The following is a 72,089-nucleotide window of genomic DNA, read 5'->3' on the forward strand; positions in this document are numbered from 1 at the left end:
AATCAATCTTTTTGCTCAATATTATGTTTGTGAGGTTCATTCACGTTACCCTGTGAAGTTGTAGTTCATTTTCAAAGCTTTCTTCTGCTGATAAGCCTTTGTGTTCTTTTGCAGATTAAAAAAATGAATGATGCTTCTATGAACATTCTTATATGTGCATCTGGTGCTGTTTTTATTGTTTTATTTATTGAGCACTTATTTTGTGTCAGGCACGGTTTTAAGAGCTTCAAATACATTGATTCATTTAAATCTGCTGCCCTCTGAGGTATGTAAAATTATCATCCTCATTTCACTGATGAGGGAATTTGGTCCAAAGAGGTTAAGTTAAGTTGCCTGAGGTGACAAACCTAGGAAGCTACAGAGACCAAGCCTCTCAGCTTCAAGAGTCTATCCTCGCAATCAGTACACCATACTGATTCTTCTTTGGCTTATCCATCTCTCAATCAGTCAATCTGAAAAGTTCTAAGGTGTGTTTCCATTTGTCCATATATCCTCTTGTTAATCAAATGCTGGCAAATTCTTTTTAAAGCAAAAAGTCAACAAATTTAATAAAGATCCAATACGCCACACCTCCTTTTTGGGGGCTTGGGGTTAAAATCTCTATCATTTTTAAATTCCTCTCATATCTAATATCCTGATGTTTTTGCATGTCAAATCAATTTCAGAATGGGAAGGAATGCACTTGCCTGAGAAGAAAGAATAATATGTAAATAATTTTAACTGTATGAGACCTTTAAGAGCAGTATCTAATTCATATACCCCTCAAAAGTGAGTGCCAGGGACAGGCAAATGACCAATGGTATTTATCCCCATCAGCGCTCATCTGTCTCAGTGGCCTGTGCATGAAAACATAAACATGAGCCATATGTCCATCTTCTGAGTTGGTGGAAACCCTCCGAATACCACCTAATCCAGAAAATGACAGATTGAGAAATCTAAAGAGATCTGTTGGAGAGAGTAAGGGAGAAAATGCCTCATCTGCTTCCAGTTGTAGCAAAGAGCCAGGGCATCAGTTCCTTGGGACAGAAGGAGCCTCCACCCATCAACACAAGCACAACAGAAAGCACCGCCAAACAGCCTCACACACCAGCCCTCAACCCCTCCCTCAAGGGAGGGGTTGCACGTAGCAATGCCGAAAGAATCGTAACTCACTGGCATGAAAACCAGAAGTGAAAATCAAAGGGAAAATTTGTTAAAGATTAAAACTAGTAGGACTGAAGTTTTGCAGCCATCAAACGGGCCAAGGAGGCTGGAGGAACATGAGTCCCGCTGAGATGGTCAAAGTAATGGCCTGCATGGCCAAGGCTGCCTTCAAGCACATGTCACTGAGGACCCAAGGCTTAGGAGAAGCGGTAGTAGGAACTAAGCACAGAGAGTCTAACTCCAATAAGGGACGATACGTGACCAGAATAGTCATCCAGCCAGTTTGGAGAGGTAGTAATTTTCAGGAAATAGTGTTTTTGAGAGGTTCAGTTATCTTTAAAGGACTTACAGTATTTTTGGTTGCTGCTTGGCTAAATCTATTTTATTTTTATTTTTATTTTATTTTATTTTATTTTATTTTATTTTATTTTATTTTATTTGAGACGGAGTCTCGCTCTGTCACCCCAGCTGGAGTGCAGTGGTGCCATCTTGGCTCACTGAAACCTCCGCCTCCCAGGTTCAAGTGATTCTCCCGCCTCAGCCTCCTGAGTAGCTGGGATTATAGGCACATGCCACTACGCCTGGCTGATTTTTGTATTTTTAGTACAGATGGGGTTTCACCATGTCGCCCAGGCTGATCTCAAACTCCTGACCTCAAGTGATCCGCCCACCTTGGCCTCCCAAAGTGCCAGGATTACAGGCGGGAGCCGCCATGCCTGGCCTAAAACTGTTTTAAAGCATTATGTTTGGAAAAAAAAATTCCCAATCTGTTGTTTCAAATGGTCTAGCTTGAATAAGATTGGTGCATTATAAACTTAATCTGTAGTTAAAATCAGATAGTTACATATTTTTGAGTGAAAGGAGCAAGTTATAAAATAATCCAATATAATCCCCACTTTTGGCAAAAATATTTCCATACGTGCAATGATAATGTCCGGAAAGTCCTACACCAAAGTTTATGAACTGAGGCACTATTGGCATTTTAGGCTGGAGAACTCTTTGTTATAGTAGGATGTTTAGCAGTATTTATTCCTGGCCTTGTGCCACTACATGCCAGCAGCACCCTCCTCCTGAGTTGTGATGATCACAAATTTTCTAGACATTGCCACATATCCCCTGGGGGACAAAAATTCTCCCAGTTGAGAATCATTTCTCTATTCAAATATGTTTATGGTGGTTAAATCTGGGTGACAGTATTACAGGTAATTTTTCTTTCTTCCCCTATTTATTTCTAGTTACTCTACAATGAATATGTGTACATATATCTTAATATATGTCTTCTATAATAAAAATAAAAGCTATTATTAAAATACCCATAACCATAGCACTATTTATTTTAAAAATTATAGGTACATGCTTTTGAGCAAAATCTTTGAAAAATATCTGTAGATAGGTTTATGGAAGATATAATGTGGGGAATTAAAAAGGAAAAGTTCTTCCAAGATAATTTAGCAAAAATTAATCTGCAAGATGTCGGGGTGGTAATGTGTGGGCCAGAAATAACTTGATTAATGACCCAGGGGTACCCATCCATGACAACCAATCCTCTGTTTAATGTTCTCATTAGATTTACCAAGCTGGCGGTCTTGTGCTCTGGGCTGTACAAATAGTTTTTCTCTGCACTGATTTCCTTCCAGTTGGGCTTGGCATGGGCAGGCACCAGATCTTTCCCATGTTATGGGCTCCAGTGACAAGTTCACTTCCCTCACTTCCTTCTTGAGAGGAAGACATGGCACTATGTTTCACTTACTTTGTAGAGGTGGTATTTTCGTTCACCAGTTGTTTAGGATTTATGGGGTGTGGAAATGGAGCTGCTAATAGATGTTTTTTATTTCTATTAGATAAGGAAAACTTAACTAATGTTCAAGTGGTATATAAAATCCTGGGAATGACCAGGGATAAGATGAACAGTATAGTTGTCCCTTGGTATTCATTGGGGATTGGTTCCAGGACCCCTGAGGATACCAAAATCCATGGGTGCTCAAGTGCATGGTATAAAATGGTGTAGATAACCTACACACATTCTCCCGTATACTTTCCATCGTCTCTAGATTGCTTGTAATGCCCAATAGGCCTAGACATCACTTCATTTAAGTGCATTTGGTGTAGTACTCAGTGTGATGCAAATTCAAGGTTCACTTTTTGGAACTTTGTGGATTTTTTAAAAAATGAATGTTTGATTTGCTATTGGTTGAATCCATGGGTGCTGAACCCATAGATACAGAGGACCAACTGGACTTGTCAGACTCTGAAACTTCAACTTCTCAGCTCCACTTGAACCTCAGGCATAGAGATGGAATCTGAAGTGGACCAGAGGGTGGCTTCTTGGAGATGGTGAGGCATGGCCACAGGAGGAACAGGATGCATGACAGCTGCTTCCCACACAGATATACCGCATCTAAGAAGATGTCACCACCCCCACGAGAAATATCTACTGTATGCTCATGTTTGAATGGGTGTGTATATATATATAGATTCAATATATACATATGTTGCAAAGAACTGAAACAGCAAAATTAGAGAATGCTCAATATTTCTGACATGCTTGGAATAACAGGAGATGTAAAAGCAACTCAGAATTAGATTCCCCTTTTACGAAGCCAGATAATGTGGCTGAACCACTGAAGGATTTCAATCTGAGGGCACAAAGTAGGAAGCAAATTACTATTTACTCTCCAGTAAGAAAAACAGAGTTAGACAAGGTCAGCCTTTGAATCACTATAGCTGTATGTCTAAATGGCATTTCTTTCTGGCAGTTAGTAATGGGACCTGGCAGTTAATGATGATGACAAACAGGGAGCACTCACTATGTGCCCAGCACAGGTCTAAGTACCTTCTATAGTCCAACTCTTTTAATCCTCAAAACAGCCCTGAGGCAGCTCTTGTTTCTATTGCACAGATGAGGACACTGAAGGACATATTAGGTGCTTAGAGAATATTTTGTGAATGGAATTAATAAGCAGAACTATCATCAATCACTTTATTTTTCTTTTGCTCTTAATAACAATTTATTCTTTCTCATTCTTGAACTACTTTTACAGTTAGCGTAATACATCTGTTCTTCAAAACCAGCAGAATCGTTTCTATAAAGATTGAGAATAACAGAACACTCTGATTAATATAATTACTCTCTAAATTAAACCATTAGATCTGAAACTGTTTGCATTTGTGGACAATCACGAAAGGTCATGACTCCAGAATCCATCTCTCCTACCAGGGTTGTCTGCCTGTACCAAAAATATCAATAAGGAAATACGGGTGATATCTGTTCTCTTGAAAGAGCATCAATGGATTATGAGTTCATGATTAAAACAAATATTTATTAAGGCGAACCATATGAAGTTACTGCTTGTCAGATTAAATACAGTCAAATATCAACAATTATATATGGTTCAACTTAATAGATTTTGTCCCATTTTAAGGCAGCGTGACTGAAGAATTTAATTTTCTTAATAAGTGGTAAAGGAGATGGGAACAGTTACTGGAATTGAACTAGAAAGCTATTGTTTTATGGCATAGTTTAGTTCCTACAGTAAATTTCATCAAATTTTAATAAACTCTCCCTTACGTAGTCATTTAACTTATTTCTCTTGTATGTCCTATATTTACTTATGGGTTTTAATATTATAAGAATAGAGGATATTCATTCATAGATATTCCAAAGAGTCTTTGAACCACTGCCTATTCTAATGTTTAATATTATAATAGTAACACAGTAACCTAGTGCTTTACTGAACACTTTCTAGTTTACAGACTATGTAAATATCTTTTTGAAAACACACTTCCAGAAATAAACATAATATTCTATTATAAAATGTGTCATTTTCTTTTAGGTTAGTTTTGAGAGACAATAAGCCCCTACTAAATTATTGAGAGGACACTTTTCTGACTACAAAAGAATACTCATTTATGTTTACACTCCAGAACTACTCATAAAGTATTAAAGATAGCCTCTTAAAGTAGCCAAGAGTGTGTGATATCATGAAGGTCTGTGCCTGATGTATTCACTCAAAATATGAATCATGATGATTAAATAGTTGAGGTTTTCACATGTGACCAACTTACCACCAACCTGGTATATGTGCATGTTTTAAGTATCTCCTCCTGCTCGCAATAAACCCAATTCTGAAAAAGTGGTATTTATAAAATGAATGATCTTTGGGAAATATTTTTTACAGTGCTGTGTGCACATGGGAAGTACCCAGAAAATAATTGTACAAGTGTGCTTGTTCGAAAATAATGAACCAAGAGGCCAGAGTACACCCACCTGAATAAATTCTGCACCCAGTCTGGCAAACATTTATTGACTGCTTTCTCTGCATAGAACAACCGGCCAGCCCCCGGACTCCAGGCGCCCACCACCATCGTTAAGAGACCTACATGCATGAACCAATCACACACGTGCTATGAGAATAGAGAAAAGAAATAAGTAATTCTCACAGACACTGACAAACTGGAAAAAACTTCTTTCATCCCAGGTACTTTATGGCTGGGATCAAAGGGGTGACTCACTTGTTTGCACAGGAAACAAAAGGCAAAAGGAAGTGTTGGCATCAGTTTTCCATCTGCACATATAACCCCCATTCCTCCATGAATTGCATGAGGTAGGTTTCATTTTCTCCTGGTGGCCTGTCTGGAGCCGGCTCCTCATAGAGTCTAGACAGAAGACCCTCCTCCCCGAGCCCATCCCCCTCAGAAGGCTCGCAGCCCTCTGAATCCTGGTCGAAGCTGGACAGCGAAGGAATACACAGCCTGCCAGTTTGGGGGTCCCAGTCGACCAGGGTCATCGATGGCTCTTCCTCTGGCCCCTCCTCTGAGTCTGTGTGCTCCTGTGCCAGGGGGTCTAAGTCTTGGAGCTGAGGGGTGTATGAGTACTGTAACATTTGCGGGCCCAAGATTGCCGACGCTGCCTGCAACTCCAATAATGTTCCTTGCGTGGACACCTCCTCCTGCAAACTGAGCTCCTGCTCTTCAGGCCCCGCACAAATGTCAGTGGTTCTGACATCATATTCATATTCAATGACTGTTTTATCTGGGGGTATTGTTCTGCTGAGGGACTCTTGCTGGGTGAGGGAAGTACCTTCTGTGTTTTCTTCAGAGTCACAAAAAAATTCCATCAAATGGGAAGCATATCCTAAATGTTTCACCTCCTCTTCCTCCTGAGGGGGCCTCAGGTTCCCGCTGGGCTGAGGATCATTAAGGCTGGATACATCACTGCTTTGTCCCAGTAAACTCATATCCTGATGAGAAATTTTAGAATCATCCGAGATATTGAGGGTGATAAAGTTAATCACGATTTTTTCAGCAGGCACAAAGAATCTTTTGTCAAATTCATTTCCATAAATCAAAATCTATAAAGAGAAAAGAGAATGTTTTTCACCTTTTCACTTTAGAGAGACATTAAAAACAGCTGTTAGGTAGAATATCTTGTCACCAGATAGTTTTAAAGACCTACTATTACCAACTCATGTAAATGAAAGTTATGCTTGCAATATACAGAAAACCTCACTCACTGGGAGGCAAGAGACCCAAGACACACAAAAGATAGTTGGAAGCGAGAAGTGATTCGCTGGGTGGGTATTTCTCCAGTCCACGGCTGGGGCTGGGGCGTTGGTGCTCCCTCTTCTAACTGACAGAGGAGTTGCTTCATTTCTTGACCTTTTTTACATTCTGTAAAGTCAGAATCTCAGCCACATGAAGAGTAGCAAGGACTGAGTGCGGCAGAGTTTGTGACATTGTTTTATTTATAGTTTGCTATGTACTTGTTAATAAGCTGTGGTTACTCGGGCTACCTGCCTTGTTTTTGGATATATTTGAAATGCAGACAGGCATGAGAACCGGATGTAGAAAGGGAGGGAAATATATGAGCAGGGATGGTTTTTACCCCTTACACCATTCTTATCATGCTATAATACAGCCAAAAAAGGAAATTCATCTGCCAGTTTATGGTAGACAGAGAAACTCTAAATCATGTCAGGGAAGCTCAGATGAGATTAAAATATTGCTGTGGGTACCATGAAAGATACCTGTTATCTAAGAGAACATGAGTTACAATCCTCATTGTCACTCTACCATGTGATTTCATTTAACTTTACAAAACAGAACCTTCAGCCTCATTCTTTTACAACATTTTAAGTTTCAAAAAAATCACAGGTGGTCAACTCTCCTGTGAATGTTCCTTCCAGAAAAGGTCTCCCAATGCCATTAAGAAGCCAACTCTGAAACCTGAATGCAGGCAGAATCAGAAAAACTTATAAACTGAACTAACAGGAACCAAGGTATGTTATCATGTACACATGAGCACATCTTTTAATAGTTCCCAAGAAAATGGTTTTGATTGTTAAAAATCTGCTCAGCCCTTCAGAACCCTTCAGCACATGGTCCCACCTCCGTGGGTTTAATTCTTTCTTCTTTCTTGCTTCTTCTTACTGTGCAGGATTAAGTCCCGGCCATGTTCGTCCTAAGTGTGTTTCCATTCCATGTCTTTCTCTCTAGCCTGATACCCCACTCTCGCCTGTTAGCCTTGAATCTTCTCTTTCTGGACAAAGCTACAGTTCCCTAGGTGCTTTTCTTGTTTCTAGTCTTACTCCACTCCAAGTTGTCCTGGAACTAATATCTGGTTGGAGCTAAACCTTGATACTCACTATGATGCTCCTAACCTAAAACCCTATAGAGATTTCTCTTCGCCAGTAGAATGAGGCTGAGCTCCTTAGAACAGCACCCCAGCTCTCCCCTTACTTGGACCCATTGCCCACTCTCCAGTCTCATCTTCTTCTCTAGCTCCTCATCTGGAGCCTCCTGGTTTAGCGATGTCACGCAGTTTCCACACATCCACCTTGCTGTTTCTTCTGCCTGCACTACGGATGCTAACTCCTACTCACGTCTCATAGCCAAGCCCTGGCATGAGAGCTGAGCCCCTGTGTAGGGTTTCGGGGCCCTCCTTGTACCCCCAGAGTTTCCAGTGCCTACTCTCATCTTAGCCTTCACGTGTTATTTTGAAATTCTAGTCCCCGACTAGGCTTGAACTTCTAGAAGGGCAGGGCAGGGATCACGACTGAACTTATCTGTGGGACCTTGTATAATCTGGTCATTAAATAGAACATCTTTTCAAAGCTAAGGAAAAACGTTCTGTTAGTGAGCTAATCCAGAAAGCTTTTTTTTTTTTTTTTTTGAGACAGAGTCTCACTCTGTCACCCAGGCTGGAGTGCAGTGGCGCAGTCTCGACTTGCCACAATCTTGGCCTCCCGGGTTCAAGTGACTCTCCTGTCTCAGCCTCCTGAGTAGCTGGGATTATAGGCGTGCATCACCACACCCAGCTAATTTTTGCATTTTTTAGTAGAGACGGGGTTTCACACTGTTGGCTAGGCTGGTCTTGAACTCCTGACCTCAAGTGATCCAACTGCCTTGCTCTCCCAAAGTGCTGGGATTACAGGCGTGAGCCACCATGTCCAGCCCAGAAAGTGTTTTTTAATTCACCAGCTATTTAACTTTAAATTCATTCTGCCCTTAAAGGGAACTGAATCTGTTCTAGAACCTCCTCTCTTGTCCTCCTGGAGGTGTACTATTATAATAAAGATCCCTGCCACACCAAGTACTCACCAAATTTTCTGGGTGTTTCTCTTTGCCAACGTGGATATATCGGTAGATGGAATAGCCCATCACAGAAAAAAGAAACACGGTAACAGATACGGGCAAAACATACCAGAAGATGATTTTAGCCTTGAACTCTGATGATTGATCTGTAAAAAAAAAAAGGTGGGAAGTCGGGGGAAGGGATTAGATAGTTGTGATTTGATGTGATGGGAAGAAACTGGTATCGTTAAGCTGCTTCTGGGCAGATCACTTACATTTGGGAACTCAGTTTTCTCACCTCTACGTTGAGAAGCTTAAGCTAAATGTTATAAGCAGTCTCAGAATTCTTACTCTCCCTGACAAGAGATGGTCTGAAGGAATCATCTGAGTGTACCTCAAATGTTTACACTAAGAATACATCAATCATCCAAGTCAGCACATATTCCACCATCGTATGTCTGGCTAAGAGATTCATGCAGGTTCCTATATTTGAAAGTAAGTGTATTTGATATTCAAGTAAGTCACAGAATTTCAAACAAACAACAAAACCCTCCAGTGAAGATCCCATTGAATTGCTCCACTTTTCCACGCCACCTGTTTGACTCAGTCTTTCTGCATGTTCACTGAATGACACGAATGCATGACACCACTTTTATGTGAGTAGCAGAACCGTTCTTGCACTGTTTGGCTGGACTTTCTGGGTAGGACTGGAGCCTGGGGATGTGTGTAGGGAGGTGGCTGGACAGGGTACAGTGCGAATGGCAGTTAACTCCCTTCCCGGGCCTGCTGTGCTGTAGGCTCATGATGAGTCAAAGTCCACAGAGGAATGAAAAGACCTGGGAAATTGTTTTAATAAAAGCAGCCCTGGCCCACACCATTGATCAGGCCATATAGCTGATGACTAGAGCTCAATGTGACTAGCTCATACTTGTTAAGCCACTGTGGTATACTTGGAAGTTGTGATGGTACATTTTACATGTCCAGTTGGCTAGGCCACAGTATGCAGATATTTGGCTAAACATTCTAGAGCTTTCTGTGAAGGTTTTTTTTGTTGTTTTGTTTTGTTTTTAATGGGAGTCTAACATTTCAATCAGCAGGTTTTTGAGTAAAGCAGATTACTACCTATAATGTGGGTGAGTCTCATCCAATCAATTGAAGACTTTCATAAAAAATGTCTTGATGACCCTAAGGAACAGGGAATTCTGCCAGCAGACTACCTTTGGGTGTGAACTGCAAACATCAACCCTTCTGTGGGTCTCCAGCCTGCCTATCCTATAAATTCGGACTTGCCAGCCTCTACAATCCTGTGAGCCAACGCCTTAAAATAAATCAATATTTCTAAACAAATAAATATATTGATATGTGCATCTATATGTATTCTATTGGTCCTGTTTCTCTGGAGAATCCTGACTGATACAGCCATAGGAAAAAGAGCAGCTTCAGCACAAATGACAAAAGTCCGAGTGTGCTCCTTACACAGTAACAAAACCAGCAGGAGTGTGACCGGAGCATTCTAATCCAGGAGAATGTTGGATGCTCTTGATGCTTGGGCCCAAGAGAAAGCAGCAAAGTCACTATCTGGTTAACTATCCAGTTGAGAGCCTGGAAACAGATGTGTCATGGCTGATGAGGGTGGTGAACAAGAGCTGGTGGGAAAAGTTCCACATGCAGGCCTGTTACCCTGCACAATTCCCAAGGAGCACATTCATCACCAGGTTCCGCACAGAGACGTGCCAATGCTGCAATGCGGATGCTGTGGGTGTCAGAACACCACCTGCCCTGCTTGTAGCCTATAACTCAGTCCAACCCTCTGAATATAATCCCTGGTCCCTGGATTGAGCCTGTCCTAATTGAAAAAAGTCATAACAATGAGTGATAGCATTTAGTATACACTAACCCATGTTTACTACAACAAACCTAATAAGCTGTAATTGTATTTTAGGGATGGGGGACTAGAAAGCAGAAATATGTTTTAAAGAATAGTTCCAATAGAGGTTAATACTGATTATTCGGAAAGCAGGTACTCACACCAGTGTGTTGGAAAGATATCTCTGGTGATCTAACAGCTGGGATAGCAGGGGTTCAGAACCAGAAATAGAGCCTTGTTATTCTGTTAATTTTTCTTTCTTTCTTTTTTTTTTGAGACAGGGTTTCACTCTGTTGCTCAGGCTGGAGTGCAGTGGCACAATCACGGCTCACTGTAGCCTTGACTTCCCTAGGCTCAGGTGATCCTCCCATCTCAGCTTCCCAAGTAGCTTGGACTAAAGGTGTGTGCCACCATGCCTGGCTATTTGTATTTTTAGTAGAGATGGGGTTTCACCATGTTGCCCAGGCTGGTCTTGAACTCCTGGGCTCAAGTGATCCTCCTGCCTCAGCCTCCTGAAGAGCTGTTATTATAGGCGTGATCCACTGCACTTGGCCACTTTTTTCATATTAGTGAGAAAGTGGGCTTCATCTGCTTACTGAGAAGTTTTGAATTTAATCTGCATTTTGTTGCTTTTGCTCCAATTGTGTTAATGATTTCCACCGGAAATTCATTCCCACCAGCTGGCACTGATCAAGGTGTTAGTAAAGAGAGCACTTCTCCCAAATACAAATACGATTTCTTCAATATGCTTTGTTTTGCTTGGCATTTTAGTTTCATTTGATATATGGTAGAAATCATTGTAAAAGAAAAGCTTCATTGTAAAAGAAAAGCTATGATAAAGACAGAGAGTCAAAGGCAAAGCCTTGCGCTTTTCATATGTACTCACAAAGTTCCCTTTCTTTACTTTGGGACAGTTTCATCTTGAAAGGTGGGAGGGGTGAGGGAGGAGGAAAGCAGGGGTTATGGATTCCTATCCATGGCTGGTGATAGAGCCAAGGCATGGGGTGGAGGTCATGGGCCTCTGTCTCTAGACCAGCTGTTTGGAAAAGAAGCGGAGGAATAATGGACGAAGAGCCCTTTGATGCAGGCAAACTTTAGGATTTTTTTTTTTCAATTTTCAAGTTTTGAGTTAAAGCTCCTCTCACTGTGAAGGCAGAAAAATTAAACAAATGCCAAGCTCACAACTCTATGTCTTCTCATAGGAATGGGTATCTCCAATCACGGTTCCTTGGCAGCCCAGTGTAGAAAATGTGAGAAGGAGATAAATAAAAGGAAACAGAGAGAAGCAACTGTAAGGATAAGGAAGTGATCACTGATTTGTGGATCCCAGACCCTCATGCAGCCAATTAGTGGCACTTGAACACAACTGGAAGCACCTGTAATTAGTATTCCCCAGGGAAAGTAAAAAATGAATTCTGCTTTACAGTGGTTTTAGAATAACGCTGTTTCTAGCAATAAAATTGTCTGATGTTCTTGAAGACCACAGAATTTCTATTGATCAGAGTGGTTATGATTTTGTTTTTTATTTTTTGAGACAAGGTCTCACTCTGTTGCCCAAGCTGGAGTGCAGTGGTGCATCTATGGCTCACTGCAGCCTCTCCTGGGCTCAGGTGATCCTCCCATCTCAGCCTCCCGAGTAGCTAGGACTACAGGCATGCACTACCAAGCCTAGTTGATTTTATTTTTTGTAGAGATGAGGTCTCACTATGTTGCCCAGGCTGGTCTTAAACTCCTGGGCTCAAGCCATCCTCCCTCCTTGGCCTCCCAAAGTGCTGAGATTTCAGGTGTGGGCCACCACACCCAGCCTGATTATGATTTTAAAGAAGAAAAAAGGCATGTGTAAAAGTTCTTCATTGTTAATTCACAAGGCAGGTGGCCGAAGGACCATGGAAAGAAGCTGGCAGTGGACACGGAACCTGTATGAGTTCTCTGACGGTGTGAGAACACTTCCGAACGTCGGCCAACCTCAATGGCAGAGTCCCAGGCTGCTCCACGCATTTCTGGTGGTAGTTGTTTCTGCCTTTGCCTCAACCTGTTTCTGTTAGACACGGATTTGTCAAAACCTTGTCTAAACCGTCATACCGACTACTAGTTTTAGCAGATCTCCTTCCTAGACCAGCAAAGATTTTTTAAAGCTTACCTTTCAAAGTCCTGGCACACTGCTTCTCAGAAGGCTGAGCACGGCGAGGGGGCCCTGGGACGAAGGACTCCACGTGGATGCAGTAAAGAGTGTTCGGCTCCAGCCAGGTGAGCACCAGCGTGTGGTTGGTCACACACTGGGACCACTAGGATAGGGAATTGCAAACACTGGTTAGAGCCAGACATTTCTGGGACCACCCCAGACAAATAACTGTAGAAGGAAATAAAAGACCAAGGCACCATTTAATTCTTTACTATCAGTATAAGCTTTTTTTTTTTTTCAGCAACAGTTTCAATATACTCTTTTCCTTTAGCTCAGCAGAGCATGGTCAGGTACTGGACCAATGCTGAGAACAATTCTAAACAACACATGGATAGAGTTCTTATTCATTGTCCTGGGTCCTTGCTCACATTTTTTTTTCTTCTCGGAGAAAGACTGTGCAAGTGAAAGCTCTTCATCAAAGTGAAGTGTACAATCTCTCTACACTCCAATAACAACACCATATCCTGTCAACAGAGTTTCTGTAAAGAAGATCCGAAGTTAGTTCCGTAAAATTTCTGTATATAGAACTTTATTTTGTGCGGCGTATCTTCTGAATATCATGACTTCCCAGATTCACATGCAGAGAATCAATGCAACAGGGTTGTTTGTTCCCACATTAGCTACAGAGTGGTACATGAATGTATGCCCCATTCCATTTCAGGCTTACCGTTCTGTTTGATTTAGTATTCAACACAGACACATTATACTTCAGATTGGAGTATATTTGTTGCATGGAAACAGGAAAGTCTTCCGGATTTCTCTTCCACTTCTCTGGAGCTGTCAGGACAACAGAAATGGACTTCTCATCTGTAGTCAGTGCCACTTCTGGTGGGCCAATTTGTGCTTAAAGGGGGAGAAAGAGGGTATTATCATGTTCAGATGAAAAATTACCTTAGATAAAGCTACCATATAATCCTACTTGGATCAAGGCCCTAAAAGACATCCTTTTTTTTTTTTTTTTTTTTTTTGAGATGGAGTCTTGCCCTGTCGCCTAGGCTGGAGTGCAATGGCGCGATCTTGGCTCACTGCAACCTCTGCCTCCTGGGTTCAAGCGATTCTCTTGCCTCAGCCTCCCAAGTAGCTGGGATTACAGGTGCCCGCCAGCACACCCAGCTAATTTTTGTATTTTTAGTAGAGACGGGGTTTCATCATGTTGGCCAGGCTGGTCTCGAACTCCTGATCTTGTGATCCATTCACCTCAGCCTGTTGGGATTACAGGCATGAGCCACCACGCCCAGCCTTAAAAGACACCTTCTTACAGGAGATGCCTCAAAATGTACTAAGGTGGGCCTGAGTTATGCCAAATCTTGAAACCATTTCACACAGCCTGATCCAATGTTAGAACAGCAAACTCAAGTATTCTGTTTCCTTAGTCACATGCATAAACAGTAGATGGTTAATACAATCAAAACTGTTTGTAACATTTCTGTGACTTGAAAAGTTGGTGATAAATGACAACAACATGATTTGATAAGTGGAAAATCAGAGATGTGATTAGAATGATCTAGAACAGAGACCAGGTGACTTTTATCCTAAAGGTCTGGACAGTAAATATTTCAGGCATCGCAGGCCATGTGATCTCTGCTGCACTACTCCACTCTTGTTGTATTGCAAAAGCAATCTAAGGTAACTGTGTAAACAAATGAGTGTGGCTTGTGTCCCAGTAAAACTTTATTTATGAATAGACATCAACATTTCAATTTCCTTTACTTTTCCAATGTCACAAAATATTCCTTGGATTTTTAGAAACTATTTAAAAATATAAATACCATTCTTAACTCTTGGCTTGTAGAAAAACAGAAAGGGTGTTGTTGGGTTTGTCCCAAGGGTCGTTTTCTGACCTCTGATCCGGAAGGGCTCCTGGACTTACGGAGCACTTGCAGAGCTCATTATGGCAGCCCTGAGTGGGTCCTTCATGACTGAGTCAGCCATAGCTCAGGGGATGGCAACATTATAAAAGTAAATACCAGGAAGAAGTTGCCTTAATTCTGAGTTACACTTGGAAATTACATCATCACACTACCAAGTTCATATAAGAAGAAGCATAGTTGGATAATCAGGACAATGTTTAATCAATCTTGTGGAGACATTAATAGTCCATAAACCCACGTTAAATAAAGTCGTTTTGTTCCTCAAATTACATAGCTTCCGCTAAGTAGTAAGACAAAGTCAAAATTTGATATCATTGTCATCTAGTATCAATTTTGGATCTGGGAGAGATCTTAGAGACCACTTGGTTAAACCTTTCACTCTAAAGATGAGACTCAGGCTGGGTGCGGTGGCTCATGCCTGTAACCCTAACACTTTGAGAAGCTGAGGTGGGAAGATAGCATGAGCCCAGGAGTTTGAGACCAGCCTGGCAACATAATGAGGCCCTGTCTCTACAGTCAATCAATCAATCAGTCAATCAAGGTGAGACTCAGAGCCAGCAAGGTTAAGGACTTTGTCCTGCTCACTCAACCCACTGGTCCAGAATAGAGCCAAGCAGAGCACCTTCCTCTGGGCAAGGCTGTCTATGAGCCTGAGACTGTTAAACCTGATATTAATACATGTTTAACTGACCATTGCAATAATGGCATTACTTACTTTCTAAAAAAGGATAGAACCGTCCACTTTCAGCCCATTTGGAACACTTTGTTCCCCAAATGGCCTTAACTTTGGCATAATACTGGTGTTCGTAGTCAGAAGTTTCAGCAGAAAGATCACAGTAGGTTCTATTGATATTTCTGCATTCTGATTTATTCAGCCATTTCTTTTGCCCATATCTGCTAAGAAAGAAGCTGAATTAATAATGAGGTGCCCTCTATACTTTACAATAAAAAAACTCAGTCATTTTATAAAACTGAATGGAACTGACGACCTTCTCTTCAGAAAAACAAAAGTGCCTGTCATTGAGATAAAAAAGAATCCACTTTTGCTGGGGGCAATTTTTTTCATTAGCTGTCAGGAACATGAGTCAGAGTTTCTGTAATCACCCTTCTTTCTGTGAATTATAATGTGGATAGTATATTTTGAAAGCATATATTTTATTGTTATTCTTTGGCTACAGTGAGATTTTTACATATTGTGTGATCAATTCTTCTAGTAATTATCTGTGTAGGTTTTTAGTCTACTATGTACACGAGGTCAGTTTGACGGATTGTTTGAAGAACAGTTTGTCTTTTTTTTCTTGGAAGAAAAATTACTTTGACGTTCTCATGGCATATAAAAATCTAAGGATCAATGATTCTAGGGAAAATACATGAGGCTGGAGTGCATACAGAAATTTGCGTTTTTGATAATTATAGTGATGATGATAATATTGACTAGGTTGGTCATACTGATTTTCCTTTTCTTTATTAAAAACACAACCCCCATAGCAAATAGGGAGGTGGTGATATTTTCAGCCCTTTTCAGGTAGGAGAGACTGAAGTGTAGAGTTCAGGTAACAAGTGATAAGCCAGTGAAAGCGACAGGGGAGGCAGCTTGGGAAAGGTGATGGGTTACAAGTGGCATCCTAGGGAGCAGCTGACAGGACACTACAGTGGTCCAGGGGAAGATGTAGGTCGCGTGGACAAGGGCGGGGGCAGTAGGATAAATAAGGACAGGACAAAAGCAAGAAATATTAGGAGATAGGACTTGGTGATAGAAAACATGTAACAGATTAGGGAAATGAAGGTGTTAAGGATGCTGTCTCTTTCTGTCTGGGGCAGATGGGTGGAATGGTGGTGATATTTACTACGATAAAGAGCACTGAGACAGAACAGATTTGGGAAATGGATGGGGAGGCAGAGCAGGAAGGGAAGATAAGATGTTCACTTTTGATGCCTTGAGCCTGAGTATGTTAGAGATATCCCACTGCAGATGCCCAGTGGGCAATGGGTCTCAGGAGAGACATGTGCGTGGGAGGTAGGGATTTTGGAGTCAATGTCATCAAACTGCTCATTGATGGCACATGCATGAATGAATGATCCATGGAGACAAAACAGTCTAGGATAAAATTTCAGGAGCATCAAGATTTAAAGGTTGGATAGAAAGAAGACCTGGAAGTAGCAACTAAAGAGGGATGAGAAAAAAATATAAAGGTCAAGGGAAGAGTGCGTCTTGAGAAAGAGGATATGTCCATGTATTGCCAAAGCTTAAGGGTATTTTCTCTTTTCGGAATATGACAACAGATTTCTGAAAGTAAATGTTTCTCATCTCCTAAGTACCATACCTACCAAAAGACATCAGAAATATAGTCAGATCTTACTGATCAACCTCTCCATCCAAGTGATCATTGTTACTTAGGGGCTTTCAATTTTTTTTTTGACCATGATCCACAGGGGAAAAAAATACATTTTACATTGTGATTCAGCTCACAAAATATAAAACTATCTAACATATTAAAACAAAAATTGTACAAGAAAATATTTAAACTTTACCACATGCCTTGCATTCAGTTATTTTTCATTCCAGTCCATTCCACACCATTCCATTCCTTTCTATTAAAAATAATGTCCCTCAACATTCATTTCATGAGTCATCAAAGAGTCCTGAGTTGTGGCTTGAAGACTATTGCCATTGCCTATGTGACCCCTCCCTCCTCAAACTTCCTCACTCTGCCAAAGGCAAGGCAGCGTCCCATGACAGATGCTGATGCAGGAGAAAAGGCTCTTTACAAGATTTTCAACAAAATAAATGAATGATGACCAGAATCACTCAGCAAATATTCCAGTAATGACACTCACGCATGGCAAACAGCCATATGGGGCCCTCAGTGGTCTCTGATTTACAAGCTTTATCTCATCTAATTATCATAACAACCCTAGGGGGTAGGTGCTCTTATTTTCATCCCATTTTACAGATGAGACAACAGAGGCTCAGGGAGATTAAGGGATCCACTCAAATTCACATGACTAGTATACGGCATTCCTGGGATTTGAACCACTCTTCCCTGATGCCAAAACTTCTGTTTTTAGTGCTACATTCTTTTTTTTTTGCATTAATTGTTTTGGTGGATAGAATTTAAACTTTTGATAAATTTTCATCTTGGAAACAAACTTCACTCAAAAGTATAAAAGTATAATCTGTAACCTTCCCAGCTAGGTTCATAGCCTGGGTATGAACTGGGGACTGTCTGACTCCAGAGCTGAGCTTGGAGCCCTCTGGCAGTGAAATACATTGCCCTATATTCCTGTCCCTCTTTCACACGCACAGGCATGTAAGAACTCCAACATGGCAAGCTTCTTTTTAAACACATATTTTTAAAAGTTGCACCATCTGAGTGATCTGCTCACACAGAGCAGTGATGACTCTGTCTATTTTTTAAAAATCCCTTTCTGAATCACATAAAACATAAAGGACAGAGCAAGCTCTTTGCTCCACCTAATGGATAAGGAGGCAAGGACATGCTTACGAGCCTTTTCTCTTTGCAAAGTGATTTCTTTCCTCTAACACTGGCTCCTGAGAAACTCCTTTGAAATGAGAATGAGGTTCTAGATAAATGAGGTCAACTGTGAGTCACTGCTGAAGTCTTTCACTGGTTTTAGTGATCTGAAATTTTTTCAAAGACAAAACTGACTTTATTCTTTTTTGAAAATATGGTAAATGTTTTTTAATTCAAACAATCAAACAATTCAGAAAGTATCATCAAAAGAGAAACAAATCATCCTAAAACCCATTACCCTGGAACATTTGGTGTGTATGATTCTGGATATCTCATTGTGCTTCTGTATAAACAGAAGGACGATATGATAGCAGAATAGATGGACAAAAATTAGATTATACCATACATATGGTTTTAATAAAAGTAGTCAATTCAATGTGCCTTGAACTTTGATAGAAAAAAGAAATTGAAGTGAGATTAAAGGAACTACAGAAGTGCAAATGTTTGTCACCACAAGAGATATTTGTTCCTAAAAGAGCTTTTAAATTAAGAAAATGGCTTGTGAAAAATATTGAGAGGTTAATTATTAAAATAATAAAATATTGTCATTTTAGATGACATTTAATGGCTTCTGGCTATGAAAATCAGTACACTTATAGCTCCCCCCCCTTTTCCACCTTATATTATTGTTTAAATTCAAATTATTTCTAAGAAACTTCTATAATTACATTTCCATCACTATTTAGTCTTAGTTCTACATTTAGATGAATTCCATGCATGCTACCAGTCTTTTTGTCATCACTAAGTTCTTCTTTTGGGTTTGTCTTTATCTCTCTGTTAGCTGGAGGTCATCTTTAGTTAGTGCTCCACCTCATCCTCCAGGAAGGTCTCAGAAAAGTGATCTCCTGAGTTCCCACCTGCTTCCAAACACCAGTCTACTGAACTTAGTTAGAGTCTTAGGTTACACTTGTCTTTTCCTCACAAAATATATTCTGTTGAGTGTTGCCAGATTGAAATTCTCCCTTTCTTCCAACTTGAGTTCTGCTTTTGCTAAAATGGCCATGAATCATTTAATTATCTGAAAGCCCAATAACTTCACCAGGATATGTCTTGCTATTGTTTTTACCAAATTTTTTCTAGACATACCACACATTTATGATACACAGTTCCAAACAGTCTTTATTACCTGTTCAACCATTACTATCACTTAGCTCTAACAGGTTTTTCATCTTGATACAGTATTTTTATATTCCAGCATTTTCCTAAGTTCTGCACACTTCCTTAAAAAAAAGCATGTTCTCCCTGTTGTCTTAGAATCTCTTCTTTCACTGTTTTCTCTTCTTTGAGTTTTACCTTTACAGATCCTGTTGTTTATGCACTCTAACAAAATTATGAACTGTTATTTATTTTAATTCTTCCTTACTTCCACAGCAAAGCTTTCTGGAAACTTGTATTCTTTTTTCCTCTTTGCCCCTTCCAGTAATTATGAATAGGCGCTATGCTAGTTCCCTTGGGACTATTACTCTTTGAGTGGGGCCAGCTGTTTGTTGAACAGGCAAATGGATATAAGAATAGGGCTCAGAGAATGAGGTTTTGCTCTCCATAATTTTTGTTTGTTTGTTTGTTAGTTTGAGAAAAGACCTGGCTTTATTGTCCAGGCTGGAGAGCAGTGGCATGATCTCAGCTCACTGGAACCTCCACCTTCCAGCTCAAGCCATCCTCCCACCTCAGCCTCCCAAGTAGATGGGACTACAGGCATGCACCATCATGACCGGCTAATTTTTGTATTTTTTGTAGAGACAGGGTTTTGTCATGTTGCCCAGGTTGGTTTTGAACTTGTGAGCTTATGCCATCCAGAAGTCTCGGCCTTCTAAAGTGCTGAGATTACAGGTGAGAGCCACTGTGTCTGGCCAATTCTCTCCATAATTTTAAACTTCTGTTTCCATCAAACACCCTCTCACCAAATCTATTATTCCCTTTGCTCCCTGGGAAGCCTGTCTGCCCTCAGGTTTTGGGCTGCAGGAGGCTGATGTTGTAGCCTTCCTGGGCTGCCTCCCAGCCAGTGCCACCTCCCTTTCCTCTTGACCCCGGCTCATTCCCAGCTTCTCCCTGGGCCGTGACAGGGCCTCCACAATGGACATGTCCTGTGTGCCTGATTTCTATTTCAGTTCCTCCATCTCTGACATTCTGTGGCACCCAACTGGGGCTCCATGGGGACATTTCCTTAATTTCTGGTGGTGGCAATCCTTAGATTTCCATGCTCTCAGATTGTTAGGTGGGCCTCTTCGTACTGTGACACTTATTTTGTGAAATCATTTCCTGTGGTTGGAGCTGGGAAGGTATAGGTTTGCTTTCAGTTTCTGCAGCTGTTTTTCTTCAGATTCCACAGGATTTGGCTTGGATGGTTCCTAGTTTGTGGTCAGGGTTGTGGCCATTTCCTTTGTTTCTCTGAAGATGGACACTGACTATCTGTTTTGCATTCTTTCCTGCTTGCAATGAGTTTTGAGGGCCAGACGAAATGTCTATTCACTGCTATCTTTAAGTGCAACAGCTGATCACACAAAATGTGCACGCTGTGTCAAGGAGTCTAAGGATGCCTATAATTCCAAACAGCTTAGAAATTTCAGAGATGATGGATTGCCTTGTTTGCTCAGCCACCTAATAATGTTTTATTATTAGAAACTTCTTTTCTCTGTCTAAATAACCTCGCCTTGCCTGAGCCCCCCAATGCCTGTCTCCATGAAGAAACTGTTTTCTAATTTAGTCTTACAAAACATCAAGAAAACTTAACCTGAAATATCTAAAACTTTTCACTTTTTCAAACACATTTAATACCACCGAGAGTTTATCTTTGCACAATTCACAGGAGTCTGAATCTTGTGTTTGCAAGCTAGCCAAAAGGAAAAGAAGAAACTTACATGAAATACTGCACAGTGTAAGTAACTTCAACTCCTTGAAGACCCTCTGGTGGAGTCCATTGTAGGACATTCTTCATGTTGATGGATAAGAAGGTGATGTTTGCAGGTTTAGGCAAACCACCAGAGACACAGGGAACTAAAAAAGGAACAGAAAGGAATTGTGGTCTTAGTGGCAGAAAAGGAAAACATGATTCCTGTAGCAGCTAGTCTCCAGAGATGGCCCCCAATATGGCCTTCCAGTATGCATGCCCTGTGTAACATCTGTGAAATGGAAAAGAGAATGTGGCAGAGGTGGCTCTGGGACTAAGCCAGGACTTTTGCTTTTCAAAAAAAATTCCCGAGTTGCTATGTAAAATAACAGCTAGCTTGCTGGAGAGACCATGCTGAGAGATTGCACGAAGAGAGGCTCAGTTGTCCTGGTGTCCCAGCTGAGCCCAGCCTTCCAATTAAGGGGCCACAATGCAGTTATTGTGGCCATTCTAGCCCCTTCTGTCACAGACTGAAGCTGCATGAGAGACCTCGCGTGAGACCAGCAGAAGAATCATCTGGCAGAGCCCCAGTTAATCCCCAGAAATTTAAGAAATAATAAAATGATTGTTTTAAACCACTAAGTTTTGGGGGTAGTTTGTTATGCACAGCAGAGAACTAAAACAATCTCTTTATTAAATATAAAAATAAAATTTAGGGCCAGGTGCAGTGGCTCACGCCTGTAATCCCAGCACTTTGGAAGGCCGAGGTGGGTGGATCACGAGGCCAGGAGATCAAGACCATCCTGGCTAACACGGTGAAACCCCGTCTCTACTAAAAATAGAAAAAAAAATTAGCCGGGCGTGGTGGCGGGCGCCTGTAGTCCCAGTTACTCCAGAGGCTGGGGCAGGAGAATGGCGTGAACCCGGAAGTCGGAGCTTGCAGTGAGCCGAGATCGCACCACTGCACTCCAGCCTGGGCAACAGAGGAAGACTCTGCCTCAAAAAAAAAAAAAAATAAAAATAAATAAATAAAAATAAAAAAATAAAAAAATAAATAAATAAATACAATTTAGAGTAGGTGACCCCGAGAGGCCAGAGTTTCAAAGGTTAGAATTGCGACTGCCTTTACTAAAGAATATAGTAAAGCAATAATTAGAAAAGGAACCAATGAAATAAGACAATTTATTTAAATAAACACTGATATGTTCACATAGGTGCACTCTAAGAAAAACTCCTGGAGGATTAATTTATAGAAATCCTTGTGGAGAATGGTAAAGAATTGAGAAACTACTAAAAACTTGGAAAAGGAAAGGAGAGGCTACTTTCTTATAAAATAAAGCAAAGATAATCCTTGGATTAAAGTAAATGAAAAAATTCAGTGGTAATATGTAGGAATCAAAATATTAATTTAAAATATTGGAAAGATCACAAAGCATGGAGTGATAACCAATCAGGTTTTATGAAGAACTTATCCTGTCACAAATATGCACATTCTAGTCAATCAATGAACTTGAAAAATACAAAATATTAATACTGCAAATCAAACTTAGGAAATAAAATTTAGTTCAGTCACTGATGGCAGGTCCAATCTTGGCTAAGTATCATAATTCTTGAGTAAAGTAGCTGGGACTAATGTCAGAGAAAGGAATTATGTGTGAGGTAATCCTTGGTTAAGATTAGTTCTATACAATGTATTGTTATTTTGCAAGCCAAGTGAAAAGAAAAATTATTTACTTTAGAATTAAACTTTGTAATATCATCCTGATTCTAAGCAAAATTAGCTCTTTAGTGTAAAGATGGCTGAGTGTAGGTATGCTTGTGCTATAATTGTAATGACTCCTACTTTTAACCTTGCTCATTTAAAAAATTTTTAGTTTTATTTTTTTAAAAAATGTTACTCACAGAGAAGCACAATCAATTGACCACTGCCGTGTGCGTGTGTGTGTGTGTGTGTGTGTGTGTGTGTGTTAGGGGTAGGGGAATCTCAAAAGGACATAGCCTGCCCAACATCAGTCTTTGATTTCTTCTTGTAATTCTTTGGAACCATTGGGTAGCAAGTGGTGTTGGTATTTTCTGGAGATTACATAGAGTGAATATTTATCAACGATTTAATACTGCTTTGTGGTACTACTAGGTTCTCAATTTTAATCAGATTTTTGAAGACAAAACAGAACATGGGGAGGCAGCACATTGAGTATAACACTTCTCAGCTCTTCAAAAATGCGGAACCCATTTAACATAAAAATTTCCAAGGATCTTTCCAGAGCTAAAATGCTGTGGCCTACATTTTTAGATGGCCCTAACATATGAAGAGTGGTTAGCATCTTACACAAAATAAAATAGACTGTGCATTATAATATCACTGGTGGAAGACACTGGCAAAACACGGCTTTATAGAACTGAAAAGGAAATTGAACATTTTGGTTTGTGGCAACATGAGTTTGGAGATAGAAAACAGAAGTTATCTTAGATAGTATAGTCCAGGCATATCGTCTCAAGGTTCAATCTGTACAAATCTTTATTTTCTACAACACTGTATTCTATTTGTCTTTTTTTTTTTTTTTTTTTGAGACAGTCTCACTCTGTCGCCCATGCTGGAGTGCAGTGGCATGACCTCAGCTCACTGCAACCTCCACTTCCCAGGTTCAAATGATTCTCTTACCTCAGCCTCCCAAGTAGTTGGGATTACAGGCACTCACCACCATGCCTGGCTAATTTTTTTGTATTTATAGTAGAGACGGGGTTTTGCCATGTTGGCCAGGCTGGTCTCCAACTCCTGACCTCAGGTGATCCTGCCATCTTGGCCTCCCAAAGTGCTGGGATTACAGGTATGAGCCACCGTGCCCAGCCCTATTTGTTTTTTTAATGTGAGTAAACAAACGACAGAACTCTTAAGATGCCTAAAACATACCCAAAAAAGTTTTGAGAAATAACTTGGAGTAAAAGAAATAGATAAGCAATTTTATTTTAATTTAGTTTTTTTGGTTGCTGTCATAAGGAAACAAAGCAATTTTTCTCTTCTGAAATAAACTATACTCTGGAATGTGCTGTCAATAATTAATGTTCATTGATTCAGTAGACATTTTGATTAATGCTTTGTAATTGTCTAAATGGTCCTTCACAAATGCTATGCCAATTGTTGAAATGTTAGCAAACTCTGGTAATGATATTAAACCAACAGAATGAATAATGTGACAATAACAACATTAAAAAATAATGTTCTTATGCCATTCTATTCTTTGAGAAGAGAATATATTTCATTATAAATGCTGTGAACTATGTATGCCTCCCCTGCACGTCTACATTATGGGTAAATCTTATCTATCACCATGACTGTGGTAGCCGGCCTCCAATGATCCCTTCCTCTTGGCATTCACAGGTTGTATCGTTCTCTCCCACATTGTGCCTGAGTTGGTCTGTGTGTCCAATAAAATATGACAAAAGCCATGACAAAAGACACTTCTGAGATTAGGTGATAAAAGGCACTGTGGCTTCCATCTTGTTTTCTTTGTCTTGGATCATTTGCATAGGCAACACCAGCTGCTTTGTTGTGAGTGGCCCTGTGGAGGACCATGTGGCAAAGTAATTGAGGCTTCCCAAAGCTGCTGAAGAACTGAGTGAAGCCTCCTGCCAAGAGGAACGTTAGTGATCTTAGAAGTGGATCCTTCGACCCCAGTCCAGCCTTCAGATGACTGCAACCCCAGCTTGCCTCTTGACTACACTCTTGTGAAAGACCTTCAGCCAAAACCACTTGGCTAAGCCCTTACTGGAATCCTGACCCTCAAAAAGTATGTGAGATAATATTTGTTGTTTAAAGCTATTAAGTGTAAGGTAATTTGTTTCCTAATAGTAGAGAATGAATACAACAACGATTCTAAAAGTGAAAGCATCTAAGACAGGCCAATCACTAAAAAAAAAAATCCTCCATTCCCAATAATTTAATAAATGGCTCTTGCCTTAACAATTTTGAGAAATATTCTTTCTAATAGTTTGAGTTTATGTTTAGAAGAAAATTAAAAACTACCCAAGGAGAAGACCAGAAACTTACTTTTTAATAGCAAGTGAAGAGCACAGTAAAAACTTTTTGATTTAAAAAAAAAAAAAAAAATGCTTAGTTAAGCTAATTGCAAATACACTGACAAAGTTTCAGAGTAATAAACATCTTTAACAGAAATCCACTTAAAAATGAATGTTACATTTTGTACACTGTATGTGGGGAAAAAATACTACAGCTTTTAGACCTGCAGTTTCTTCCTTTGGACTGACATTATCTTTCTGATGGCAGAGGCAGAAAATGTATCAGTTTTGGATCATCCTCTTGTCAATAAATCAAACCATTATTCAGGGGCAGACCTGTCATGAGAAAAGTAGGTCACGTCTTGATATCAGCCCATCTCTAAATCTCTCCAGGACACAAAACATTCCTGTTATGACATGGTCTGCAGGTTTTGAAACCTTTTTTTTTTTCTTAAATCAGAACAAATTAAGCCATGTTAGTCATCTTTCCTTAGATCAGGAAAAGCACATCTTGTCTCTTTGCTTGTTGACATTTTATTTTCAGAAATGGATGTTTATAAATTGCTGTGGATTAGTAGTATTTTGTTAATTATGGACTTTTAATAATGTGTCTTTTATCAATGGAAATAGACGGTTCTTACTACAGAGAGGTTTGACTTTTCTGCAAAGAGGAGTTAAAAGAATTCTCTCACATGGACTGCTTGTTCCTTTGGATTAGTTCTGGTATCACCTGGAAATGGTATCATACATTTGGGTATGATTAAAAATAATGTTGTGGCCAGGCGTGGTATCTCACACCTGTAACCCCAGCACTTTGGGAGGCCAAGGCAGGTAGATCACTTGAGGTCAGGAGTTTGAGATCAGCCTGGGCAACATGGTGAAACCCTGTTTCTAGCAAAAAAAAAACCACAAGAAACAAAAATTAGCCGGCATGGTGGTGGGCACCTGTAGTCCCAGCTACTTGGGAGGTTGGGGCAGGAGAATCACTTGAACCAGGAAGGCAGAGGTTGCAGAGAGCCACTGCACTCCAGCCTGGGCAACAGAGCGAGACTCTGTCTCAAAAAATAAAATGTTGAAAGTGGGATCCACTTATGACAGGCTAAGAGGCTCTGTTTTAATAATAATAATAAATATTGTAAAAGCCTTTATATGTTAAAATGTATTTAGTCGATATGAGCAAGTTGGTTGGCATATAATAAAAATAGTCGCTAACACTTACTAAATCCTTACCACACAGCCAGCATGGTCTACGTGCTTTACACTAACTAACTCTTTCAGTTTCCATAACAGCCCTATGGTAGGTACTATTGTTATCATCTCTGTTATACAGATGAGGACACTGAGGCACAGAGGAGTTTAGTAAGTTGCCACAAATTCACACAGCTAGTAAGTGGAGGAGCTGAGTTCAGAACCCACACTCTTAACCTCCTCACTCACATGCCAGCGTTGTAAACCAAGTAGAATTTAAACAGAATTTAAAGATAAGAAAAGGCTGAAGAGAAAACATGTATTAATCTATGATATTAATACATCAAATAATTTGGGAATTTAAAAATATTAGATACTAATCTGTTCAGCAAATTTTTTGGGATCCCACCACATTTTGTCATAGGAGGTCCGTTCCTTTTCCTGCCAGAATATGTCCTCCCTTATCTGGTCCTAGGGAATGCAAGCAGAAACTCCTCCTCTTTTGACATATTCTCCAGATGATATGGTGACCACAAAGGTGGGGATTCCTAGAAGATTGTGTTGGACTCTACTCTGGTTTATGTTTAGTTGCCGAGAACAGGATTTCTATTAATTGGAAACCACAGTTAAATTTATAGATATGGATACATATATTTCACCTTGGCCTTGGACTTTAGCTCTTTGTCTCCCATATAAATCATACTGTAGTCAATCCTATCTGTATTGATGAGAAACATCAGTTTGACACTCATCTTATTCAGTCATTCAACTCATATTTATTGGGTACGCTTATGGGTTGAATTGTGTCCCTCTCTTGCAAAAACAAATAAATAAAAATAAAATATATATTAAAGTCCTAACCTCTGAGTACTTCAGAAGGTGACCTATTTGGAAATAGAGTTGTTGCAGATACAGTTAACATGAGATCATACTGAAGTCAGGTGGGCTCCTGATTCAGTATAACAGATATCCTTATAAGAAGACAGCCATGGGAAGACACAGAGACACAAGGAGAATGCCATATGAAGACGAAGGACTGGAGTGATGCACCTACAAGCCAAGAAATGCCTGGGACCACCAAGAGTTGGAAGAAGCAAGGAAGGAGGCTCCTCTAGTCTTCAGAAGGAGTGTGGTGCTGCCAACACCTTGATTTTGACTTCTAGCTTCCAAAACTGTGAGAGAATAAATTGTGTTTTTTTAAGTAAACCGGTGATACTTTGCCATGGCAGCCCTTAAATACTAACACAGTGCCTACCATGTGGATATCTTATGGTGAATAGACAGGTAAGTTCCTGCCCTTGCAGAGCTTCCAGGGCAGTAGGAAGAGAGACATCATTAAAAAGTAAAGACAAAAACAAATATATACATAAAAATTTGGTGATCAGACTAAGCAAGGGAGTAAGGCTGGAGTGATGGGTCACAGAACCTGTAAACACAGGGCCTTAGGAGAGGGCAGTGTTCTAGGCAGAGACCCCCAAGATGGGAAAGGGCCTATCCAAAAAGACAGTGTCTTTGGAACTGTCAAAAGATCAGTTTGGAAAGCTGACAAAGAGGACAGTGGCCAAGATGAAATCTAAGGAGTACAAAGGAGCTAGATCCCCTATCTCTCTAAACTCTGGGAAAAAGTCTGGATTATATTTGAAATCCATGGGAAAGTACTGAATCCTTTGCTGCAGGGGAAAATATGAACCTATTTATATTTCAAATGGATCACTTCACTGCTGAAGGGAGAAAAGACTGGATAGACCAAGAGGAGAAGGGAGAAACCAGTGAGACCATAACTGCAGTAGCCCCATCGTGCACCAAGATGCAGGCTGTGGAGAGGGAGATGCGTGGGAAGCTTGGAGCTCAAGTTTCAAACTAGAAGTGGGACCTGCCGATGAAGCAGAACTGCACAGGTCCCATCAGGAAAAGAGTGGCTGTGCTGTGAAAGTAAAATTAACAGATGAAGATCTAGCAAGGAATACTCATGCTTTTATCTATTTTGATGATGCAAAGGAGTGATAAAAAATAGAATTAGGCCAGGTGTGTGGGCTCACACCTGTAATCCCAGCACTTAGGAAAGCCAAGGCAGGCAGATCACTTGAGGTCAGGAGTTTGAGACCAGCCTGGCCAACATGGTGAAACACTGTCTCTACTAAAAACACAAAAATTAGCCAGATACGGTGGCAGATACCTGTAATCCCAGCTACTTGGGAGGCTGAGGCATGAGAATTGCTTGAACCCAGGAGGTGGAGGTTGCAGTGAGCCAAGATCGCACCACTGCATTCCAGCCTGGGTGGCAGAGTGAGACTCTATCTAAAAACAAAACAAAACAAAGCAAAACAAAACAAAACAAGAGTTAGCACTTTTATTTAAAGGAAAAGAAATAGTACATTTAAAAAAGAAATACGATTTGATAACTAGTATTCTCTTTTGTTTAAAAAAATTTGCAAAGTTTTTAGGCACTGTGTTTGTTTCAAGTTTGAAAAGCAGGATGAAAGATTCCTGAATAAACATTTCAATGGAGAGAAATCAATTTTCTAACCTGCTAGTACTGATAAGGTCATTGAATCAACACCAAAGTGAAAACATGTCACACCCACATTGCTATAAGGAAATGTGTGCCAATTTATGGGTAACAAATGCATTTTAACGAATAGATTTATGGTCTGGAAGCACGGCTCTGATTCTCTGAGATATTTGAGATTTCACATCCCAAATTAAAAAGCCATTGGATTGGTGCACATAGTTTTATGTTTGGGGAGTGCCAGACCATCATGACTTTGGTTTGGTACACAAATTCTTCAGATGGGCAGGTCCAATGTCTCCTTTTGCAATTCTGCCAAATGCACCGTGTTCACCAGCCACACCAAAATACCTTCAATACCTGAACCTATGCTGTTTTTCCACACCTTTGCAGTTTAGGTCCCTTCCGCCTCCAGTACTCTTTTGGAACTAAGAGACCCCTTGGTCTTCCTTTTTATTCTTTTTTCTCTAAACTTCCCTTCTCGCTTCATTTCATTCATTTCATCTTCCAGGGCTGATACCCTTTCTTCCATTTGATCGCATCGGCTCCTGAGGCTTCTGCATTCTTCACGTAGTTCTCGAGCCTTGGTTTTCAGCTCCATCAGCTCCTTCAAGCACTTCTCTGTATTGGTTATTCTAGTTATACATTCTTCTAAATTTTTTTCAAAGTTTTCAACTTCTTTGCCTTTGGTTTGAATATCCTCCCGTAGCTCGGAGTAATTTGATCGTCTGAAGCCTTCTTCTCTCAGCTCGTCAAAGTCATTCTCCGTCCAGCTTTGTTCCGTTGCTGGTGAGGAACTGCGTTCCTTTGGAGGAGGAGAGGTACTCTGGTTTTTAGAGTTTCCAGTTTTTCTGCTCTGTTTTTTCCCCATCTTTGTGGTTTTATCTACTTTTGGTCTTTGATGATGGTGATGTACAGATGGGTTTTTGGTGTGGATGTCCTTTCTGTTAGTTTTCCTTCTAACAAACAGAACCCTCAGCTGCAGGTCTGTTGGAGTACCTGGCCGGCCGTGTGAGGTGTCAGTCTGCCCCTGCTGGGGGGTGCCTCCCAGTTAGGCTGCTCGGGGGTCAGGGGTCAGGAACCCACTTGAGGAGGCAGTCAGCCCGTTCTCAGATCTCCAGCTGCGTGCTGGGAGAACCACTGCTCTCCTCAAAGCTGTCAGACAGGGACATTTAAGTCTGCAGAGGTTACTGCTGTCTTTTTGTTTGTCTGTGCCCTGCCCCCAGAGGTGGAGCCTACAGAGGCAGGCAGGCCTCCTTGAGCTGTGGTGGGCTCCACCCAGTTCAAGCTTCCAGGCTGCTTTGTTTACCTAAGCGAGCCTGGGCAATGGCGGGCGCCCCTCCCCCAGCCTCGCTGCCGACTTGCTGTTTGATCTCAGACTGCTGTGCTAGCAATCAGCGAGACTCCGTGGGCGTAGGACCCTCTGAGCCAGGTGCGGGCTATACTCTCCTGGGGCACCGTTTCCTAAGCCCGTCGGAAAAGCACAGTATTCGGGTGGGAGTGGCCCGATTTTCCAGGTGCCGTCTGTCACCCCTGGAAGGGGAACTCCCTGACCCCTTGCGCTTCCCGAGGGAGGCAATGCCTCACCCCTGCTTCGGCTGGCGCACGGTGCGCTCACCCACTGACCTGCGCCCACTGTCTGGCACTCCCTAGTGAGATGAACACGGTACCTCAGATGGAAATGCAGAAATCACCCGTCTTCTGCGTCGCTCGCGCTGGGAGCTGTAGACCAGAGCTGTTCCTATTCGGCCATCTTGGCTCCTCCCCCCTTGGTCTTCCATGTGTGCATCATTGAATAAATATTGGCTTGTGCTATTTTAATGACATGATTGTGCTGTGATGTGTAGGGTATGTGTGGTCTCCACTAAAGTGTCCTGACCACAGACACCTGGGCAGGAGACTGATCTTTCCAGAGGAAGCAGAACTCAGAAGACTGAGGGAAGGGGCATCAACTCTGGACTCCCTTTGAGCTTTGAATGATGGAAGGATATGTGAGGATGCCCCTTTGAGTTGTGGGTTAAAGATGGCCTCTGCCTTCACAAAGTTGTGAGGAGTCAGCAAGGATCTATCCATTTAATGAACTTCGAGGTAATGATTGATTTCCTGTAGCTTGTAAGCCACATAAAGATTTGTGTCCCCTCTCAGTGTTTATTTGCCTTTTATTATATTATACCTTGGCACCATAAATGGAATGTGTGTGTTCCTCCTCCCCATCAAAAAATTTACAGGTTAAATCCTAACACCCAATGTATGGTGTTTGGAGGTGGGGCGTTTGGGAGGTGATTAGGTCATAAGGACAGAGCCCTCATGAGTGGGATTAGTGCCCTTATAAAAGAGGCCCCAGAGAGGTCCCTCACCCCTTCCAACACGTGAGGACATAGTGAGAAGATGACCATCTATGAACCAGGAAGTGGGCCCTCCCCATCCACCAAATCTGCCTTGATCTTGGACTTCCCAGCCTTAGAAGTGTGAGAAATAAACTTCTGTTGTTTATAATTCACTCAATCTATCACATTCTGTTCTAGCAGCTAGAATGAACTAATGCATTTGGTCTTTGGGAAATTCTTCTAGCCCAGCTTCATTTATGCTCTAGCACCAAAGGAAAAAGTTCTCTGTTTGCTCTCGGGTCCTTCCAGTAGGAAGATAATGGATTAATAAGATAGATCTAAATGGGTAAATTTATCATTAGTGGAGTTTTATAAAATGCGGCTGCTACATTGGTTCTAAGAGTTACCAGGTCTGTAAGCATAGCAAAATGGTTTGTGACCTTTTCCTAATGGCCTTAAAGTGAATACTAGGGTCATCATCTAAGTATGTTACAGTTTTAATTATATGTCTGACAGTAAAAGTTATTTCTTTTTTGTTGTACTCAAGGAAAAGCCTATGCATACGTGAGTGCCTGATGAACACCAGTTAAAAGGGTAAGGTTCTCAGGGTGAACTCATAAACAGCCAGGGTAATCAGCCTCTGTGGTTAACCCAACCTCTCTTTTGTGGCTGAGGCATTTAGACTTTCCCATTATGGCCAGCACATTCATTAACCAGTACAGAAAGGAAACAATTCGCAAAAGACTGGACAGCCAAATGTGATCACTTCTGAAGACTCCCCTTTGGGACCATTCAAGTTTCTGAAGCTTATGACCAACTGGGGCAGCCTTAGCATTTCAGAAGCCCTGCTCCACATTGCTCAGAAAAGGTCCCCAGATGTCCTACCCCCTTTACCCTTCTAAAGCTGAAGCTGTGAAGGAATCAGAGGCTCTGATCTGTTGGACACCAGGTCTTATAAGGTCTTTGTATTCTCAGTGTCTGGCAAATAAATGCTTTGGAAATGAACTGACCAGGAACTCTTCGGGCTGACATAAATCATGGCAGATCCTAGATTCACATGAGCATTGAATTGAAGTGGAACAGCTTGAACTACCAAATCTGTGTAGCTTGAAATCACCTTGGTAAGCTTACATTACACACAGGATCTGCACAGTCAGAAGATACTCAACAGCTGCGTTTTAACGAAGGCACAGTAACCCATGGCATGGCAAGTGGTTGCTACATATTTTATGTGTATTTTTAAATAGGAAAATACCTTCATAGGCTTGTAGAGAAAGAAAATTTCCATCCCAAGTGAGTTTTCTACTGTGGGAACAAGGTTAAAAGGCAGTACAGAAACACCAGGGGATGACTGACTAATTTCAGGAAGCGGATGTTGTAAACAATGACATTCTAACCGCCAAAGAGCAAAACAGGTATGACTGCCTTCACATAGATTATCTTAAGCATTGTTTTAATTTCATCATACTGAAAGGAACGGCATGTTTTCTTCTGTCCCAACTTACAAACCCTTTCTCTTGAAAAATATTAATTGATCTCCCTTCTTCTTCCTAATTATATATCAAGTTCCCACAAAAAGTAAGTCTTCTTTTTCTTTTTTTTTTGAGATGGAGTGTCACTCTTGTTGCCCAGGCTGGAGTGTAGTGGCACAATCTTGGCTCACTGCAACCTCCGCCTCCCAGGTTCAAGTGATTCTCCTGCCTCAGCCTCCTAAGTAGCTGGGATTACATGTGCCCGCCACCATGCCCAGCTAATTTTTGTATTTTTAGTAGAGATGGGGTTTCACCATGTTGGCCAGGCTGGCCTCAAACTCCTGATCTCAGGTGGTCCACCCGCCTTGGCCTCCCAAAGTGCTGGGATTACAGGCTTGAGCCACCACGCCTGGCTGAAAAGTAAGTCTTCTAAACAGCACTTACAATATGATTCAGTGAGGACCTACCTGAGAAAAAAGCTGCACAACTGTCTTCTATAAGGGACAGAGCACGATCTGGTGCTAGCATTAGTTCCTTTGCACTTGATTTTCTTCCCCTAACCACCACCTCACTATTATTTCTCTGACCAATTGCTGGACCGGTGCACTGCCTCAGTTTTCTCTGTAATAATACTGTCCATTCTTACGAGGTACTGCCAACTGCCCTAACCCAATGGTTTCTAGTAATTGTTTATGTGAGTAGCTCAGGGAGAGATTCCAGAACAAAAGTTCTAGAGTCACACTGGAGCCTACTCCATGCTCTACGTCTTACCAGCCATGTGCCCTCAAGTCAGTTACTTAACCTCTGTGCCTCAATTTCCCCATTTGGAAAATGGAACAGTACTATCTGCCTCTTAGGCTTGTTGCAATGATTAAGATTCTTCACATAGAGCTCCTGGAACAGTGCCCGGCACAAAGAAAGAGCTCAGTAATTACTCGCTCAGTATTGTCCTCCAAAGTTACTATCCTCATTTTACAGCTTACTGGATAGAGGCCCAGGGAGGTTGAATGACTTGCCCATGGTTTTTCAGCCATTTGGTGGATGCTCAGGCCCAAGTGTGCTGGCCAAGACAGGGTTCTCGCCCGGGATACTTACATTTAGGTGAGTGGGAAATGCTCCCAAGTACAGTGTTGTGGGAAGAAAAGATTATATGACCAAGATCAATTTTGCATATTAAAGATTGTAGCTTCTAAGGAAAGATATAAGAAAGTCACTGAGGTAAACTCAAGTATTATTCTTTTAAGCTTTTCCTGGTGGAACTGTTCACAGTTATATTCGTGTGACAAATAGTTACTGGCACCTACTATGGGCTAGAAGTAGAATATATGATAGGCACGGGGGTACAGTTGAGGACAGAAATAGACAGAAGGGCTGGGTGTAGTGGCTCATGCCTATAATCCTAGCACTCTGGGAGGCTGAGGTGGTTGGATCACCTGAGGTCAGGAGTTCAAGACCAGCCTGGCCAACATGGTGAAACCCCATCTCTATTAAAATTACAAAAATTAGCTGGGCATGGTGGCGTGCCCCTGTAGTCCCAGCTACTTGGGAGGCTGAGGCAGGAGAACAGCTTGAACCTGGGAGACAGGTTGCAGTGAGCTGAGATCATGCCACTGCACTCCAGCCTGGGTGACAGGGCGAGACTCCATCTAAAAAAAAAAAAAAAAAAAAAAGAAATTGACAGAAAGCCCTGCTCTCGTGGAGGAGATATTTTCTGAGTCTGGGGCACAACCCATCAATATATACTTTCTCTGCCAGGTACCTGCACATTTATATGGATGAGCAATACATAAGTCATACAGAAAAATTGGTGTTATTTCTTTATGGCCACACCTCAGTAAGTAAATCTATGTGCTTAAACATGTTTTTTTTAGTATTTTGCTGTTGGTGCTTCATAGCAAGTAAGACTTTAACATAGAGAATATTTAAAATAAAATAAATCCATTGAATTTTACCCACTAAAGAGAGTGTCTATCTTCAAAGTTGTTTACTTGGGAGGGTTTATGATTATTCTCATGATACTTCTTAGCTCATGGCATTTGAGGGATGCTTCCTTTCAGCTACAATTATCTTCAAAGGTAGCTTAGAAACATGCAAAAAAATTCAATCTCATTTTTTAAATGGTTACATCTTGTTTTTGCTCAATATAGCATTTCCCAGCTTGATCACCCAAACTTGTGGAAAGTGGCTTTCAATGCTTTCAACAATAAAATTCATTCTCCCAAGTTGAAAGTTTGCCACTCATTGGGATATTCTGATCAGTGTGTGCCAAGCTGTACCTGCAACTGAGAAAAGGGAGCTTATGAAATTCATTGTTGTGAGATTTTTGTGTGTAGCCTCCCATAATGACTATTATTAATTTGTATAAGCCAGCCCCATTGTTAGAAAACCAGTCCCACTACTTTATGTCATCTCTTAGATTATATAAAGCTCTTCCCTTACCTTTTAGAAAATAAACTTTTTGGGCCAGGCACGGTGGCTTGCACCTGTAATCCCAGCACTTTGGGAGGCCAAGGTGGGTGGATCACCTGAGGTCAGGAGTTCGAGATCAGCCTGACCAATATGATGAAACTCCATCTCTATTAATAATACAAAATTAGCCGGGCATGGTGGTGTGTGACTGTAGTCTCAGCTAGTCAAGAGGCTGAGACAGAAGAATTGCCTGAACCTGGCAGGCAGAGGTTGTAGAGAGCTGACATTGCTCTACTGCACTCCCACCTGGGCAACAGAGCAAGACTGCGTCATAACATAACATAACATAACATAACATAACATAACATAACATAACATAACATAACATAACATAACATAACATAAAATAACTTTTTGAGAGTGAGAACCTAATATTCTTCACAAGTTATAATCTCCAAAGCGTCTCAATTGGTAGTAATGATCATTATAGTAACTGGAAAAGTAGATTCGAATGTGGGTTGAAATCTTTACTACTTGATAATATGCCTCAGAAGGGAAAATATAAAAGAAAGAACAAGGTTAAAGACAAACTGTTTGGGACCACTAAAGTACTGAAAAGAATAGCTGTTGGAAACTCCAAGTTCAATCAGTAACTATTTCTTAAATATCGACTCTTTATTCCTCAAATCATTTTCAACACTAGTACTTCTTTTTATCCTCCTAGAGGCGATGCAATTCTTCCACTAATATCTTCATGACTTGAAATTTTCAGAAGGAAAGTCAACAAGATAAAAGTGTAAGAAAAAATAATAGAAAAGGTAAAAAAATGAGGCAGAAATGATTAAATGGTAAATGATGGACAAAAAAGCATTAGAGAAAGGGAGGAAAATAGAGATTCTTTCATTTTCATTAAAGAATTATAGTGGAAAATGTCAGTAGTTTGTGATTTTTTTTTTTTTGAGACAGAGTCTGACTCTATCACCCAGGCTGGAGTGCAGTGGCTCAATCATAGCTCACTGCAGCCTCAAAATCCTGGGCTCAAATGATCCTCCCTCTTCAGTCTCCTGAGTAGCTGGGACTACAGATGCATGCCACCGTGGCTGGCTAAGTTTTAAAACATTGTTTTGTAGAGACGGGGTCTCACTAATGTTGCCCAACCTGGTCTCAGACTTTTGGGCTCAAGCAATCCTCCTACCTCAGGCACCCAAACTGTTGGGATGACAAGCGTGAGCCACCATGCTCAGCCACCAGTTTTCAATGCATATATCAGTAAGTACTTCAGAAAGCTGAAAAGCAACAGCAAGGCTATTTGGCAAAGAATAAGTAAGATTAATGGGATGAAAAACAGTATAACTCTTTTCCCTCATGACACACACTTCTGGGTGCCTCCTTTACTCATAAAGACCACATGTCCCCATCATCAGCTTTCCCAAAGTTTTATATTTATGTATTTAATTTACACTTTCACATGTGACATTGTCCTTAGGAGGGATAGAAAGAGTAAAGAAAAAGGAACAGGGGGACAAGGCAATAACTAACATTATTTTTGTTGCCTTTCTCCAATGATTTAATCTTAACCAATCATTTAGAAAGGCAGTGAAAATAATGTTAGTTTATTGATTAACCCCAAGAGTTTGTTCTTTTTCTTTTTGAAAGGGAAAAAAAAAAAATGTTTCCTGATACTCAGATGTAACTTTTCAATTTGCCCAGTGGATCAGTACAGGGATGATTCAAACATTCCTTGGACATCTCTGGAGTATGCTTTCAGCATCACCTCCCCTTCACCTCCTCCACTATTATGTACCCATTCTCACCTTTTATACTTATTTCCTCCTAGCCACCCATCTCAACAGTTACTATTCATTGTAAATTTTACTATTCCTTACCATTAACAATAACTATTGTTATTATATGAATAACTGCCATTATTATCAGTAATAAACATTGCCATGAATTACTTATCTGTGGGAAGCAGGCAAATGGCAGGCCAATGGCAGTGGACATCAAAAGACTTAAAACAGCCAGCCCATTTCCTCCAAGCACATCCAATTCACTCACCTATGCTGGATACCCTTCCTGCACAAGTTACCTTCCAGCCCATAACAGCCACAATAAATTAACAAACAGTGCTGTTGCTGGGGCCCTGGATGATACAATGTACAGCTGGGTGTAGCTGGGTAACTGCACTGCTAGCTCAAAGATCAACTTAAACCACTGGTGCACACTTCAGAAATAACGTCATGTGCTGCATAACGACGTTCAGTCAATGATGCTGGTCCCATAAGATGATGTATATATAAGATGTGTATCTATTTTTAGATACACAAATACCATTGTGTTACAAATGCCTACAGTATTCAGTACAGTAGCATGCAGTACAGATTGGTAACCTAGGAGCAATTGGCTATGCCATATATCCTAGGTGTGTAGTGGTAGGCTATTTCATTTAGGTTTGGGCAAGTACATTCTATGATGTTTGCACAAGGATGAAATCGCCTAAGGACACACTTCTGAGAAGGTATCCCCATCATCAAGTGATGCTTCACTGCACAGAACTATGTCCTTCACGTAATCCTGTATCAGGTTGTGATCAAGAAAATGAAAGAGGATGGTTATCTAGTATGAGGCTGGGTGTATTGGCTCATACCTGTAGTTACAGCATTTTGGGAGGCCGAGGTGGGCAGATCACTTAAGGCCGGGAGTTCTAGACCAGCCTGGCCAACATGGCGAAACCCCATCTCTACTAAAAATACAAAAATTAGCCGGGTGTCGCAGCGCACGTGCCTGTAATCCCAGCTACTTGGGAGGCTGAGTCATGAGAATCACTTGAACCTGGGAGGCAGAGGTTGTAGTGAGCCAAGATCGTGCCACTGCACTCCAGCCTGGGCGACACAGCAAGATTCTGCTTCAAAAAAAAAAAAGAAAATAAATCCAGTATGGTATCCACTTGGTATGAATTAGAATAAGCTCTGTGGAGAGGAAAAAGATTGTTGTGTTGTTGCATAGGTGGTAATGTGGGGAGCCTCCTGGGGGAAATGTAAGAAATGTGGAGTGTTAGGCAGGGGCTAGTCTCAGTGGCAGGAGAGAGCTGGTGGGAACCAGGGTACAGAGGCCAGCCCCAAGGACAGAATGACAGGGCAGGTTCCCTCAGGCAGGTGGAGGGCACAAGGCAGGTGAAGTGATGGCCTGGTACTGCCCAGGAAGTGGTCATCTCTGGGCCTCAGAAATCATGGAACCCTACTCCTTCATAGATGAGAAAACCAAAGCCCATTCAAGGTAAGTGACTTGCCCACAGAGGGCAGTGGACGAGGAGGGGCTGAACTTCCATCCTCTGATTTCCTGATTGCTATTCTTTCCACGTGGCCCTGAGATCGTGGCTCCAAGTTCTCACTTTCTGTTTTGGTGGAAGCATTTGTGTACAGTAATTTCAATGTTGCATTTCTTTTAACTTTCAAGAAAATAATGAATAGTATTTACTTCTGCTGATTGTTGCTTGGAATTTGGAGGCAAATGAGATTGACGGCATGATCTCAACTGGAATCTCAGACTTTCCAATCACACACCAGGAAGATGGAAGTGTTCAGTAGCCATCAAGAACACTATCAGAATGGTGAGTTGTTTTGAGGGTGACCAGGACTAGGATCAGACCTCTTCAAGGCTGAATTACGCCTTGATAAAGTGTGTAACTAAATGCAGTAAAATGAACAGAGATTCCACATGCTGAACAGGCCTTACAGAAGACTGGCTCTTTGAGGTACTTACATTATTTTGCCACAAGATATAAAACAAGAGTAATCAGGATAAAAGCAGGGCAATAATGAAGAGATGCCCACAAAGAAGAGTCCAAGTCCCTTGTATTAGTTTCCTAGGGCTGCCAAAACAAAGTACCACAAACTAGGTGGCTTAAAACAATAGACATTCATTATCTCACAGCTCTAGAGGTTGGACGTCTGATATCAAGGAGTCAGCAGGGCCACACTCCCTCAGATGGTTCTAGAAAACTATATTTCGTTGCCTCTTTCAGCTCCTGGTGGCCCCAGGTGTTCCTTGGCTCATGGCAACATCACTCCAGTCTCTGTCCACCTTGGCCTTCATGTGGCTTTTCTGAGTCCCATCCTCTTCTTACAAGGACACCAGTCCACCCTAATTCTGGGATGATTTCATCATGAAATCTAATATAGTTTGGATATGTGTCCTTGCCCAAATCTCATGTTGAAGTACTAAAAATTCCCAATGTAAGAGGTAGGGCCTGGTGGGAGGTGATTGGACCATGGGGGTGGATTTCTCATGAATGGAATGCCCACAGAGTGGGCATTAGTGGTTTAGCACCACCCCCTTGGTGCTGTTCTCCTGATACTGAGTGAGTTCTCACAAGATCTGGTTGTTTAAAGTGTGTAGCACCTCCCCACCATCGCTCTCTCTTGTTTCTGCCCAGGCCATGTGACATGCTTGCTCCCCTTCCACCTTCTGCCATGATTGTAAGTTTCCTGAGGCCTCCCCAAAAGCCAAGCAGATGCCAGCACCATGCTTCCAGTGTAGCCTGTAGAATCAAGTGCCAATTAAACTTTTCTTTATAAATTTCCCAGTCACAGGTATTTCTTTGTAGAAAGGCGAGAATGGACCAATACAAAATTCTGAACTAATTACATCTGCAAAAACTGTACTTCCAAATAAGGTCATATTCTGAAGTTGTAGGTGGAAATTACTTTTGAGAGGACACTATTCAATTCACTGTTTCATTGGAACACCTCCAGAAACAACTTGGATACTGGACCAGGCAAGACAGTCCCTTTGATCTTGTTCATGAAAGTTAACAGAGTCCTTAAAGGACTGGGTTGACTCAGGAAGTGGTAAATAGTACCTATGTCAGAAGCCACAGCATAATGTGTGCCTTTTGATTACTGTGGTTTGAGTGAGTATTGCAAAGAGCCGCAGACCACAGTGGCTTGTTGAGGCTGCCAGTGATCTTGAGGTCAGTGTCCTACAGTCACAAAACTCCTGACTCCTACCCACTAGATGACTACCACTCAGAAAAATCATCCTTTCCATGGGATTTTGCTGTTATTGGATTTTTGTTTGTTTGTTCATTTTTAGTGTTTTAAGAAAGAAATGTATATGAAAAGGAATATTAACTACTTGGTAATTTATATATGGAATATGCTGACAGCAGGACTTAGCTTTATTTGTTTGCTAATATTTAAATTTAAAAGACCTGAATTTATTTTATTTTATTTTTTATATTCAATTTTATTTTATTTTAAATTTCAGGATACATGTGCAGAATGTGCAGGTTTATTACATAGGTAAACGTATGCCACAGTGGTTTGCTGCACCTATCAACCCATCACCTAGGTAATAAGCCCTGCATGCATTAGCTGTTTATCCTGATGCTCTCCCTCCCCCAGCACCCCTCACAGGCCCCGGTGTGTGTTGTTCCCCTCCCTGTGTCCATGTGTTCTCATTGTTTAGCTCCCACTTAAGAGTGAGAACATGTGGGCCAGGTGCGGTGGCTCACGCCTGTAATCCCAGCACTTCGGGAGGCCAAGGCAGGCAGATCACAAGATCAGGAGATGGAGACCATCCTGGCTAACACGGTGAAACCCCATCTCTACTAAAAATATAAAAAAAAAAAATTAGCTGGGCGTGGTGGCGAGCGCCTGTAGTCCTAGCTACTTGGGAGGCTGAGGCAGGAGAATGGTGAGAACCCGGAAGGCGGAGTTGCAGTGAGCCGAGATTGTGCCACTGCACTCCAGCCTGGGCGGAAGAGCGAGACTCCATCTCAGAAAAAAAAAAAAAAAGAAAAAAGAGTGGGAACATGTGGTATTTGGTTTTCTGTTCTTGTGTTAGTTTGCTGAGGATAATGGCCTCCAGCTTCATCCATGTCCCTGCAAAAGGACATGATCCCATTCCTTTTTATGGCTGCATAGTATTCCATGGTGTATACTACCACATTTTTAAAAAGATCTAAATTTATATTGAATTATAAATATTTTATATAACATAGATGGCAACCTACTTACGACTACTGATTGAATTAATATGGTTTTTACTAAAAGTATTTAAGGTATTTATTCATAGAAAGGCATTTACTTGGATATCAAATTTCTTTTCTGATTCACCTTTTATCCTTGAGTAAGGAGAATGTGATGTGATATATATATACGCATATATGTATATTAATTAACCAACAACTCTTATAAGTCTCAGTTTAAAGGACCTTCCTATAGGAAGCCCTGCCTGACACCATTATTAGATCAGTTGTCTTATCCTATGCTTCCAAAGAAACTGTTTTCCGAAATTCTGGCATTTACATTTTAATGCAATCACTTACTTGTCTATATTTCTCTGAAGACTAAATGAAGAAAGGGACCTTGTTTTCTTGTTCACCCTGAAGCCTAGAACAGCTCCTCATATGTATAAAAGGATGACACTGAATGAATGAGTGAGCAAAAAGCACTCGAAGCATTATTTAGAAATTACACTGAGTCAGGATATAGTTAATCGTTTTGAAAACTCAAAATGGATGCATGGGGTATTAAGGTAATCCTATTTTGTTAAATCTGATCGCTTCAAATACCTCATTCCCTAAATTACGGGCTGCATGTGATATTCTACTTTGCACTTAAAATTGATAAGCTAATTTTTAAAATAATAAGTTGAGCATTTAGTAGATAATTTATAGACATTCTGCAACACAGATGGGTTCGTTGGAAAGGGAGAGGGATGCTGGGCTGGAAGACTATGGGTCGTTATGCCTTACATATGAAAACGGTCTTTGTTGGAACAACGGAGAGGATTTCTCAGGGCAAATGCTCCCTAGAGCAGCCAAGATGGGAGGCAGAGGTCTCAGAAGAGTGAGCTCCTCTGCTGGATAAATTTAAATGTCTTTATTCTTTATTAAGTATCCATTGACAGCTCTGCCTTATGGTCAAGTTATGGAAAGCACAAGAGAAGACCTCGTCCGGGCCCTCGACATTCTCAGTAGAGGCTTTGAGCTCTCACCCTTCTGCAAAAGTTTTCCTTCATTGGACACAGACTCCTAAACATGTTGGAGATGAGGAACCACTGCATGTGGCTGAGAAAACAGATTCTTTTCCACCATAGATGCCAAGCCCATGGATCCTGCTTGCTACTCTATAAATCTTTGAGGGTATGGTAGATGTGATGAGTTGAATTGTGTTGCCCAAAAGAAATATGTTGATATCCTAACTTCTAGCACTTCAGAATGGGATCTCATTCAGAAATAAGGTCTTTAAAGAGATGAGCAAGTTACAATGAGGTCATTAGGGTGGGCCGAAATGCAGTGTGACTGGTGTCCTCATAAAAAGGGAAATCTGAACACAGACAGACATGCAGAGTCTTCTGGAAGATTATGTGAAGGCAAACAGGAAGAAGGCCATGTAACGATCAGGGAGCCATCAGAGTGTTGTGTCTACAAGCCAAGGGGTGCCTAAGATTGCCAGCACCACCAGAAGCACTAAGAGGCACAGAATGGATTCTCCCTCACAGCCTTCAGAAAGAACGCACCCTGCTGACACCTTGATTTCAGACTTCCAGGCTCCAGGACTGTGAGGCAACAAAGTTGCGTTATTTTAAGCCACCCAGTTTGTGGCACTTTGCCATGACAGCCTTGAGAAGCTAATAGAGTAGGTGTCTGTTGCTTGCTTGTATCTTTCCTCAACAATGAGCACAATGTTTATTGAAAAGAAAAATGAACGCTCTAAGAGCTGCTGGAGTCTCCTGAAAGTGAAGATGAGGGGACTGATGTTGAGCAAAAAAACCAAAACAAAAGAAAACCCTGCAAAGTTGGTAAGGAGGAAATTTAAATAGGGTTGATAATGTAAACAAATGCTTTAACTAGGAAGCACATAGCTGCCAAAATATCCCACGTCATCAAAATGCAAATGTAGCTGTATGGAATGGAACTTTGGATTATCCAGCCAAGAGGAAGCTGGGTGAAAAGTATACATGGTATACACGTTGAAATCAAGAAGCATAAACAAAGCTTCCCCACAAGTCTGTACAGGACTAAGTATGCCTTTTCTCTGTGTTGTGGGTAGAGCTGGCATTTGCTTGAACAGTGGATAGTGATTGAAGTATCCATTTTGGTGGTGCAAAGTGTAATGCAGGGATCACTACCCTTAAAAAACAGACCCAATTTTGTATAGATAATATTTATAGTCAATGAAAATTGTCCTTTCAGAAAAGAGTAGCCTTAGTTGCATTTAAGACCATCGTCACAAGTTCTAGATAAAACACTATGCCATACTTTTATTCTCTATACTGTAAGAAGCAAACAGAAACAAAATCACCCCCAGAGCAAAATGAAATTGTACTAATACGAAATTCTGAGTTTGAATGAGGGTCTGTGTCTCATAGATGACAACAAAGAAAGGAGGGCGCCTTTTAGACATCAGAGGCCTGCATTTATCAAGAACCTGATGCTGAATCATTGGAGGGTAAATGAACCTTCCAAGGTTCAGTGTTTAGAATGTCGTAGACCAGCAGTCTCATCATGATCTATAGGAAGTCAGCCCGAGAGATTGCAAACCAACTGGAACATATGCTGGAAATACTGGGAGAGAGAAGGCACCTAGCAGTTTTCTGGGGAGGTGGTTTTCTGGAGAGGAAAGAAGACACAGAGGAAATGTGATGGTTGAATTCAATGATCTGAACAGCTTGTCCAGTATGACTTCATTGGCTTAGAATGAGGACTAACAGTGAGTGAATGAAAATGGAAGGATCAAGGCTCAGCTCATTTTATGAAAGAACTTTTTAATAGTTGAAACCTGCAGTGACAGGACATCCTGCCTGCCTGGGTGCAGGGTAGTGAGTATCCTGTGATGAGAGGTGCTCACACAGCAGACAGGTCATTACTTGGAAGTGATGCTGCAGAAGACAATCAAGAGAGTGGCAGCTGGGTGGGGTGACCTTTAAGGTCCTGTCAACTCTGGGTTTCTACATCAAAAGGAATTCTGAAAGATAAAGCAGTATTTAATTTTAATGTCTCTGACTAGCATACTTTCTGTCTATAGTTTTTTTGTTCTCTCTTTTTTTTTTTTTTTGAGACAGAGTCTTGCTCTGTTGCCCAGGCTGGAGTTGGAGTGGTGCGATCATAGCTCACTGCAGCCTCAAACTCCTGGGCTCAAGTGATCCTCCTGCCTCAGCTTCCCAAGCAGCTAGGCATTACCAAGCCTGGCTATTTTTAAAAATTTTTTTGTAGAGATGGGGTCTCTCCCGGCTGCTCTCAAATTCCTGGCCTCAAGTGACCCTCCTGCCTCAGCCTCCCAAAGCTCTGGGATTACAGGCATGAGCCATTGCCCTCGGCCTTGTTCTCCAATTTTATATGTAATTGATAGACCTTGGAATTGATTAAAGTGATTTAATTCATGTTTCTGATATCAAATTTTGTGTTATGTCATAAACTGTAGACTAAGAAAATGTAAAAATGCTGTCAGAACATCACGATGATAGCAAAAGTATAATGTTATAATTAAGATGGATAAAGTGATTTTACTCCATAAAATATACGCTGCCTTAAGCCTCAGAGGATCATTTTTTTAAATCAATACGGAAGTCAACATGTCAATGACACCTGGTAAAATTGTACTTTGAAGAAAATGGTGCAAATAGAAAGTCATTTTTAAAATGTAACGCATATAATGAAAGTTGCTTTTAAGAAAACCATACAACTTTACAGAACAACCATTTTGTGAAAAATACTATGCCAAGCACTAAAAAAGGCAACATAGAGATATACAGTTTTATTAAAAAGTTATAAAAACAGCAAATGTTTTACGTTGAAATGTTTATACTAAAATCTTAATTTTAAAGCAATAATCCCACTTGCCTATTGTCTTTACTCACAGTTTATGAGTAAATGAAATATATATGTCCTACCTTATGGTTCTAAGAGAGCTAAATGAAAAGGTATAATCAGGGAAGCGGTGATTCCTCCTCAGCCCTACTACCTCGTTCCTATTCCACGCCGCTTCCCATGGGTAACCATTCTCCTTGGCTGCTATCCAGGTCGTGGATACTGCCTTTCCTGAATTCATTCTAAAGGAAGCTGAGTAGTTCCAGGCAGGAGGAGTGCACATCGTAAGGAGTGAGGCTGGAGATACCTGTAGCCATAAGCTTGGATGTTGGGTACATGATACTCTCTGGGGAGGCTGGGGCTGGGCATCAAGCTGATAGATCAGGAGGCCTGCAAATCTATAGATAAGAAATCACCCCAAGTCTACTTGAAAGGCAATGGGAGAAAAGCTGGAAAAGAAGACATGCTTTTTTGATAAAAAGAACACTTGAGCGAGCAAATCCTCCATTAGCTGCAGTACAGAATCAGATTTAGACCTGGATCTTAAAACATACACATATTTGCTCATCGGTGCAAAAGAAATTCAGGAAAAATAAACAAGAAATGAAGGAGATGGCATGGAATGTGGACCAAGAACAAAGTAGAAATGATGTCAGAATATCACAATGACAGCATAAGTACAACATCGTAATCACATTTATAGTGTAATGGGAAAGAGGTGGTGGTATGGTGAGGAATAGAAAGGAGGTAGTAGGGCTCAGAAGGGAGCCACACTTCTCTGAGAAAACTGTTTTGTATAGCTCTGACTTTTATAAGCACAGTAATATTTCACCTAGCTGCCAAATGCCCCAAATGCCACAAACAAAACAACTAGCATGGGGCGGGGGGAACCCAAATTGTAATACAAGCAGTTTAACAAATGAACTGAACTTATCCCAAATGGATAGAATAACCACATCAAAAGGAGTAAAGAAAAAAAAGGACTAAGCCAGGTAACTTTGGTCAATAGTATCTTCATGGGATATTATAAAGCTTAAGACCAGAAAACTGTACATAAAGGCTATAATTTAGTAAGTACATGTTTTTCTCATAGGAGCATGAGATTGCTCATAGGAGCAATCCTGAAACTATTTATATTAGAATCAGGCAAATAAGTCTATTGTAGATAATGACATCTGGGTTTCTCACTGTTCGACAAAGAGGCTGTAAATGAAAGAGGAAGGCTAGAATGAAACTTGACTGTTAGGTTGAAATTGGCAGCATCTGGGTTTCTAACTGTTCGACAAAGAGGCTGTAAATGAAAGAGGAAGGCTAGAATGAACCTTGACTGTTAGGTTGAAGTTGGCGGCACCATTACAAACTCACGGTCTTAAATATATATACACACCCACAGATACATACAGAAATACAGATGTGTGTGTATAACTAGTTTAGTCTATACACACATATTTCCCAGCTCCGTCCACCGAGAGCACCTAGAAACAACATTCCAGTAGCAATAAGCATGCCTCACACCCAGATCTTGGTTTCTAAACACCTTTCTCCAATAGAAGGAACCAGAGCTTCCCGAGGAAGTCATTAATTCCAGGCCTGCGGCAGGGAAAACACTAGATGAGTCTGGAAGAGGGACACAGGAGCCAAACTGAAGGAACTCTTGGTGGCCAAAAATGGAACAGCATGAGCAATAAAACTGATAAGGATAGTATTGAATTATAAATGAAAGAATAAGACACATCCATGAGTCCATACTGATATACTTAACCAATTGAAAAAATACCTAAAAAGGGAAAAAAGATGACCTTTCCTTATAATAGAATTCCAATGAATAAATGTGGAAGAAAAGAGTGAAATAAAAAATCACTATTAGGTATAGTAGTTTTTACAGTCAAAATCCACCGATGGATACTAAAAATAGTTGGGTGTGAGTTTGGGGACAGGCAGGAGTTTTGCATAATCTCAAAGTATCTCTCTGCAAAATATTTATTAGTCACAAATTGAAAAATCATAACTTTATAGTAAGAAACTCTGAAGAGACCACCTTAACCAAGGGATCAAGGTTAACATCACCAATAAGAAGACATGTTGATATTACAAATCCTTTGAAGTGACAATTTATGTGGCATTTCTGCCAAAATTGAATAACCTAATTCTAAGCTTGAGGAAACTTTACATGAACCCAAACTGAGGGATATTCTAAGAAAAAGGTAACTGGGACTCTTCAAAAGTATCAAGGTCATGAAAGCAAAGAAAGGCTGAGGAACTGTCACCAGTTGGAGGAGACTAAGGGGACACGACCACTAAATGTAATGGGAGATCCTGGACTGGATCCCGAAACAGAAAAAGGGCATTATTGGAAAAATGGGTGATACTCCAGCAAGGTCTATAGTTTAGTGAGTAGTGTTATACCAGTGTTAATTTCCCGGTCTGAACATTGTACAATGGTTACATAAGATGTTCTAATTGGGAGAAACTAGGTGAGGGGGATATGGGAATTCTTTGTGCTATTTCTGAAACTTTTCTGCAAGTCCCAAATTAGTTCAAAATTAAAAGTTAAAAAAAGAAAATAATTCTGCAAATTTAATTGGTTCACTAGAATCATTTATGTCTCTGTGTATGTGTGTGTGTGTGAGTGAAGTATGTCCTGGAATAACTTCTCAGTGAAACAAAATAAGGAATGCTGCCATGTTTGTATCAAAGAAGAGACATTTTGACTAATACTCTCACTCCATTAAGTCATTCTAATAAGCATAGTTGTTGTTTTGGTATTTAGACTGCAATATAAAGCTCCAAAACTCAAGTTTATTTGTTAATAGACATCATAAGCTGCACTTTTTTCCTCTTTGGGGATTTAGGGAAGACCCTGTTTATATATATATATATATATATATATATATATACTTTAAGTTCTGGAATACATGTGCAGAACATGCAGATTTCTTACATAGGTATACATGTGCCATGGTGGTTTGTTGCACTCATCAATCTGTCATTTACATTAGGTATTTCTCCTAACGCTATCCCTCCCCTAGCCCCCACCCCCTGACAGGCCCCGGCGTGTGATATTCCCCTCCCTGTGTCCATGTGTTTCCATTGTTGAACTCCCTAGGGAAGACCTTCTTGAGGGAAGCACATTGGCAGTGAGAGGCCAAAGTGTGAGCAGGAGTTAGCTGGGAATAGAGTGGGACAGCAGCATTCTAGCAGAAGGGCTGCCAGTATGAATCTCCAGTAGGAACTTCCAGAGGAACTGCCAGTATGAGTGAGATGGGAAACACTTTGGCTTGCCCCAGGAAGTAGAAAAAGGCCAGGATAGCAGGAATTAGGTGGTGTGAGATAAGGCTGGAGAGACAGGCAGGAGTTGGCCACACAGGATCTTGTAGAAGAACTGAGAATGATTCCAGGAACAGTAGAAGCCTCTGAAGGGCTTTGAGCAGAGGAGACAGATGACCTGAGAAGTCACCATCTCCCACTCTATCTTAGTGACTTTAAATGCCTGTTTATATTATGCTAATCATGGTTCTTTATCTTTCCTGAGGACAGGATATGGGAATGGCCAACAGTGCAGAGTTTGATAAGCCATAAGGATAAACATCCCTGTGAAATTCTGTCCCTGGAGGGGTCCAAGAGTGAATGACAGCGTGTTGCACCTGCCTTGAGGGAGCCGCATAGACATTTTGAATTCCATTACAACTTTATCTGAAATGAAATACCAAGATTTCCCTACAAGGTTCATGACATGTTGAGGTTTTTTTTTCCTCTTTGGATGTTTTGGTATTTTGCAGCCTGATATGGCGCTGAGCTGTGAGACGAAATTTTTTAAAAGTTCAAAAAATGAGAGCATTAAAGCATTAATCTACCTGAGAGTGGCAAAGTCATAGAACCTTAGTAAGCCCACGTTGTACAGAAGACATTGTAGATAATCCTTCAATTAAGAGCAGGTAGTATCCAGGTAACTACATACATCTTCTAAGGTGGTCTTCCCAGCAGTCCTTAGACCTTAGCCCAAAGACCCAGGAGAGGACAGGAATACCCTAAGAAGAGCTAAGAAAGTAGTATCAAGGTCTCTTGGGTCAGAAAAGAGTTCTTACTGTTTGTTTTGCAAATTTTATTTTGAAGTCAAGAACATTACTACCTGGCAATGTCAGCACCCAACAATTTTATTTCTCTCTCTCTCTTTCTTTGTTTTTGTTTTTTTCCCCAAAGACAGGGTCTCACCCTTGCTCAGACTGGAGTGCAGTGGTGTGATCATAACTCACTGCAGTCTGGAACTCCTGGGCACACGGAGTAGCTAGGACTACAGGTGTTTGCCACCATGTTTGGCTAGTTTTCTATTTTTATTTTTTTAATTTTTAGTATAGACAAGGGTCTCCCTATGTTGCCCAGGCTGGTCTGAAACTCCTGGCCTCAAGCAATCCTCCCGCCTATGCCTCTGTCTCTCAAAGTGTTAGGATTACAGGTGTGAGCCACAGCGCCCAGCTTCTCTCTTCGATTAAAAATAAAAACAAATTTCTGTGTGTTAGTCGAAGGCTCAATATTTGCACGTCAGTCGTTTCTTCCCATTCAGCCTACCTGGGAATATTAAAAAGCAAAATAACTATAATTTCTGATAAATTTAGAAGATAAAATATTTTATGTATAATAGCTATCGTTCAAAATCTCTCCAAGATCTGTGTGCATACTTTTCTTACTGTTGTAACTATATTGAATTTAACTTTTTCTTTAACTACCAAGGACTCCAGATTCACCGTCAACTTTCTTCCTGCATTCACTCTTACTGTTCAGTTCTGGGTTAAAAGACAGCGGGGCCTGAACCAAGTGTCTACAAAGCACAGTATTTGGAGAAGCTTTGTTGTTGTTTTTTAAAATAATTTTTTAAAAAAGGGATCCCAGATATCTTGTTTTTTGTTTTTTTAAAAAATCTTTTTCTCATATACGAGAAATACAGGAAAAAAAAAGCAATCAGGTTAATGAATCATTCTGGTTTACTGGATTCCAATTGGTGGAGAATTTAAACTTAAAAACCAAACAAAACGAAAGAGCTCTTCAGTTACCTTATGTCGTAAACGAGTTAAAAGTTTTGTTATTTCTGAAAAATCAAAGAGCACTATCTGTACATGGTCATAACTGCAAAGGAAACAACGGCGTACCCAGGGCAGGGAGAGCTTACTTTAAGAAGCTGCGTCTTTCTGGATCCTGTTCCTTCGGGGCTGACCCTTTCGGGGAGTTTGGTTTTTAAAGCGCGGATCTAGCGACACGCGGCTTGCAGGACTGCGGGGCCCGGCGGCCGAGACGCGGCATCCACAGGGGCCCCTCCGCGCGGCCGCGGCGGTGGTGGCGGGAGCCTGGCACTGGCCGGCGAGGGGCCCCGCATGGTTACCGTCCCCGACCGCAACTCATAGGCTGTGGGCACCGCGCAGAGCGTCCCCCCCACCAAACTCCCCCCACCCCACCTCAATTCTCGAGACCGAAAGTGCGGAGCGCGGAGTCCCGCAAACTTGACCCCGAGCCAGGGTGCGCGAGGCGGCGGCGAGTGTCCCCCGGGCTCCCTGCAGCCCCCGGGCTGGAAGCGCCGGCCTCCGCGCACCTCCTCCTCTGCCCGCCCGAAAGCGAAACCTGGCCGGCGGGCAGGAGGGGAGACCTCGGCCTCGCGCTCTGCCCGGCCCCGGCCCGCACCTGGCGGCGCGACCCACATACCTGCCCGTCCCCAAGGCGCCGCCAGGAGCAGGAGCAGCAGCGGCGGCAGCAGCGGCGGCCGCGAGGCCGGGCGGCCGGGAGCCGGCATGGGCGGCGGGGCTGGGTCACATGTCAGGGGGCAGCAGACTGCTCAGTCCCACGCCCGCTGGGGCCAAGCGCGGCCGCGCGGCGCCCGCTCGGCGCCTGGGGCTCTGCGCGCCACGCTCCAGGCGACCCGAAGCCCAGGGCGCCTCCGCCGCAGCCGCGTCCCCCAGGCTTCCCCAGAAACCAAAGGCGAGCGACTCGCGGAGCCCCCACGCGCGCTCCTCCGGCTGCCCAGCTGGATGGCAGCGCGAGGGCAGTTCTCGCGGATTTATAGTCCCCAGCCACTCGGCTGTCAGTCCTGAGAGTCTGAGAGTTTCCACCTCTCGGGGTTCATACCCAGACCAACCGGGTCACTAGGCAGGTAAAACCTCCTTCTGGTAATGAGCGAGGCGAGTGCATTGCAAAGAGAATCTGGTATTCAGGCCGGTCTGATGGTCAGTTAAAGTTCAATATTGGAAGGTGGATGAAATAGAGAGTTATTTCTCAATATACAGTTAGGCACGCAGCCGTAGATCTTACAGTCATGCATCATTTAAGATGACAGGATTACCTCCTGAGAAATGTTTTAGGCGAGTTTCTTGTGTGAACATCTTAGAGTGTACTTATACACACCTATATGGTATAGCCTCTTACACGCCTACGCTATATGGTACAGGCTGTTGTTTGCTCCTAGGCTGCAAACATGTACAGCAAGTGACCATACTGAATACTGCAAGCAATTGTAACACAATGGTAAATATTTGTGTATCTAAACATGTCTGAACGTAGAAAAGGTACAGCAAAAGTACAGTATGAAAGATTTTAAAAATGGTACACCTGTATAGGACACTTTCCATGAATGGAGCTTGCAGGACTGGAAGTGGCTCTGGCTGATTCTGTGAGTGGTGAGTCAATGTGAAGGGCTAGGACGTCACTGTGTACTACTATAGGCTGTATAAACACTGTATTACACTTAGGCTATGCTAAATTTATTAAAAAATTATTTCTTCAATAATAATAAATTAACCTTAGCTTACTATGATTTTTTACTTTCTACTTTTAAATCTTTTAAACTTTATTTATTTATTTTTGAGACGGAGCCTTGCTCTGTAGCCCAGGCTGGAGTGCAGTGGTGCGATCTCGGCTCACTGCAACCTCTGCCTTCCGGTTTTGATGATTCTCCTGCCTCACCCTCCAGAGTGGCTGGGATTACATGTGTGTGCCCCCACGCCCGGCTAATTTGTTTGTATTTTTAGTAGAGACTGGGTTTCGCCATGTTGGCCAGGCTGGTCTCGAGCTCCTGACCTCCGGTGATCTACCCTCCTTGGCCTCCCAAAGTGCTGGGATTACAGGCGTGAACGACGACACCCGACCTAAACTTTTTGACTTGTAATAACCTTTAACTTAAAACCAAACACATTGTGCAGCAGTATGAAAATATTTTTTCTTTGTATTCTTTCTATAAGCTTTTTCTATTTTTAAATTTTTCTTTTTCTTTCTTTCTTTTTTTCTTCTTTCCTTTTTAAACTTTTTTGTTATAAACTAAGGCACAACCACACACATTAGACTAGGCCTGCACAGGGTCAGGATTGTCAGTGCCATTGATGCCACCTCACATCCTGTCCTCCTGGAAGGTCTTTAGAGACAATAGGAATTTTTTCAGCTCTATTATAATCGTATGAGACCACCTTTGTATATGCAGTCTGTCCCTGACTGAAAAGTTGTTATTTGATTTCATTCAACTCTCACAACCCGCAATTAGGTCCTGGCCCTTTTTTCAGATGAGGCAAGGGAAACTCAGAAAGTCTAGGAATCATCATGAAGTCCCCCAAACCTGTGAGTGGCCTGTGACCAGTGGTGTGTGGACTTCCACACAAGGCGGTAGGTTCTAGGTTCCATGCTCTTTATAATGGGAGGGGGGAAGGGTGCAATTAAGAGGTAAGTCTTGAAATACTATATGAAAAATCTGAGAGAGGCTCTCAGCTTTGTACCTTTCTAGGTGGTTCTAAAGTTTGGGCACAGCCTGAAGATAGATAAACGATTTACCTCAGGTGTGTTCCATCTCTTTTGCCCTTAAATGCCTGTTTTCAAATGCTCCAATAAAGGGAAACGACACTCAAATTAGAGCAACTAATGTTTTCTTTTCTTTTCTTTTCTTTTTTTAAAGGGTGTCTTCAGTATTAAAAAAAGATCTTTTTTGGTGAGGAGGGAGTAAGGAGATAGAGGATGGGGCAGGATTTTCTGAGTTGCCTAAGTATGCTACTTTTTCCACCCTGAAAGACTTAGAAACAGAGGAGGAATCTGGATCAGAGGGCCCCTTAGGCTGGGATGTTAGCTTTGTGGTGCTGACATGAGGCCTCTTCAAACCACTTTTCTTGTTTGTTAGCTGGTTCTTTTCCTTTTCACCAAAAGGGGCCCTGAAGGAATCCTGAAAGCTGGACGAGGAAAGAAGGGACTTGCTTCCTATTTATTTGCTGTTCTTGTCACTAAGGCCCCACAGTGCCTCTTTACCCTGGCATGGACAGCTAGTTCCAGGAGCAATTGTTTCTAGTTCCCAGCTTCTTCCTGTACTCCCAGAATCAGCTTCACTGCATCTCCTGAGAAATACCAGCACTGAGTAGGCTATGCCCCATTCTCAGAGGTCTGAGTCCCAGTTTCATGGAGGCTTTGCTTCTGGGATCTAAACCGCACGTCTGCCCTGTGTTCCTTTAACCCTGACGGTGGTAGTTGCTTCTAGTAGTCACTCTGTCTCTTTCAATCTCAGTATCCCTGCTTTACTTTTTTAGTACTCCAACATCTGTTTAACCAATTCCTTACAGCAAATTCTTTCTGTTGAAATAACTAGTGTGGTTTCTGTTTTCCCAAGTGAACTCTTATTGATTCCATTATAATCCCAGAACATTTTAGGAAGGACTGTGTGATCAGTACATTATCAATATTATCTCGAGTTGCTGTTGCTCTTACTTTTTAATTATAAATTGTATTAGTTTACTTTCATCATTATCATCTTAAGTCTTGTGGGTTAAATAAGCTAAATATTTGCTACAAAAGTGTTTGGGGCCAATCATTTTTGGATATCTAAACTTTTGTATGCATTTCTGTTCAAATATGAATCGTTCAGGTCCTTCAAGAGGCTAAAGCAGACCTATACAAAGCCTTCCCTTATCTCCTAAGCCTTCTGAACTTGAACAATGACATTTCATTATTTCACCAAGTTTTTCCTCCAGCTGAGAAGTGGGAACGGGGTAGGGGATGGGGTAACTGAGACTTGGAATTTCTTCCCCCATGAGTGGGCTGTCACTTTTCTGAGAACCAACAGTTTTCTGCATGCCTCTCGTCCCTTCTCTCCTTTCCTCTTCAAGTTCCCCTTGGTACTTGTCAGAAGGCAGTCAAAATTTTACCTCTAAGGCTTGTCTTTTACATGTTCACAAACTCACCACTCTGTCCTCAGAATGCCTAGGGTTCTACAGGATGAGTGTGACCTGAGAACTTGCCATGTATTCAGTTGATGTTTCCCATGCATTGAAATAAAGAGTGGAGTCAGTTTTTCTTTTGTTTGCATCTGTGACCAAGAACTCACCTTAGTGAGTTTCCTTAGTACCTTTAAATCTAACCTCTTACCCCCTCTCTGTTAACTTTGGGAAGCAGCAGTCTTGGTTCCTCCCCATCTAAGCCTTCCCAGGCAATATAATCTTCAGTGTGTTCTTCAGAGACTTGTGAAATGATGTTTTCGAATTGAGGTTTTCTTCTACTTCTCGACTTTGCAACTCCTCTTGCCATGATTTACCACATTGAGATCTTAATTTTGTGGAGCCTGATTTATAGGATTTCCACGCTTCCTGATGAAAAAGGCCATAAACCACTACTCCTTACCTCCCACCCCAAACACTAATACCACAGACAAAAAATAATTTTTTTCTATCCTAGTTTAATTCCTAAATAGTTTCCAAGGATAATACATACTAATAATATGAAGTTACTGAATTCTTTCTTTGAGTCAGATCCTACCTAAGAAATTTAAATTTCCTAACTACCTACTTCAATCCTTACAACAATTCTAAGAGTTAGTCACATTACCCCAAGTTTCAAAACAAGGAGACAGACTTGGACAGGTCATTCCTTTAATAAGCAACAGAAACTGGAAACTGAATGCTGGTTCATCTATTTTCAAAGTTTGTGCTTTTAATAATTTCCTTATATGCCTCTTACACTTGAGAAAATGTTATGATTTAGCTTTTATAATTAGGTCTACAATACATTGAGGTAATTTTTGTATATGAGGAAGGAGTAAAGATTAATTTTTTTTCATATAGATATCTTACTGGTTTTTGAGGTCTGAACTGTAAAACAGCATGAATATAATTGCCAAATCCTAATATTCAGCATATGTAATGAATTGCTTCAAACAAATTAAAAACAAAATAAAAAGACAATCTAATATTGAGTTTATATAGGTTACACACCACTTAGTTGCCACTGTCTTCTTCTGAGAGAGGAAGAAAAACCCTAGCTCCCTAATGTCAACACATTTCTTGGAAAGTAAGTTAATTCTCTCAGGAAGGCAAAGGGGAAAGTACCTACCCTGGAATATAAACATTTGGTTATGGTGGGGAGATAAATTTTATTACTCTCTGAATGAGACCAGATGGCTCCAGGTCTAACACCCTTGCAATGTGAGGAGCAAATGATTCTGTGGAAGAGGAGACGGTCTATGGCATGCCAATTTCCTTTGCTCAGAAAGACAAACCATCCAGAAACGTGAAAATATTCATGTTTCCCTGACGTCTCATTATTTGAATATACTCCATTTGATTGCCCATTCTCCGGTTGACAGACATTTGGGTTGTTTCATTATTGAGTTGTGGGTGTCCTTTATGTATTCTGGGTACAAGTTCTTTGTCAGATATGTGTGTTGCGAATATTTTTGCCCACTTCATCGCTTGCTTTTTCATTTTTACAATGATGTCTGCAAGAGCAAAAGTTTTTAATATTGATACAGTCAAGTTTTTCATTTTTTTTCTTTATGATTGTGGTGTCTCATCTAAGAAGTCTTTGTGTATCCCAAGGTTGAAAGAAAGATGGCTTTTCCTAGAAATGTTGTAGTTTTAGCTTTTATAATTAGGTCTGCAATACATTGAGCTAATTTTTTTATATGGTATGAGAAAAGAGTAGAGTTTTTTTTTTTTTTCCAAATAGATGTCTTACTGTTTTTGTACTATTTGTTAAAAAGACTTTCATTCCACATTAAATTGCTTTAGCCATTATTGTTGAAAATCTATTGAAGATATACGTATTGGGTCATTTTTAGATGTCTACTCTCTGGTCTATTTGTCCATTTTGCACCAATACCATGTTTTAACAAAAGGAGCTTTTTAGTTTTTAGTTTTTTGCTTGTATACTGAAAAGTTTCAAAGGCAGTAGCACAGAGTTTCTGTACACTCCTCACACAGTTGCATCACCATGGTAAATTTTTAAAACTAAGAATCTTCCATTTCCATTGGCACATTACTGTTAAGCAAAGTTTAGATTTTATTTGGATTTCTCTAGCTTTTTTTCTTCTTTTTCTTTTTTTTTTGTTTTGAGATGGCGTCTCACTCACTCTGTCACCCAGGCTGGAGTGCAGTGGCATCATCTCTTGCTCACTGTAGCCTCTGTCTCCAGGGTTCATGTGATTCTCCTGCCTCAGCCTTCCAAGTAGCTGGGATTACAGGCACCCACCACCACGCTCAGCTAATTTTTGTATTTTAGTAGAGATGGGGGGTTTCACCATGTTGGCTAGGCTGGTCTTGAACTCTTGACCTCAAGTGATCCACCTGCTGCGGCCTCCCCAGGTGAACTACCACAACTGGCCTGGATTTCTCTAGTTTTTCTATTTCTGTTCCAGGATCCAATCCAGAGTACCATGCTACATTTAGTCGGCATGTCTTCTCAATCTTTGGTCTGATAGTTTCTCACGTTTTCCTTTTTTTTTAAATGACCTTGACAGTCTTGAGGCGTATTGGCCAGATGTCCTATGGAATGTGCCCCAGTCTGGGTTTGTTTGATGTTTTTTCTCATGATTAGACTGAAGTTAATGGTTTCTTAAAAAAGTATCACAGAGGTGAAGTGCTTTTTTCATTATATCATATCAAGAGTATATGACATCACATGACATTGATAATGATGTTAACCTTCATCACTTGCTTAAGGAAGTGTTTGCCAGGTTTCTCTACTGTAAAGGTATTGTTTTACATTTTCCTACTCTATATTTTAGAAGACAATCATTAAGTCTAACCTACCCTTGGGGAGGGACAGTGGTGGTGGCCAAAATTAAGCTCCCCCTTCTGAAGAGAGGAAGTATCTTTGTATGTTATTTGGAAATCTTCTGCAAGGAAGATCTGTCCCTTCTCTTCTCCCTATTTACTTATTGATTTATTTAAATCATTTATTTAAATTAATATGGACTCAAATGTATTTATTTTATACTTTAGGTTATAGTCCAATGCTGCATCCTTTATTTTCTTGCTCAAATTGTTCCAGCTTTTTCCATTGTGAGCTCTTTCAGATTGACTCCTGTATCGCCTTGATACACCCCCATCCTGTTTTGATTTGTCCTGAGCACTTCCTTACTTTCTGGTAATGTAAGAGACTCCAGCCTCATCTTGGATTTATCTCTGCTAGCCTTAAAACCAGCTATTTTTCCATGGAACCCTGGTTTATTTTATTGGAGAATGGTATTCCATTGTTTGGAAATTGCAGAATATAAAGGTACTCTGTGTGTGTGTGTGTGTGTGTGTGTGTGTGTGTGTGTGTGAGAGAGATAGAGAGAGAGAAAGAGAGAAGGTTTCTGTGTGCTTTAATCTGGAGGAAACCAAGGAGAAACAATTTCTTAAAAGATGGGTCATTTTTATATAGACAGGTATATATCTATGGCTGAAAGCAAAGAAACTTACTCTTTTCTTGATTCCTAAGAATAGAAGAAGAGTCAAATAACTACAGAAATGGCCCCTTCAGTTTACCCAAATTCCAAATAAGCATTTATCTGGCCCCCAAGTGAGAGTTCAAAGACTGACATGACTCTTCATCTCTCCATCCTTTAATGAACAAATGGAGGATGGGTTATGGGCCAAATGATGGCCTAATGTTGAGGAAACTGCATGGCTCTGGTGTCATATATGGATTAATTCTCAATTCCACTCTATCCAAACAATGTGGCCTTGGTCTCTGTGTTAGACACTATGATGCACCACCCAGACCCCACTTCAAAGAAGGATTTGTTGTCCAGTCTCCTGGGAGTGCTAATATTAGAAGCCTCCAGCTGTCAGCCTTTTCAAGGACTCTCTCAGTGGCTGAGAACTGACTCACCCAAGGTCAGGTCCCTTTCCAAGGCTCAGTTCCAGTGACTAATCAGATGTGGGACAATGAAGACCTAGTCATCTTGGTCCAACTTGGGGCAATTCTGTCCATTCTAAGTCCAGAGCTCCTTTGGCCAAGGCTGTTGCTGAACCTTCCTCACAGCTCACCTGCATCCACTCTTGCTTCCTTTTCCTCCCTCCAGCAGGTGTTTATCACAAGGGCCCTCCCCAGTAACACCATACATACTAAAGTCTACCTCAGAGTCTGCTTCCTGGGGAATACACCTGTGATGGCCTCTGTGAATTTCACTGACATCCACCCCCACCCCAAGCCCTGTTCCCAGGCAGCCACAGACTACCTTTATAATATACAATCAGTGGCATCTGGATTTTCTCCCTAGGTTCCTCTTTCTGTAACAATCCCCTACACATTAGAGTTCTTCAGTTTTGTCTTTTTATTCACTTTTCTTCTCACTCTACAATATTTCCATGGGTAATTTCAATTTTTTTTTTTTGGTGGGGGTGGGTACAATGTCTGTGGCACAGGCTGGAGTGCAGTGGCACAATCATACCTCACGGCAGCGTTGAACTCCTGGGCTCATGCAGTGCTCCCACCGTAACCTTCTGAGTAGCCAGGACTACAGGTCTGTGCCACCACGCCTGGCTAACTTTTAAATTTTATTTTTATGTTTGTAGAGACGAGTCTTGCTATGTTGCCCAGGCTGGTCTTGAACTCCTGGCCTCAAGTGGTCCTCCTGCCTCGGCTCCCAAAGTGTTGGGATTACAGGTGTGAGGCACTGCACCATGCCAACTTCAATTTTCAATCTCCAATCTAGGCCTCTTTGCTGAGCTCTAGAAATCCCTCTCTTAATTCCCCAGCTGTACTTGTAAGTCCTATGTACCTAAATTTCAACTTGTTCCAAGCTGAACTCATCTGTACAGTGTCTATATTTTCTGTTACCTAAGTGAAAAGTCTGGGAGTTCTCCTAGACTTCTGTGGCTCTACTCAAGCATCATATCCTTCCATCTTCATCTTCAGTATATTCCTTGCATTATTTCCAGTGTTTCTTATGGCTTCTTTGTGCCACTGTTACATGTATTCTGTATATATCACACAGTTCTGATAATGTCAAAAATATGTATCAGTTATATATGTATTTATAGCACTACATTGAAGTCGTTACATATATGGCTATTAGACTGTGAACTTCTTGAGGGCAAGAACTGTGCCTTGTTCTCTCTCTCTTTCTTTCTTTTTTTTTTTTGAGATGGAGTTGCTGGTGTTGTCCAGGCTGGAGTGCAATGGTGTGATCTTGGCTCACTGCAACCTTTGCTTCCCAGGTTCAAGTGATTCTCCTGACTCAGCCTCCAGAGTAGCTGGGATTACAGGCGCCCACGCCTACACCTGGCTAACTTTTTTGTATTTTTAGTAGAAACAGGGTTTTACCATGTTGGCCAGGCTGGTCTTGAACTCCTGATCTTAGGTGATCTGCCCTCCTCAGCCTCGCAAAGTGCTGGGATTACAGGCATGAGTCATGGCGCCTGGCCTTGTTCTTTTTTATATCTCCAGTGTCTAGTGTAATGTTGGGAATGTAGTACATTCCCGATGAATTTTGTTAAAACAAATAAAACTTCTCTGAAGTTTTTTTCTATATATTTTAAGCTGCAAATCCAAAGGGTCTGTTTCTTAACCAGCATGTATATGCACCCACACAGAAAATACACACACATCTATGTGCAGACACACTCCCTTTCTGAAATCCTCACATCTCCATTTCAGTGTTCAACTATCCTGTACAGGATATGAAATAACTTGGAAAGGGACAAATTAGCTATTATTTGAAAGTCAGAATCATATCTTGTTTATCATCCATATATTCTAACTTTTCTTCTTCTTTCATCAGTTGTTTTCTTATTCTGTATATTGAATTAATATGAGCTAAACCTAAGAGAGATTTGCATAAAAAGGATTTATACATTTAAAGTGAAATGTAAAGTTTTGGTGTTAGTTTTGATGATTCAGTTAAGTATTTCTTTATTTACTTAGTATACCAAGGCATGGTTATTCAAATATTCAAATATATCAATCATGTATAACTATACCACTGCACAGTAATGTAAGTACTCAATGAATTAATACATTTAAAAATCAAGGTTGTAAATTCTTTGTTTTCTTTTTAATTTTTAAAAAAAGTTTTGTAAAGCTGTCAATTCTTTCCAAAGAAAGAATAGGTTTAATTCCATTCCTATCAAAATCCTAGCAAGATTATCTTTTAGATATAGATGAACTTATTCATAAAATGTACGTGGAAAGGCATCTTAAAAATGTCCTGGGCCCAGATGGCTTCACTGGTGAATTCTACCAAACATTTAAAGAGGAATGACTATCGGTCTCTCATAGACACTTGCAAAAATGAAGAGAACACTTCTTAACTCATTCTAAGTGGCCAATGTTACTCTAATACCAAAACCAGACACAGATATAATAATAAAATGAAACTACACATCAATATTCCTTATGGATATAGACACAAACATCCTCAACAAAATACTAGCAAACTGAATCCACCAACATATAGAAAAGATTATATATTATGATTAAGTGGGATTTAGCTGAGCAAAGCAAAGTTAGTTTAATATCCCAAAATCAATTAATATAATATACCATATCAACAGAACAAAGGACAAAAACCACTGACATAATTGTCTCCATAGATTTAGAAAAAGCATTTGAAAAAGTCTAGCACCCCTTCATAATACTCAAGAAACTAAAAATAAAATGGATTCTTCAACCTGATAAATGGCATGTGTGAAGAAACAGCTAAGATCACAATTAGTAGTGAAAGACTGAATGCTTTCCCTATAAAATGAAGATAAGATGAGATGTCCACACTCACCCCTTCTGTTTAGTATTGTACTGGAGGTTTCAGACAGGGAAATTCAGCAGGAAAAATAAATAAAAGGCATGAAAAGGAAGAAGTAAAACTATCTCTATTCACAGATGACAAACGCTTACATATAGATCATGTATGTGGAAAATCTGGAGGGACCCATTTAAAAAACTATAAGAACTAATGAATGAGTTCAGCAAAGTTGAAAGATACAAGATCAGTATACAAAAACCAATTGTTCTTTTACATGGTTGCAACAAACAATCAGAAAACGATGCAATTCCATTTAAAATATAGTATCAAAAACTATAAAATGCTGAGGAATAAATTTAGTAAAAGAAGTACAAACTTATACTACAAAAACTAAAAAACATTGCTGAAGGAAATTAAAGAAGATCTAAATAAATGGAAAGAATTCAAGGCTTATAAGTTGGAAGATTTAATATTGATAATATGGTAATACTCCCCAAATTGATCTACAGATTCAATGCAATCATTAACAAAATACCAGCTGTTTTTTTTGCAGATATTGACAAGTTAATCTTAAAGTTCATATCGAAATTTAAGGGAGCCAGAATAGTCAAAATAATCTTAAAGAGCAAAGTTGGAGGACTCAAATTTCCTGATTCAAAACTTACTACCAAGCTAATGTTGCAGTGACATAAGGACAGACATATACATCAATGACATATAATGAGAGTTTCAAAATAATAATAATTTATGGTCAATTGACTTTTGACAAGGGCGCCAACACAATTCAATGGAAAAAGAGTAGTCTTTTCAACAAATGATGCAGAACACTGTATATCCATGGCCAAAGAGTAAAATTCTTTGAACTTTGTCTCATACTATGTGCAAAAATTAACTCAAAATAGATCAAAGACCTAGTGTAAGAGCTGAAGTTATAAAACCCCTAGAAGAAAATATAAGATAAACTTCATGACCTTGAGTGGGAAAATGGTTTCTTAAATATGACAGAAAAAACACAAGCAACTAAAGAGAACTAGGTAAATTGTACTTATCAAAATTTAAAACATAGGTAAATCGTACTTATGAAAATTAAAAACTATTGCACTTCAAAGAACATCACCAAAACAGTGAAAAGACACCAAATGAATGACAGAAAATATTTGGAAATCATGTGTCTAATGAGACTTGATTCTAAAATATATAAATAACTCTTACAGCTTGATAATGAAAAGACAAATAACTCAAGTAAAAAATGGGCACAGGGCTTGACAAGACTTTTCTCCAAAGAAGATTTACAAATGGCTAATAAGCACAGGAGAAGAAGCTTGACATCATTACTCATCAGGAAAATGCAGTTTAAAACCACAGTGAAACCCACACTTCATACCCATGAGGGTAAAAGTGCCATATTATAATAACAAAGACAAAAATATTGTCAAGGATGTAGAGAAATCAAAGCCTTCATACACTGCTGGTGAGCCTGTAAAATGAGTCAGCCACTTTGGAAAACAGAGTGTCAGTTACTGAAATGGTTAACAGCTATGATATGACCCAGCACTTTCAATCCTAGGTATCTAACAAAGAGAAATGAAAATACATGTCCACACAAACACTTGTGCACAAATATTCATAGCAACATTATTTATAATAGCCCCAAATTGGAAACAACCCAAATGCCCATCAACTGATGAATGGATAAATAAAATGAGGCATATCCATGCAATAAAACATTATTTGTCAAAACGAACGGAGTATGGATACATGGATGGATTAGCCTTGAAAACATATGCTAAGTGAAAGAGGCCAGTCACAAAAGGCCACAGATTCTATTTACATGGAATAAATTCTATTTATATGGAATGTCCATAATAGGCAATTTTATAGGACAGACAATAGATTAGTCGCTCTCAGGCGCTGGGGCAGGTGGTGGTTGAGAGTGGTTTGGGGGTGATGGCTAAACAGTAGAGTTTTTTTTCTGGGGTAATGAAAATATTCCCAAATTGATTGTGATGATGGTAGCTCAATTTTGTAAACATGCTAAAAACCACTGAGTTACACACTTCACAAGAATACATTGCATGGTGTGTGAATTATAGCTCCATAAAGCTATTGCCAAAAAATTACACTGAGAAAATGGATGTGAATCCATCATAACAAAGCAGCATTTATTCAACAAATGTAAAGTTGTTTTAACATTAGAAAAATCAGTAGTTGTAATTAACTACAAATACAAATAAAGGAGAAAAATCAGCTGTCTATTTAAATAGGACAAAACAAAAAAAAATCTGGCAACTTCTGAATAGAAGTCAACTTCCTTCATCTAGTAATGAAGATCTTAGTGCTTCATGAGCATATACTTAATGATGACATACTGAAAGCATCTCTTTGAGGTCAGGAATAAACCAAGTGTGTCTCCTGTCATTCCTTCTGAATTCAATATTATGCTGGATGTCCCAGCCATTATGGCAGGGAAGAAAAAGAAAGAAAGTCACAAGAATTAGAAATGATGATAAAATTGTTATCTTTCATAGATAATATGATTATATGCACAGACAGTAGAAAAGTATCTCTGGGTAATTTACAAATATGAATGTGAGAGTTTATAGGATTCTATTCATGCATTCAATATCCTCAAAGCAATTGCACGCCAATAATACATAGTTAAAATGAAATAAAAGTACTATTTTGTAATAACATGAAAAATATCTAAGACATACAAGATCTTTATAGAAAAATGTATGAACTTTCATTGAGTGACTTTGAAGAAGGCCTTTTTAAATGGAGGGATATGGATTGTGGTCATGGACTGAGGACTCAATATCTCTCAAAATTAGGTTACAGATGTAATACAATTCCAACAACATTGTAACAGATTTTTATGAAACTTGACAAAGTGATTATAAAATTTGAGTGGAATTGCAAAGGTCTAAAAATAATCAAGACATTTTTGAAAAAGTTTAGAGAGGGAGACTTTCCCTTACACATAACAAGACTTATAAAATTACCTTCAGACATTGTGGTAGACAAAAAGATCTATGAAACAGTATATAGAGTCCCACATTTAGGGACATTTTATAAGTGAAAGGGACATTTCAGATTAGTGGGGAAAGGACAGGATTTTCAGTGAGTGGTTCTGGGAAAACTGGGTATGTACTTTATTTTACATCACCTTCAAAAATAATTTAAGTAAAATAAAGAGCTGTTATGGGTTGAATGATGTCCCCCCAAATTCAAATGTTGAAGCCCTAACCCCCAGTACCTCAGAATGTGACCTTATTCAGAAATAAGGTTATTGCAGATGTAATCAGTGAAGTTAGGATGAGGTCATACTGGAGTAGGGTGGGCCCTTCATCCAAATGACTGTGTCCTTATAATCAGGGGAAATTTGGACACAGACACATGCATAGGGACAATGTCACATGAACATAAAAGCAGAGATGGGGTGATGTCTCTGTAAGCTAAGGAACACCAGAGACTCCTGATAAACCACCAGAAGCCAGGAAAGAGACATGGGACAGATTTTTCCTCATAGGCCTCAGAAGGAACCAATCCTGCCAACACCTCGATTTCAGACTTCTAGCCCATCAAAACGTCAGACACTTTCAGTTATTTAAGCCACTCAGTTTGTGGTACTTTGTTATTACAGCCCTAACAAGCCAATATAAGAGCTAAATGCAAAGGAAGATTTTCAAAGACCAGATAGTAGAACATCTATATGACCCTGGGGTCAGAGATCATTTCTTAGACATAAAAAGCCTAGCCATAAATCAGAAGATTGACAGTCTGATTACATTAACTTAAAGAATTTCTGCCATGAAAGGACACTAAAAGAGAGTTAAGAGACAAACTGCAAACTGGAAGAATATATATGCATCATATATAACATATATTATTCAGAACACTATGTTTTGTATATACATATATTCTGGATATTAGGTAATTTTCACTTAATTTCAAAGAAGTTTTTTTAACTCAAGGATTTGTAATGTTGTTTGGTCATTTCTATTTTCAGGTTGAGAACTACTATGGAAACATTACTGCTGACAACAGAAACAATGGCTTCTAGAAGGGTTTATAAATAGTTGCAGAAGTTACTTTAGTCCGTACCATAAAAAATGATGGTCATAAAGAAGATGAAAATCCTTGCAAGTGTTGAATGGCCTTGGCATTCATGATCACCGAAAAAATTCTCAATGCAACAACTGTTGATAATAATTCAGCTGGTGGTTGTACCTGCCAGGGATGCTAATTAGCTAGAGTATGTGAAAAGAAATGAAAGATTCCTCTTTTGTGGTATGGAAAAACAAAGCACAATATTAACAGTTTGCTTTAATTCAAATCCAGAGGTAGTGTGGTTTCACCTCAGATGTAGCATAGTTCTCTTTTCTGGGTAATTTAAGGAATTAAAATCTGAAGAGTTTTGAAAATGTTAGGTTAGCACATGGGTTATTTGGGGGCTTTTAATTTTAAAATAGGGCCTAGAAGAACCAAGATAATCTTGAAGAAGAAAAGTAAGTTTGGACCAGCCTGGGCAACATGGAAAAAACCTGTCTCTACTAAAAACATAAAAATTACCCGGGCATGGTGGCATGTGCCTGTAATCTCAGCTACTCAGGAGGCTGAGGTGGGAGAATCACCTGAGCCTGGGAGTCAGAGGTTGCAGTGAGCCAAGATTGTGCCACTGCACTCCAGCCTGGGTGACAGAGCAAGACCCTGTCTCAAAAAAAAAAGAAAAAATAAGATTGGGCAACTTACATCAAGATATCATAATTTACTATAAAGCTACAGATTAGTAAATTAGATTTCATTAGAATTAACAACTGTTAATTACCAAAACACACCATTAAGAGAGTGAAAGAGTAGAGGTCAGAAGATAGTTGCAATACATACATATGTCAAAAGAAAGCAGATAATATACCTCTTACAAATCAGCAAGAAAAAGATAGACCAACCCACTATAAAAATGGGCAAAACTTTGAACAGATACTTTACAAAAGAAGATATCAAAATAGAAAACAGGCCTCTCAACATCACTGGTCATCAGGGAAATGTAAATTAAAACCACAGGGAGACACTAGTACACTCCCGTTTTGATGGTTAAACAATACCAAGTGCTGGTGAGACATTGGAACATCTAGAACATTCTTACATTGCTGGTGTTAAATTGGTTAAACTGGTTAAATCAGAAAACAAATGATTTTCCAGATGCAGCCAGCATCATGCGTAGGCAATCTGTACAGTTGCTCAGGCAGGGTCCCAAACTCCGAAGAGCTTTGTGTGTGGTTTAATGCTTACCTTTCTATGTCTTGAAACTCTTAATAATTTTATTTTTAAACTTGTTTTTGTAATATTATGAAAATGTGGAGTTTCACTCGCGTCCCTGTGAAGAGACCACCAAACAGGCTTTTTGTGAGCAATAAAGCTTTTAATCACCTGGGTGCAGGCGGGCTGAGTCTGAAAAGAGAGTCAGTGAAGGGAGATGGGGTGGGGCCATTTTATAAGATTTGGGTAGGTAAAGGAAAATTACAGGCAAAGGGGGGTTGTTCTCTGGTGGGCAGGAGTGGGGGTCACAAGGTGCTCAGTAGGGGAACTTTTGAGCTAGGATGAGCCAGGAGAAGGAATTTCACAAGATAATGTAATCAGTTAAGGCAGGAACAGGCCATTTTCATTTCTTTTGTGGTGGAATGTCATCAGTTAAGGCAGGAACTGGCCATCTGGGTGTGTACATGCAGGTTATAGGGGATATGATGGCTTAGCTTGGGCTCAGAGGCCTGACATTCCTGTCTTCTTATATTAATAAGAAAAATAAAATGAAATAGTGGTAAAGTGTTGGGACGGTGAAAATTTGGGGGGATGGTATGGAGAGATAATGGGCGATGTTTCTCAGGGCTGCTTCGAACGGGATTGGGGCGGTGTGGGAATCTAGAGTGGGAGAGATTAAGCTGAAGGAAGATTTTGTGGTAAGAGGTGATATTGTGGGACTGTTAGAAGAAACATTTGTCATTTAGAATTATTGGTGATGGCCTGGATATGGTTTTGTATGAATTGAAAAACTAGACAGAATAAGAGAAGGAGAAAAACAGGTATTAAAGGTCTAAGAATTGGGAGGACCCAGGACATCTAATTAGAGAGTGCTTAAGGAGAATCAGCATAGTCCTGCCAGCAAAGATTATTTATTTACTTCAAGAGTTAAGAGTGGTGGTTTGGGGATAGCACCAGGAGATATCAGCTGTGATGGCTTAGAGAAAGTGTAAACCAGCAGTGTAAACAAGAGCAGGGCATGTATGAGTAGTTGAGAATGATGAATAGGAGTATGACTAGACAGAAGATAGTAGGGATGACAAGTTTTTTGGGGGCACAGTCCAAGTTGGTCTGGTGTCTGGAATAAGACTGGGGCTTAATAAAAAGGAGCGTCCATACAGGAGCTCAAATGGGCTGTACCCTGTAGCATTCCAAGGACAGGCCTGAATTCTGAGAAGGGAAAGTGGTAAAAGTATTGTCCCGTCCTTTTTCAGTTGGTGGCTGAGCTTGGTGAGGTGTGTTTTTAAAAGACCATTAATCTGTTCTACCTTTCCTGAGGACTGAGGACTGTAAGGGATATAAAGGTTTCACTGAATACCAAGAACCTGAAAAAATGCTTAGCTGATTTGACTTAATAAAGGCTGGTCTGCTGTCGGACTGTATAGAGGTGGGAAGGCCAAACCGAGGAATTATGTCTGACAGAAGGGAAGAAATGACAGCGGTGGCCTTCTTAGACCCTGTAGGAAAGGCCTACCCATCCAGTGAAAGTGTCTACCCAGACTAAGAGGTATTTTAGTTTCCTGACTCGGGGCATGTGAGCAAAGTCAATTTGCCAGTCCTGGGCAGGGGCAAATCCCCGAGCTTGATGTGTAGGGAAGGGAGGGGGCCTGAACAATCCCTGAGGGGTAGTAGAATAGCAGATGGAACACTGAGAAGTGATTTCCTTGAGGATGTATTTCTAGGATGGAAAGGAAATGAGAGGTTCCAAGAGACGGGCTAGCGGCTTGTAACTTACATGGAAGAGGTTATGAAATGATGACAGAATAGAATGGGCCTGTGAGGCTGGAAGGAGATATTTTCCTTGGTCTAAGAACCATTTTCCTTGTGTGGGAAGAGATTGATAGGTGGAAGTTTCAGCAGGGGAGTAGATGGGAGTGACTGATGTGAAGGAGAAAAACTGAAAGTGAGGGATATAAGTTGGAATGCTAGCTGCTTTTTTAGCTATCTTATCAGCATAAGCATCGTCCTGAGTGATGGGATCTGATGCCCTTTGATGGCCTTTGCAGTGAATGACTCTAGCTTCCTTTGGAAGTAAAGCAGCTTTGAGAAGGGTTTTTATTAAAGAGGCATTAATGATAGAGGACCCTTGTATAGTGAGGAAACCTCTTGCATGGTTGTGCAGGATATGGAAGGCATATTTAGAGTCAGTATAAATATTGATGTTTAGTCCTTTTGCAAGAGTGAGGGCTTGACTTAAGGCAATGAGTTTGGCTTGCTGAGAGGTAGTGGAGAGGGGCAGAACAGTAGCCTCAATGATAGATGTGGAAGATACTATAGTATAGCCTGCCTTTGCTGGTGAGTGGCGATTAGGCCTGGTGGAACTGCCATCAATAAACCAAGTGTGTTCAGGGTGAGGAACATGAAAGAATATGGGGAAATGGAGTGAATGTCAGGTGGATCAGAGAGATACAGTCATGGGGGTCAGGTGTGGTATCAGGAATAATGTGGGAGGCCGGATTGAAGTCTGGGCCAGGAACAATGGTAATTGTGGGAGACTCAACAAAGAGTGAGTACAGCTGAAGGAGCCTAGGAGCAGAAAGTATATGTGTCAGGTGTGAGGAAGAAAATAGATTTTGGAAGTTATGAGAACTGTAGAGAGTGAGTTGAGGATAGTTTGTGATTTTAAGGGCCTCTAAAAGTATTAGGGCAGTGGCAGCTGCCACATGCAGACTTGAGGGCTAGGCAAAACAGTAAGGTCAAGTTGTTTGGATAAAAAGGCTACAGGGTGCAGTCGTGGTCCTTGTGTAAGAATTCTGACTGCACAGCCCTGCACTTCGGCTGTGGGTAATGAAAAGGGTTGGGATGAGTCAGGGAGAGCTAGTGTGGGGGCAGTCTCTAAAGCTGTCTTCAAGGAATAGAAAGAGGAGTGGGGAAAGGATTTAGGATCTGTGGGGTCAGCTAGGTTTCCTTTTGTGAGTTTATATAATGGTTTTGTTAGGATGGCAAAACCAGATATCTAAAGTGGAAAGTATCTAACCATGCCTAGGAAGGAAAGGAGTTGTTGTTTTGTAGAAGGGATTGAGGTTTGGGAGATTAGTTGGACAAGATCAGCAGGGAGAGCACATGTGTTTTTATGAGAATTATGCCGAGATAGGTAACAGATGAGGATGAAATTTGGGCTTGACTGAAGTAATGGGGGCTGTCCATGAAGCCTTGCGGCAGTACAGCCCAGGTAATTTGCTGAGCCTGATGGGTGTCAGGGTCAGTCTAAGTGAAAGCGAAGAGAGGCTGGGATGAAGGGTGCAAAGGGATAGTAAAGAAAGCATGTTTGAGATCCAGAACAGAATAATGGATTGTGGAGGGAGGTATTGAGGATAGGAGAGTATATGGGTTTGGCACCACGGGGTGTATAGGCAAAACAATTTGGTTGATAAGGCTCAGATCCTGAACTAACCTGTAAGGCTTGTCTGGTTCTAGGACAGGTAAAATGGGGGGATTGTAAGGAGAGTTTATAGGCTTTAAAAGGCCATGCTGTAGCAGGCAAGTGATAACAGGCTTTAATCTTTTTAAAGTGTGCTGAGGGATGGGATATAGGCATTGAATGGAGTAAGGGTGATTAGGTTTTAATGAGATGGTAAGGGGTGCATGATCCATAGCCAAGGAGGGAATAGAAGTATCCCATACTTGTGGGTTAAGGTGGGGGGATACAAGGGGAGGACATAAGGAGGCTTTGGATTGGGAAGAAGGGTGGCAATGAGATATAGCTGTAGCCCAGGAATAGTCAGGGAAGCAGATAATTTAGTTAAAGTGTCTCAGCCTAATAAGGGAACTGGGCAGGTGGGGATAACTAAAAAGGAGGGCTTAAAAAAATATTGTCTAAGTTGGCACCAGAGTTGGGGAGTTTTAAGAGGTTTAGAAGCCTGGCCACCAATACCTACAACAGTTATGGAGGTAAGGGAAACAGGCCCTTGAAAAGAAGGTAATGTGGAGTGGGTAGCCTCCGTATTGATTAAGAAGGGGATGGACTTACCCTCCACTGTGAGAGTTACCCAGAGCATCTGTGATGGTCCTGTAGGCTTCCGAGGTGATCGGGCAGTGTCAGTCTTCAGCTGCTAAGCCAAGAAGATCTGGGAAGGAGTCAGTCAGAGAGCCTTGGGCCAGAGTTCCAGGGTCTCTGGGAGTGGCTGCCAGGTGAGTTGAACCGTCTGATTTCCAGTGGGGTCCCACACAGATGGGACGTGGCTTAGGAGGAATCCTGGGCTGTGGGCATTCCTTGGCCAAGTGGCCAGATTTCTGGCACTTGTAGCCCCTGGGGGAGGAGGTTCTGGAGGAACCCCTGGCAGCTGCGGTTCAGGCATTTGGAATTCTTGTGTGCTGGAGATGTGGCTGGGGTTTGTCTCATAGTGGAGGCAAGGAATTGCAACTCAGAAGTACATTGCTACTTGGCTGCCTCTACTCTATTATTGTACACCTTGAAGGTGAGATTAATTAAGTCCTGTTGCAGGGTTTGAGAGCCAGAATTTAATTTTTGGAGTTTTATTTAATGTCAGGAGCAGATTGGATAATAAAATGTATATTGAGAATAAGATGGCCTTTTGACCTTTTAGGGTCTAGGGCTGTAAAGCGTCTCAGGGTTGCTGCCAAAAGAGCCATGAACTGGGCTGGGTTTTTCATATTTGATGAAAGAGCCTAAACTCTAACTGATTTGGGAGAGGTCTGATAAAGAAAAAGGAGCATTAACCTTGATTATGCCTTTAGTTTCAGCCACCTTTTTAAGAGGAAATTGCTGGGCAGGTCGGGGAGGGCTAGTCTCGGAACAAAACTGTAAGCCAGACCAGGTGTGAGGAGGGGAGGTGATAAAAGGATTATAGGGATGGGGAGCAGAGGCTGGGAAGAATTGTGAGGAGCAGCCTGGGGAGGAGGGGAGAGGTCAAATGGGTCTGTAGAAAAGGAAGATTAGAAAGACTCAGCGACGCTTGGAGTTGGGACTGAGAGAACAAGCAGGAGGGAAAGAAGGAAGATTTGGGAACAGAGAGTAGGGAGGGAAGAATGTGTAAAAGAATGCTTGGACATCAGGCACCTCAGACCGTTTGCCCATTTTATGACAAGAATTATCTAGATCTTGTAGGATGGAAAAATCAAAAGTGCGTTTTCTGGCTATTTGGAACCACTGTCGAGTTTGTACTGGGGTCAAGCGGCATTGTAGAAGAAAATAAGGCATTTAGGTTTTAGGCCAGGTGTGAGTTGAAGAGGCTTTAAGTTCTTGAGAACACAGGCTAAGGGAGAAGAGGGAGGAATGGAAGGTAGAAGGTTGCCCATAGTGAAGGAGGCAAGCCCAGAAAAAAGAGAGTAGACCCATGGAGAGAAGGTGTTGGGTTCTTGCCCTCCAGAAAAGCAGAGAAGGGGTAGAGACATGGAGAGAAGGGGTTGGGGGGTTCTTGCCTTCCAGAAAAGTGGAAAAGGGGTCAGGGTGCAGAAATAAGGGGTTGGGGCTCAGAGATAAGAGGTGGGGGTGTGGAAATAAGGGATTGGGGGGTTCTTGCCCCCCAGAAAAGCAGAGAAGGGGTGGGGGTGCAGAAATAAGGGATCAGGGTGCAGAGATAAGAGGTCGGGTTGCAGAAATAAGGGATCGGGGCACAGAGATAAGAGGTGGGGGTGTGGAAATAAGGGATCGGGGGGTTCTTGCCCCCCAGAAAAGCAGAGAAGGGGTAGAGACAGGGAGAGAAGGGGTCGGGGTTCTTGCCCCTCCCCCAGAAAAGCGGGACTTGCCACTAAGGGTGAAGGACCAAGGCAGGTGTCCCTGCATGGTCAGACACGTCTGAAACATGGGTGAATAATTAGAGAGGCATCCCTGCAATGATTAAACACCAAGGGAAGGCTGCCTTCCTGAGTCCATGACCGGCGCCAGAGTTTTGGGTCCACGGATAAAATGTGTCTCCTTTGTCTCTACCAGAAAATGAAAGGAATTGAAATTAAGAGAAGGGAGAGATTGAAGGGTGGCGACAAGATTGAAAGAAGAAAGTGGTTGAGGGATAGTGAGAAAGGTTGGAGAAGAGAGTAAGAAGAGGCCACTTACCCGATTTAAAATTGGTGAGATTGTTCCTTGGGCTGGTGGGTCTGAGGACCCGAGGTCGTAGGTGGATCTTTTTCATGGAGCAAAGA

At 41.0% G+C, this 72,089-nt stretch overlaps 1 protein-coding gene and 1 long non-coding RNA gene across 7 annotated transcripts; one reads left to right on the forward strand and one right to left on the reverse strand.

The window, feature by feature from the left end:
- Positions 1-5,415: 5,415 nt before the first annotated feature.
- IL20RA (interleukin 20 receptor subunit alpha) lies at positions 5,416-50,734 on the reverse strand. 6 transcript variants are annotated; one of them, XM_054492950.2, is made up of 8 exons: positions 50,429-50,734; positions 21,030-21,165; positions 15,351-15,529; positions 13,432-13,607; positions 12,723-12,867; positions 8,743-8,882; positions 5,656-6,494; positions 5,416-5,547 (listed from the first exon to the last, which is right to left on the reverse strand). In XM_054492950.2, exons 1-7 carry the CDS (start codon positions 50,514-50,516, stop codon positions 5,697-5,699), a joined length of 1,662 nt encoding a protein of 553 aa, XP_054348925.1. In that variant the 5' UTR covers positions 50,517-50,734; the 3' UTR covers positions 5,416-5,547; positions 5,656-5,696. The 6 variants fall into 6 exon arrangements, with proteins under 6 accessions (XP_054348925.1, XP_054348927.1, XP_054348926.1 ...); XM_054492952.2 differs by lacking the exon at positions 50,429-50,734 and adding an exon at positions 49,902-49,989 and having other exon boundaries at positions 5,416-6,494; XM_054492951.2 differs by lacking the exon at positions 50,429-50,734 and adding an exon at positions 30,383-30,514 and having other exon boundaries at positions 5,416-6,494.
- Positions 29,333-30,536, forward strand: LOC129039288 (uncharacterized). Its single transcript, XR_008503304.2, has 2 exons — positions 29,333-29,533; positions 30,366-30,536. It is a non-coding gene; the product is annotated as an uncharacterized LOC129039288 (long non-coding RNA).
- Positions 50,735-72,089: the final 21,355 nt, after the last annotated feature.

Source organism: Pongo pygmaeus, chromosome 5 (assembly GCF_028885625.2).
Source record: "Pongo pygmaeus isolate AG05252 chromosome 5, NHGRI_mPonPyg2-v2.0_pri, whole genome shotgun sequence".
Taxonomy (NCBI): Eukaryota; Metazoa; Chordata; class Mammalia; order Primates; family Hominidae; genus Pongo; species Pongo pygmaeus.

Excerpts from the sequence above, each read along its gene's own strand:
- IL20RA (XM_054492950.2), bottom strand. The coding sequence starts at position 50,516 with ATGCCGGCTCCCGGCCGCCCGGCCTCGCGGCCGCCGCTGCTGCCGCCG. Across the intron at positions 13,608-15,350 it reads GTTCTATCCTTTTTTAGAAA|CACAAATTGGCCCACCAGAA; the intron begins GTAAGTAATGCC and ends TCCCCCTTTAAG. Across the intron at positions 6,495-8,742 it reads AGAAACACCCAGAAAATTTG|ATTTTGATTTATGGAAATGA; the intron begins GTGAGTACTTGG and ends TTCTCTTTATAG.